The sequence below is a fragment of the Pinus tabuliformis genome, chromosome 5_1 (assembly GCF_031772625.1).
Source record: "Pinus tabuliformis cultivar Carrire ecotype Pingquan chromosome 5_1, CPIR1, whole genome shotgun sequence".
Classification (NCBI taxonomy): Eukaryota; Viridiplantae; Streptophyta; class Pinopsida; order Pinales; family Pinaceae; genus Pinus; species Pinus tabuliformis.
Genome location: NC_142305.1, coordinates 721,068,711 through 721,140,799, shown reverse-complemented (window position 1 = coordinate 721,140,799; position 72,089 = coordinate 721,068,711).

Below are 72,089 nucleotides of genomic sequence, written 5' to 3'. Positions count from 1 at the left end.
CGAGAGCTACTAAGAACTATAACATTGTTGAAGACTTAGCTATTTCCCCTTCAGTAATGTTGGCTTTGGAGGTGCTGCAATCATGTCTAGCACAACGTAAATTGCTATTGTCGGCTATAGGAGCTGTTGATATTCAGGACTCGAACCTTATAATCTTCGATTTAGAAAATAGTACACCTTGCTTACCTCATCAAATGGCTTTCCAGATTCCAGTGTTAGTCAAAAACAGACCTTGCTTTAGGACTGTAATTGATGAGGGAGCTTCTACGTGTATTATGTCGATCCAGTGTTGGAGATCGCTTGGTTCTCCTACACTCAATCAATCCCCGATGATTCTAAAGGCTTTTGATGGCCGTGGGTTCCATCCTTTTGGCATTCTACAGGATTTACCTATAGGGGTTGAAGGTAAAACTGTTAATCTAGATGTGGAAGTGGTTGATGCCCCTCTAGATTACAACCTTCTCTTGGGTCGTAGTTGGTCTTACGCTATGACTGCTGTTGTTTCATCGGTCTTCTGGCTTATAAAGTTTCCTCATAATGGAAAGATTGTAACCATAGACCACCTGACTTACTTTTCATCCGGCCCAGCCTCTTCTGAAAGTATCCAACATGTCGGTAAAACAACTATCCCTTATAAGGATGTTGGGGTAGGATTGATTAAAGATTCTGGTTTACTAGGAACTTTTACCTTTCCTCCTCCTAACGTATCGCCTTCTACTACAACCATTCATATGATTTCATCAAACACCATTTTTTATGATGATCCTTGGATCGTACCTTTCGAGTCTGAGGTGGATTCATTTGGTGATGCGATGCCTTTGAGTCCCTATGAAATTGCGTATCAGGCTGTACAGTTGTTTTCCGACCCTTCTTCAACCGAAATCGATCTAATGAATGTGGTCCATGGAGAATCACTTTCAATATCAAACTTATATTCAACAATTTTTTCCGAGCTTGTTCATACTGATGAGCAGATTCGTGAAATTTTGTCTATTGATGATTTACCATGGGAAGATCTTCATCATCGATCTTCATTCTTACCTGAGATTGCTCATTTTGAGAATGATTTTTCATCTGTTTTTACTACTGATTATGTCAAAGAACCTCAAAATCCATTGCAACATCCTGATTCTAAATTGAATTTGGGAAATATTTCTCGAACGGTTCCTATTGACATTTCAGTTAAACGTGGAATTGTTGAAAAAATTCATATAGGTGCTTCCTGTACGAAAAATGAACTCCAAACTTATAAAGCCCTATTTCAAGAATTCCGTGACGTGTTTGCCTGATCATACAAAGAAATGCCAGGAATTGATAAAGCAATTGTTGTTCATGAAATCAAAACTTACCCGGATGCTAAACCCATCCGGCAACGTTTGCGTCAGATACATCCGTGAAAAGCTGTTGCTATTAAAGTAGAAGTTGAGAAATTACTTAAAGAAGGTTTCATTTATCCAATTCCCTTAACGGATTGGGTATCGAATATTGTTCCTGTTAACAAAAAGCAAGGAATGATAAGAATATGTATCGATTATAGGGATATTAATTGAGCTTGTCCTAAAGACAATTATCCAACTCCCTATATCGATCAAATCATTGATGATTGTGCAGGCAGTGAAATTTTCTCCTTTATGGATGGTTTTTCCAGTTATAATCAAATTAACATACTCCCTACTGATCAAACAAAAATGGATTTCATTTGTCCATGGGGGACATTTGCTTATTGCAAATTACCTTTTGGATTGAAGAACGTTGGTGCAACTTTTCAAAGAGCTATGTCTTACGCGTTTCATGACATCAAGCACATTGTGCAACCTTATCTCGATGATTTACCTACCCATTCATTACGTAGAGCTGATCATCTCACTCATTTACGAGCAATCTTTATGAGATGTAGGCATTATCGAATTAGGCTGAATCCACACAAATGTGTTTTCTGTATAGAAATGGGTCGTTTAATGGGGTTTGTTGTTTCAAAATCCGGAATTCGTGTCGATCCCTCAAAGGTTGAAGCTATTGTCAAATTGCCTCCTCCTTCGACTCTTCACCAACTCCAAAGTTTGCAAGGGAAAGCAAACTTTTTACGTCGATTCATTCCTAACTACGCCGAGATAACAAAGGGTTTTACCAGGTTGTTGAAACAGAATACTCCATTCTTTTGGGATGAGATAGCTGAAAAATATTTTGATGCACTTAAACACGCATTGACCCATGCATCGTTATTGCATCCTCCCAACTACAACTAGGATTACTTCTTGTACCTCACCGCTTCTCATTCCACCATCGGGATGGTGTTAGTTCAGGAAGATAAATTCAATAGTGAACATGTGATTTACTATCTTAGTCGGACTTTGAATTCGACTAAGCTTAAATATTCGCATGTGGAGAAATTGGCCTTGGCAGCTGTTCAAGCTGTCTAAAGATTTCGTCATTACATCTTACTACGCAAAACTACCGTAATTTCTGACTGTAACCCTATGATCTATATTTTGACCAAACAATTGCTAGGGGGAAAGTATTTCAAATGGATTGTTATCCTGTAGGAATTTGACTTGGAATTTGAAAAATCCAAGTCAAAGAAATCTTTGGTATTTGCGGAACTGATGTGTGACTTCCCGCGTGCTGATACTAAAACTGTGGCGGAGGAGCCCATTGCAGACGAATCCTTGTTTCTTATCAACACTCTTGATCCATGGTATGGAGATCTCATTGTTTATCTCCAAACCCAATCTTTTCGTCCTGAAATTTCGCGATCTCAGCGACGGAAGATATGATTCCAATCCCAACAATACCAAATTATTGGAGATGCACTTTATCGTTGTGGGGTAGATTCTGTTTTCCGACGTTGTTTGACTCATGAAGAAGCTGAGAAGGTTTTAAATGACTGTCACTCTGGAGCATGTGGCGGTCATATGTCTAGGTATGCCACAACCCAAAAGATATTGCGTGCTGGCTATTTCTAGTCGTCTTTGTTTAAAGATTGTATTTAAGCGGTCCGAAAATGCCACAATTGTCAAATTTTTTATCGAAAGATGCGTGCTCCACCTACTCCTCTCCACCCTATAATTTTCGTCGGCCCTTTTGCAAAGTGGGGTATCGACTTTATTACATGTAACCCTCACTTGGCCGGGGGGCATGCATATATCATCCTTGCGGTAGATTATTTTACCAAGTGGGCCGAGGCGATGCCTACATTTTTGGCAGACGGCAAAACGGCTGCAATTTTCGTTTTCAATCATATAATTACTAGATTCGGTGTTCCACAATCGATTATCACTGATCATGGGAGTCATTTTCGAAACATCATGATGATTGAACTAACAAATCAACTTGGCCTGCGTCACGATAGTTCTACTCCATATTACCCACAGGCTAATGGTCTAGTTGAAGCCATCAACAAAGTTCTAGTCATTATGATCCGACGAATCATTGGTATTCATAGGTTGAATTGGCATAACATGTTATTTTCAACGCTTTGGGCGTATCGAACCTCAGTGAAAACATCAACTGGTTTCTCTCCTTTTCAACTGGTTTATGGTTTGGAAGCTGTGTTACCCATTGAATGCAAAATCCCATCATTACAAATAGCCATAGAGTTACTCCCAGCCATGGAGAAATGTTTGTTGTACTTAGCTAAGCTAGATGAGAATTGACGTGAAGCTGTATTAGCAATCGAAACTCATGCCGAACGAATTAAAACTCAGTATGATCGAAATGTTACACCTCGTAATTTTTCGGAAGGGGACCTAGTCTTACTATACGATCAAGCAAATGATAAGCTAGGGGCTGGAAAATTTGTACCTATGTGGCATGGTCCTTTTATTGCTAAGCGAAAGCTGGCGAAAGGGGCCTATGAATTGGTAGATTTTGATGGTGTCTCTTTGGGTAAACCCAGAAATGGTCTTTATCTGAAGAGATATTATGCTTAAATCTCGGTGTGGAGATTTCAGTTAGATTAGTTTTTCTTTCTAGTTGGTGTGTTTTAGATTAGAAAAGTGTGCTTAGTTTAGACAATGTTTTTCATCATTATTCCTGCTTATCTTGATTTTACTCTTGATATTGCAGATGTCGACGTCTCTTCAAACATACATTGGTTTTGTTGATGGTGCTTGTCGTAATACACAGAACATTTCTTTCGCAGCTTGGTTATCTATTCACCCTCTAACGAGTTGGTATCTATGCATGGGGTAAGCCTCGGTCAAACAACGAACAACATTGCAGAGTATAGTGCAGTGATTGAGTTATTATTTGAATCCATCTCATTTTGAATTCGGAGTTTGATTGTTAGGTTAGATTATGAACTCGTTGTATTACAGCTTAATAGAGTTTATGCCATTATAAATCCAGTGTTATTAAGATTATTTTTGAGAGTTCGTCTCTTGGAACGTGAATTTGAATATATTGAATATCAGCATATTCCAAGATATTTAAATACATTAGCTAATGCAATTGCTTCTCGAATGTTAAATAGACATTTGCAATAATCAAACAGTAAATTTAAAAACATTCCATAATATGTTTTACAAGATAGCCAATAATATTGATATAGCATAGCATAGAAGTGTGTCAAATATACATCATCTTCAATCATAGGTTGAAAAACACCTTATGATCGGCAAAAATGATAGCACAAAAAGAAAGAATTTCATATGAGTCTACAAAAGGTGATCATCCTATCACTCATGATGATCACGATAAGAAACCACTGCTCGGGCCACCCTACAAAGGAACCTCCTGAAAGGTCCCGGGACCCCAATCACATAGCGCTGTAACCTAAGAGGAATATTATCTATGCTAGTCTCTGGGATATCTACTGTCAAACGCTCTAGATGATTTTCCAATTCAGTCAGGGTCTCTGTAGATTCGTCCCGTGGGGCCGATACTGCCACAGTTGAGTGTCTCCTCTCATAGGGCCAAAGAGTGGCTGGTCGTAGTGGACCCACATCTGCATTTGGAACTTTTTACTATCAGTTTTGGACGATTTAAAAACAAAAAAATTAAAAAATTAAAACTTATAAAATGTTGAGAATGATTTTACCTGAGTCATCCCACTGCTCTCCTGGTGGAAGAGTCATGTCTGGATCACCAAGATAATCCATCCCAGCATAAGGAAAATCCTGAATCGCGAAAATTTGGTTCTCCAACAAACGGAAATACTCAGGAGGAAATCGAACAACCTCTGAACCCTCCTCAGGATGATGGGCCATAACTGCAACCCAACGCATAAGCTTGGGCTCTCAGGGAAGTCCAACTCCAACGGAAAGATGCTATGGGACCAACATCAGGACCCTGTCTAGACCAAAGCTCACAACTAAGAAACCATATCGAAAACTTTTTAGTTGTCCGTTCTTTGCTCTAGTCAGTTGGCCTTTTACATTTGCCAACACAGCTTCGCACCAGTTGAAGATGGTACCTCCATAATAGTCTACTACCATTCGCATTTGAGATCCGATAGCAACATGTAGTGCTGCACTTCCGCAGAGTCTGGTGACAATAAATGCAATCACTTTGAGTTCAGGATGAGAGATGGTTTTGATATCAATCCCTTTGTCCTTTGTTTGGTCATTACAAAACTCTAGCCGGAGACTATCGACAGACTGACCACCTGGCCTAGTCCCGAATAGAGATAATCGTTCACCTCTCTTGGGCAAACCAGTCAAGAAGTAAATGTCCTCTAGCTCAATTTCGAGCCGGTGGCCACCAATAAGGAAACAATGGTCCTGTATATTCCATCTGTCCACCAGCCACTGCAAAAAGTCTACTTGGGCCCTCATGCCAGGTATGGCCCAGAATTTAAATAGCCCGCATGCCCTTAATGCATCTATTGAGGGTTGATGATTAATTGCGGCAAGGTCCACATCTTCGTGCTCCCGTTCCTGCCAAATGAGCATTGTGTATATCCTACATTGTAAAAAAGGCGGATTAGAACATTTTAATTCAAGAATTTTTGGGCGGAAATGAAAAATTTGAAGTTTTAAAACCTATTTCATGGGGTCCGCACTCTCTAGTTAGGGACAGTGCGTAGGTCCACACTCTGCCCAAGCAGTAGGTGTGGGCCCCTGGCTCTTTCCTCTGCAGGAAAAAGTCGGGGTCCGCAGGTTTTGCATGTTGCGCCTGCGGACCCCCGCGAGCGGTATTTTTAACTAATTTTTCTCTAAAAAAATCAAAATGAAAGCCTAAAAACAAAATTCAAACGGTTGAAATGCAAGATTAAAGTGATGTGGATTACCTGGAGGTGACGGTTTTCGATTTCAACGAACGGATTTTCCGCAATCTTCGCAGGAATTTTCTTACCCAAAAGCTCTCTTTTCTCACTCTGAAGTCAAACGCTAAAAATGAATTTACAAAAGCCCTTTTTATAAGCTTTTTTGAATAAATGAATTTTTAATTTGTTTATTTTTCACTTTAAAAAGGTAACTTTTGGTGCATTTTTATTTATCTTTAAATAGGTATGAGTAATGTTTGAGTTTTTGTGCAGAATATTGGATTTTTCAAGGGAAATTGATCATTTTCAACAAAAAACATTGGAGTCCTCTTTAAGCTCTTTTCTGACTCGTAAAATATGAAAAGATTGCCGAGTTTTTCTTTTTAAGCTCGTTAAAACGGAATTAAAAGGAAGGTCCACTTACAGCTCTTTTTCTGACCGTATAAACATGAAAAGGTTGCTGGACTTTTGTCGTTTCAAGTTCGATATTGGTCATAAAACGACGTGTCCTTGATCACTTTTTTACTCTTTCGGATCAGAGACACTAATTATGAAAAGTACTCCTTGATTGTAATGGTCAAGCGGTTTTCTCAAGTATTATTTTATACTTTTTCGGGCTTGGGAGACACAAATTTATGAAAAAGGAAACCATGGAGTTTTCTTAAGTTTTTCTTCTAACTCCCTAAAATTGAAAAACGCCGAGTTTCTCCTATACTGGATTCGTTAAAATTTAACAGTAAAGGACCTGTTCAATTACAAATAGGAACGAACCACTCCTTCTTAGGGTTCGAATTTTAAACTAAGTTGGACTCATCCGAAGGATGAGCTTATAATCAAGAAAATGTTATCCTCCTCAAGCTTGTCAAAAATAAAGAGGTACTTGCCAGAAATGGTGGGGGAAAAGAGAGAAAAATGAACCTATTTGTTATACTTTGTGTCTCAGAAAAGCATTCAACCACTCTTGAACACGACACTTTTTGTTCACCTGGGTTGGGAAATCCTTTGCCTAACAGTTAATCAAACCATATTGAAAGTCTTCAGCCGGTTTCTGGGTATTAGCTTTGGGTCAATTGTCACCAAACTATCTGCAGTGTCATTATGTGTTCAAGAGGTCAGTTCAAATAAACCATTCATCTGCAAAATATCTGTCATCCATCTTGACCATCCCTGAGTTAGTCCTTGCAAATATATTTCTTCAAACTTGATCTATGATTTCGTGTTGTGGGCTTGCCTACGACGGATTGCTTTCTATCGACTTTAGCTCATTATGTAGAAAGATGATCTAGAAATCGTCAGTATCTTGGAATCTGCATGCCTCAATGGCAGGTTTCTCACCTTCGACGACAAGTTGCATCATTGACCTTCGATCAAAGGATTCTGTGACATGTTCGACATCAACTTATTTATTCACATTTCATGGATTGTACTGAGTACTTTGAGAGCCATTGACATTACTGGTAGTTTCTCTCACACTTGTTAACAGTTCATACCATTGACTGGTAATCAAGTGGTTTCTACCATGTTCGACTTCGACACATTCATTCACATGGATAGAATCGTACTAGTTCGGGAAGCAGAAATCAAGACCTTGGATCTAGTTTCCACCATCCAGTCTGCGAGAAATTTTGTTATTCATTATATAGTGGACTATTCATAAACAAATGGTTGTGCCCATACTGTGTCTACATATGTCTATACTTGTGATGTATTACAAAATCATTCCTATATCAGAGCAGTTTAGTTAGTTCTCTAGTCAGTTTTTGATCTGAGTATGGGAATGCCTACCTCAACGATGATATGATCACATATATATATTTTGTATTGAATGTTTTTACAGGTTCCAACTAGGCTCTCCACAGGATGATCCTTGAAATGATAAAGTACTTCACTCTTCTTAGATGACAAATACTATCCTCATCTATTACAGACTTCGCACTTTAGGGGGCAATCTGTTGCACAAAATATTGTCACCATGACATTCTGCAATCAGTGTGAGTCTATCACCACTCATAATTTCCTCCTTTGCAAGTCTTAAACCTCAGCTCTTCATGTCAAACCTTGAAAAATAAGAGAAAGCCCTTAAAAATCTCTAAAAGTCTAGTTCCGCACTTTCTCTTAGCATTATCTGCAGTCTCGCACCCCCTTATCGTGTCCCCTGCAGACCTGCCCGCTTTGTTTCTGTGTAATGGGTGCGAACCCCTATAAAAGTAAAAAAGGCGCAAGTACATTCTTAAAAACTCACTTTGGGTTATTTCTAGAAGCTTCTAGAGGGAATCTTGAGGTGGCAAGTTCGCTCCTTTGAGGTTCATGAATCCCATAACTAAAAGAGCTAACCCCTTTATGTGAGGAGCTTATCCCTTTGAAGGAGGACTCTATGCCTTCATAGGTGGACCTGTAACTTCCTTCCTCTGCACTATAAAATGAGGCATTGGGCTAGTTACTGAGGAGGTTGAAAGATGAATATTTTTTAGGGTAAATGTTGTTGGACTTTAGACTTCCTAATTGAGCTTGAGAGGAGAGATCACATACCTTTTGATCTCATTGGGAAGAGTGTGAGGCTTGTCAAAGTAGAGGAGATTCTTGCTTGGACCCTGGGAGGAGCTTGTACAACATCAAGGCACCAAAGGTTGTAAAGTTCTTTTTTGTTCAAAGTTAATACAATCAAGTTTATTTTTCTCAATAAGTTGTCTTTTATGGTTTATTTCATGGATTCCTTGATCACCGTGATGAATATGATTTATTATATTAGCTATGCAGGTGTTATTTGATGTGTGTTTGTTTGTGTTTTCAGGTTCTTTAAAGGAAACTTGTTCAGATGGTCGAAGCGTGGCTGCCACAAACTAGCATTGGACTTAAGGTAGGGTCTAAAACACCTCTTGGTTTTTATTTATAAATCGCAATATTTAGAGAAAGGTATATTTGCTTGTCTTGCTTGTCACTAGATATCTGTAGATACTAGGGAGATCAGTCTTGTCCGCAAGAACAATTTATCCGCCTGACAATATCTATATCTATATCTATATCTATATCTATATCTATATCTATATCTATATCTCTCTCTCTCTCTCTATATATATATATATATATATATATATATATATATAATGACACCTACAACCAACAAGACCGCTGAAAAGAAAAACATCCTGCTCATGGAGATTTATAACATATCTTGTTGCATTATTTATAATGAAAACCTATTGAAACATGACAGACATACCATTTATTAGAGCTTTATAAAGCAACTCATTACGAAATTTATAATCCACATATACTTATACACATTTGCTTCAACCAACAAATAATGATACTTTTCATGGAGATTTACAAATCTAGCTCGATATAGTATTTACAATGATATACATATATACACATTTTCTCAACCAGAAAATAAAAGGATACGATGCCTGTATCAGCAACAAGGGAATCTAGAGGCTGAAACCTCCACCCTCAAAAGTATTACCATGATTCACTTCCTTCCCAGGAAGTCCAGAATCACTGCCAAAGTCAAAGTTTGCATCTAATATCCAGTGCTACAATCTTATGTTGTCACGGCTTATTGCTTGAGGGTGCACTCCTGATGTGCATTTGCTTCCATCTAGAAATGATAATGACCAAAACAAATCCATCCCCTGACCTTCCTTTCTCTGCTACACATTCCCTTGGGTAATCTAGTCACCCCCTTTCATGTAGTCACTCACCTTCCAATTTCCCCGGCATTCCCAAGCGATCCATCCCTTGGCAAGGCTTCCTCGCATCGAAAGGTCAAACAACTAATGCATATACCTACCTCAAAACCATCATATTGGTCATAGCATGCTCATGGAAATAAATGGACACTATTGGGTACTAGTGTCCCACAATGGCCCCGCTATTGAAATTCTTTACCAACATATTGTTGCCTATTCCAATTCCTTTTGTTGTTGCTACTAATTCTTGTAGTCAGTTTCAACCACCCAAACTAGGAATTTCCATGCTTTCTTGTATCAAGCACATAATTTCCATTAGATTCAAAATGAATTGAAATAAATTCAAATCATACCTCATTGGTGGCCCATAAACAAGGTACACTTGCAATTCTGTCTACTTCCTATCACAACAAGTCAAACTAGTTATTTGATCAAATCATCATGTATAAACACATCACATTCGATTAGCTCAAAAAACAATTATCATAAATCAAAATCGTGAATCACATGCAATCATCATAAACTAGAATCATAGATCACGTGTAACCATCATAAATTAGAATCATAGATCATATGTATAATAAAGCTAAAGTAAAATATTGATACTTATCCTTTAATTGGTCCTTACTTCTGCCTTTGTTCTTTCTATACACACATTGGATCGATTGTCACACCTGACAAGCACCCAGTTCCTTTGCTTCTCTTCAATCACATACACATACACATAGTGTACATCACAACACGTACATCCACACACAATGTACAACACCACACAATACATACACCTGCACCTAATGTACAACACAACACATACATCTATACTCTATGTACAACACCACACAATACATATACCTACACCTGGCATACAACACAACACAATACATGTACTACACAGAGTACAACACAATGAATACACATGTCATCATACCACAACTACACAATGCACATATATAGTACCACATGCCCACAACACAACATGTATGACATGCACACAATATCATATGTACATGTACACCATGTACATAGTACCACCTGTACATAACACCACTTGCACAACGTGTGCACAACATCACATGTACATGACACTACCTACACAATGCATACACAGTGCCACATGTACACTGCACCACCTGCATAATGTGTGCACAATACCACATGTACCAAACAACACATGCATGACATGTAAATGACACCACATGTACATAGTGCCACATGTACGACATGTATACAACACCACCTACACACAACAGCACATGAACAACATGTACACAGAATCCCATGCACACAACACCACATGTACAATCATGCACACAACACCATATGTACATAGCACCACATGTATAACATTCACACAACACCATATGTACATGGCACTGTGTATAAAACATGTACATAACACCATATGTACACAACATCGCATATCCAAGATGCGCACAACACCATATGCACACAACATGACATATCCATCATACGCACAATACAATATGTACACAACACCACATATCCAACATGTACATAACACCATCTATACCTAGCACTGTATATGCAATATGCACAGAATACCATATATATAACATACACACAACATGATATGTAACACAATACTACATTTTCTACATGAACACAACACCAATATTTCTCATCCTAATACCACACTATCCTTACCAAGTAACCTTGCTTCTAGTGTCTTATCCATGCTTGTCCCAACATGCTGCAAATCACACTGCTTTCCTCCCGTTGATGTATCTGTCAGCATCACATGCCATAAAATAAGTGTAGGCATAGTATAATCACATAATATCAGTTCATATCCACATGATACTGACCTCATATGACCAGGAATATCTTCATGTCATTCACCTGCATAAGAAATCATTCCTCCACAAAAATGATTCCTGACAAGCCTATTAGACAGTGAGATAGATATATACATACATATATATAAAAATTAGCATAAAACAATCATGATCCATAACGAACCTATCAGACACAACATACATACATAAATATATACATATAAATAATAACATAAAAACAATCATGATCCATGATGACCCTATCAGACAATGACATACATACATACATACATGTATAAATATATAGACATCAACATAATCATGATCACAACATAATTACCAAATAGCATAAGATTAAGGTTAAGAGAACTCCCTTTACCCGTTCACAACATGAACAACATTGCGAACATTGGTTCGCAACATAGTCAAGGCATCTAATGCTTCAATCCATTTACTTTACCTTTCCAGTTACCTTTCCCATGTTTGTACTACTACCATCCATTTACCACAATGGACCCAAGAAATCTAACCGACTATCATATTCTTACTTTCAACTTCTATTACTTACGCACTGAGCTTCATCCAGGCCTTATATTACCTGTCAGGTATCAAACAACTCTCCTCGAGCTCCATTAACTTCCTTCTTCCCAACCAATTCCCAAGACCCTCAAAACATAGGGAAAAGAACAAGAAACAAATAAGAAAACCATGAAACACCAATAACAACATGATACCACAAACAAAGCAGCAAGGCCTTGCACCAGATGCAATCAAAACCAATAAATCAAGCTCAAACAAATCACACAACACCAAAGGCACAAAACTACCAAAAAATACCATGAATCAACCGCATGGTTCCCAGTGCCTCTAAGGGAATTCAACTTGAGCCTTCTTCAAGATTTCATGGTAGCCTCTTTTTCCATGCAATCCCCTACATCATACTGCCATAAACTCATAACTATCAATGCATAAATAAACATAACAATTAATACTAGTTACCTTAACTTGTTGTGCTAAGCGCTTTGCCTTGTAGTTGAACACATCTGTGCTATCTATCAAGGGACTACAATTCCCTTGAAAAATTTAGCTATAACTAGAGACCAGTTGTTGCACTTGTAAAATACATGTTCGTGAATCTATCACATATCCACATAATGTCAGACAATATTATGGTTAAGTAGACTTCCCGTTTTCATGCCACAAACTAATTCATTTGGAGTTGCAGTTCCCAAATATTTCAAACGGAATTCTAACCCAATTCCTTTCTTTTATCTTGCTGCAATTAAGTCCTACTATGTATTGTCACATCACCCAATAGATAGTTATATAAACAAAAAAACTATTACCTTGTCATGTTGATACCAAGCATGTTTCCTTGCAACTATTTACACATGTCAATCACATGTTCCAAAGTTCAAGACAACATATCCATTAATTTGAAACCAACCTTTACCAATTCTAACAACCATGTCATAGTCAACAATCAACTCACATTCATCAGTCAAAATACATAATTCTACAACTATCACCTACTTACACTCAAGTATATATCAGTTGTCTCAACACATATGTGTTAGTACAACCATCTTAAAACAATATCATTACCTCATGCAATATTATAGACACATACTCATATCATGAAATTAATCAAACATTCAAACAACAAATAGATGACATAACAGACACCAATCTCTTATACACCAATATATGACATAATCAAACATTGAAGCACCAAGTAGATGACATAAGAAAACTCATACCTTAATGTATCTTAGGGGAGCCTATCTTGTCTACAAAATCAATCTATATTAGCACAATATAACTTCACAATGTATCAACTCAAACATAAATAAGGTCATGATATCCATAACAATAACTCGCTAACATGTTCACATCATAAGCTCATAAACAACTATCATTCATGCATAACACTCACATGTGAATAGTCAGTCTATATAGTACAACACACTATGACCAATATATTAACTCATACCTAAATGTCATAACCATAATCATATGTATAGGTCAATCCAAATTAGCCCAAAACATAACAATATCAAGACCTCAGCTGCAATGACCACAATGCATATAAAAACACATTACTATCCTTCATGACTATCCAATGCATGTACATATGATCACACTGATTAACTAACATCTATCATACATGTAACCAAAATAACAATAGAATGATAAGAATATAAGTAACCCTAATTACTATAAAAACCATTAACCACATACCTGAATGCCAAACATACAAACCAATATGACAATCTTTTCTCACCCTGAAGTCTAGTGTCAAAATGTTATTTTAATGATTTTCATATCCTACTCTATCTCAACCAACATATTAGCATCATAACATACCAATAGCATCGTGATGACCTAATTTCATACAATGACCTCGTGCAAAACAACTATAGCCATGAAAATGCATGCATAACAACATATAGATACTAACATGCATAACAAAGTCATATACAATCGACATGCATTCATGACCAATGCATACCAACAAAAACATCATCAACTTCCACATGGAAACACAACTGTAAAAATGAATACCACCATGCATACATAACAAGCACATATACATCCTTCATGCATGCATGACAAACAAATTCTACCCATCTAGTCCAAGTGTTGAACCATGCTCTGATACCACTCTGTAACATCCTCCTCCCACATTTACCCAAGCTAACTAGTCCTTCAGGGTAAACATGTGATGAAGAGTTACTATGATATGATTCAAACTCCTAGATCACCTTAAGGAAGTGGAATCGACACAACAAAACTTTACTGACATTTCTCAAGAGCTACATGACCCACAAGAGCTAAGCCACCCCTCCAGGTGCCCAATATCAGAGTAAAATTTCCTTTTCACTAAACAAACTTCTAGTCACATGCACAAGCCTACCAGGGATAGACTGTAGTATTTTTCAATGAATTCTGTGCCAAAGACCGAGAGATTTAAGGAAATTTTACAGGGCTAGGATCCCGACCACTACCCAAAACTTGATGAGACTTTCCAAAAGAAAAAATGACATGAAGAGAAAGCTTCTAACACAAAACTTGATCAAGGACTTGACCTAACCAAGACCAACCATGGCAGATATTTTGTCAAACATGTCACAAATATGTAATCTTCATATTATAACAAAAAATCTGAGCGTAACGGTCTCATACTTATATGATAACCACTAAGAAGCATTGTTGCCTTATCACAATAGTTGTATTATCATCTATTAGGTCATAATTTCATTGTACATTCATTTACTAATCAAAACATGATGAGAGACATACATCATCACTGTCATAAAACATACTCATAACCAACATATAACCAATAGAAATAACAAGGATATGACAACCATAAAATTCGCATATGAACCAATACATTTACGCATGAAATACCAAGGAAAATAAGCTCTTATTAATGAATGCATAAGCCAACCAGGTATGGGGCTTCCATGAACCACTCGACCATAGATTGGCTGAACCAAATATTTCTTTCATCCAATCATCCCCATGCCATATGTTAGTGTCAGTCTTTCCAGCCTTCCTACAGTGATCAAATATGCTCTTACAAAGTGGTCTCAGAGTGTCAAGGTCAAATTTTGTCATTTCAGTGAGTCTTCAAGCAAAATTTGGTCACTAGGCATTAGGTCTAGGGTTTGCCCAAATGTCAGTCCATGTCATCATTCAGCTGAGCCTATCATCATTCAGAGGGTTTTCATTATCATGTCAGTGTCTAATGAGTCATTTTACACCTTATTCATGCTTCAGTTGTGCCTAGGCAAGCTCATTTCCCTCTCCTAGGGTTTTGAAGGCAATTTCTCTTGGATGGTTAAATCACCGGCAAAACTTGTTTCCTGATGTTCATACACCTTCCCCTATCCTTAAAATACCTTATCAAACACTTCCCATCCCTTAGATCCGCCAAATTCCTCATTTTTGCGCAAACCCTAGTTTCTAGCTACAACCTGGCAATTTTCTAGGTTGGGCCTGTGTTTTGACCTTTTGGACCCCTTCCGCTCACTCAATCTCTGAGATTCCACTTTCCCCTACTTCCTAACATCCCTCCCTACTCCCAAAAATTTCCCCAAGAATTTAGAAGCCCCCTATCCCCTTCATTTCGCTCCATTTCGACAAAATTCCTTGTTTCACACATCGGGACAAGTTGCACTCAAATGATGTTTCAGAGAAATAAAAGATGAATTTTCGAAAACTGAGAGAGGTTTTTTTTCCATAACATGCCAAAGAAGAAAAACCTCATTCACTTTTTGCACAGGTGTCATGGTTTTAGAGAAATGCCAAAATTACAATCGCCGGATCCAAGGAGTTTGGCCAAGGCACAAAAAAGGAGAAAGAGGCCAAATCCCCTCTGTATCTTGGCTGAGGCTTCAGTCAAAGATCATGGCACTCAATAGTCTAGCCACAGCTCAAATCTCAAATTTTTTTTGAGAATTTTGGGTAATTTTGGCATTTTTTGGAAATTTACAGGTTTTGGCTCCTCAACGGGTCTCACCCCCGGTGAGACCCTTTTTCATGGCAACTCCTTTTTGCAAAAACTCAGCATTTCTAGATTTTTCATGAAAAATTACATATTCCTATGGATGGACTTGAGTTTTTATGGAGTTTTGGGCCTCCAAAAGGTCAAAATACATGCAAAATTTGACTTTCTGCCCCTTTTTTGAGTTGCAGAAACTAGTCTTGGGAGAATTAAGTTTTGACAGCGAAAATGACCTCCAAATCCAAAAATTCCAGTTGGGTTGGAAAGTAGACTCATAGACCTTTCTAACGAGCTATCCTGCACCCAATTCTGACACCTGCAAGTTCCTCAAACAGAGCTCCAAAGGGGCACGACCCGTTGAGCAGGGGGGCGCGACCCGTTGAGCAAACTTTGCCAGATTTCACTGTACAGCTCGGAAAAGCACAGTTTGACTTGGTTTGAATTTTTGGGGTTGAAGATGATTATCTTTGATGTAATTTTTGTAACTCTAAGACACTTTTACCCTTTTGTAACTCTTCTAGAAGATTCATTCATGTAATGGGTAAATATGTGATGTATGAATTGGTTTCCAAGTTTATAGAGGCAAGTTGTTTTGACTGCCTAGTTTGTAGTGCTTAGTTTAGAAGTGGTTGAAACAGCTCCTAGGATAGTGAGCTCGACCCATGGAGGCAGGGAAAGAGGTTAGATCATCTATATTATGTACTTTCTTGCTCATTTTCATGGTTGGACTCTTGAGGGAGAAGCTATCATTGTATTATTTCACTTGTATCTCTGCAATTTTTGGCTAAGGAAGACCAGGGTTTTGCAGTCATCTTTGGGATTCTTGTGGACTCATGTGTTGATGGTGTGTTTATTAATGTACTTGTAAGTGTGTTTATGTGATTCATCTCCTTTCTTTACTTCTTCATATTAAACAAATGAAGTGTTAAAGTATGAATTCATGTCTGCCATGCTCTGCTTTTAAGTTTGTTTAATTTCTATGTTTTCTACTGTCTAAAGAGAATTCAAAGTCATTGTTTGCTCTCTTTAGCTCCTCCTCTTTCATTCTTGATCATCCACCTCCACTAAAGGCATCAATACTGTCTCCTACCTCGCCCCAAGGAACCCCCTGCAAAAACTGTGTCAAATCCCCGCACCCAAAATTGCAATTCCTCAATTTGCCACCAAAAACCCAAAAAACCCCAAATCAACCTTTTTAAATCAGTTTACTAGCCTAATATCAGTGTTACCTTGTTGGTCATCTCATCCCATTGAAGATCTACCGAGATTGACCGGAGAGAGCCTTCTCCTGCCTCGTAGGGCTAGCTACGAGGTTGAATGGTTTGATGTAGCTTTGAGGTTTGCCTTTCTCAGCCTGAGGTGAAATTTCAAGTGCTAACACCATATTCCAAGCATGAATGTGGAACTCATAACCAAAAATCATCCAGTGCTTCTCGAGGCTAAACCACCTCACCCATCATTAATAGAACCATGATTTACTGCAATCCCCACAGAATCACTAGCAACTAAACAAGCATGGATGCCACCATATTTCTCCACCTACACTACGAAAATTTTTCTCATCTCCTACTCTCTAGGATTTACCGCAATCCCCATCGGATCACTAGAACCTAATAGATACTCCACCCTCCAGGATTTATTGTATATATTGCCATTCACTGACCAAGGATTCCTAGGCCTAACTAAGGGAACCCACCTCTAGGCTTTGCCGTGTATCCCACCATTCAACAGTCGAGGATTCCTAGGTGCACTGATGTAATGCAAATCTAACTTTACTGCAGCCCACAGTCTGGTTTAGGGGTTACTATACAAAGGCTTTAATGCAATCCATAGTCTGATTCAAGGATCAACAAGCCATGTGTTATTTCTTTCATAAACCACCTCATTTAGTTTTGAATCCATCTGGAAATCCATCTCAACCAAAAACATGAGAACCCATCGCACCATGGCTATTCATAAATGGAAAGGCAAGGCTAAAGATCACTTTCACACCTGGAAAAGCCCATTCCAATGACATCAATAGAACCAAGAACACACATGCATAACCATGCATGCCAAAACTAGCAAGAAAATCATACATGCAAATCGATACCTGCAAATAATCCCAATGTAGAACCTTGATCCTACTCTACCTTTCTTGATCTTTACTTCCTCTTGCCTTCTTTACTTTTCTTGATCCAATGCTGAAGTGCTACAAGAAAAATCTAAGTGTTCAAGAGTGATAGAGATAGAGAATAAAAAGAGAGCTCCCAAAACTAAACTGACAAAAGGTTACAAACTAATCCTCAGAAGCCTTTTTATTAATGAGGCCTCTATTTTCTTCAATTTCCATTATTTTCCTTCATTTTCCTCCTCACATGCAACCTGTGACCTTTCACCTTCTGTTTCTCCTAATTTCCATTATTTTCATAAATAAAATGGTAATTAATGCCTCATGCCTTTCCAAATCCTTTGCCATTTCCTTAACCATAATAAACCAAATGAACACTCACACTAGGTTTTCTTGCCCAACATTCAACTTGGAATACGTGTCCCATGACCTTGGTCTTATATTTGTTTTTACATGGATTTTTAACTAGGGTTGTTACACTTTCCTTCCCGACGCCCAATACTAGAGGTTGGTGTTACTTCTTACTGTGTGGAGGTAATGGCTTATGTTTCAATGAAAATTTCCATGTCCATTTCTACAAAGTTAGGCCATAACACAAGGTCTCTTAAGTGGCTTAGATCATCCATAAAAATAATCTTAATGAAGTCATGGTGGAAAATGTGCTAGTGTTTCTCTTCCCTCACCTTCTAGTGCATTTCAATGATAGACTGCAAGAGAAAATGTGGAACACTGAGTCTTTGTGGAATGGGTAATTCTGCTTTGAACCTTAGCTCATGGAGAAACCTAAAATGATAGACATACAAAATTCTCAACCTCCCCTCACAAGATATGTATTTGAGGATGTGATAGGCCACTTCATCCCAAGGGTATGGTATGATTTCTCTCCTCACTCCATTTTTATCTTCTACAACGTTTTATCTGTGAATGAAGAAGTTCTTCCTGGTTGTAACACTTACTGCTTTATCCTCACTCCATCAAAATCCTATGGGTAGGTTAGTTACTCTGCTCATGAGTTCAACATTTAAAGAGATGGAAAGTCCTCTAACAATAGTAGTGGCACTATTTTCTCCCTAAGAATTTAGTGCCATGGAAAACTCTTGAGTGATATCATCATCATACCCCTTCAATTGTTCAAAGAAGCCCATCCATTGATGTCTTAGAAAAATGTCTACCACAGGAGGATGTTGATGGATTCTTCTTGTGTCTATGGGTTCTCTCTTGTTGAAACCTTCCCCCATTGCTCCTACTGTAACCTCTCAAGTTTATTTTGGGTGGATTCCAATTTTGGCCTCAGAGCAATCTCGGGTGCAGAGATAGTATCAAATTTTCCTTTTTTTTTAGAGGAGGAGAAGGATGATATGTTTCTATAAAAAAACAAACTTTCTCTATCCCTATCTTACCTTCTTCTTCCAAAACATTCAGAGGAAACTATTGCTCAATTGTGTTTTGTGGGATACCCAATTCAAACATAATTATTCATGCAGATGTATGGGAATTAGAGAGGGAGGAGGCCACTTAATCATTTCAGAATTATTTTCTTGTGTGCATGAGGGTTTGAGGACAATCTCTAGTGGATTTGGCTTTTTTTCCCTTTTTATTCCCCCCTATAGCTTCCTTCCCGCGCTCCTGTAGCATTTGCAAAGAAGTTCTGTGGCAGCTTGGTTTCACCCTAGGTAGTCTCCAGTAACATCTAGCCCATCCTTCACCAGCTATTTTTTAGAAATGAGCGATTATGCGAGTGGAGTCAAGCCTTGTAAGTTTTATTCCTTTTGTGATAAAGGCTCAGAACACTGTTGTGACTTGGAATCTGCATGAGTTTCCTTTTTTGAACTGTTGTCCCCACTCTTCGTAATCATCACCCCACTCCTCGTAGTCATCACCCCAATTAACTTAACATTTCCACATTGCATGGTGGCTGAATAAACTGTAATTAATTGAATGAAGGTGGCCAAGTTTATTGGCCACCTCTAGCCCATAAAAAAATCCATTCTCGATCATTAAATACATTTTTCATTATATGTGTAGGGAAAAGTGAGGGGTTTCATACTTGAGCCTACCTGATATCGAATTGTTGGAGATGTCTAGATGTTGCTATTGGAATCCATATCATGATGAATTTGAAGGTGTTGATTTCCTTTGTTTTCTTCTGCACATGTATCCATAACTTGTTGCTTGTTTTATTGATAAAATCCCCTTTTTGTGTGCAAGACTCTTTCCCGTGCTCATTCTGCTGCTATTTTGATGGATGGAGAACCTATCATCTTCTCTCTAGGGATGGTGTGTGCCTTCTCATCTTCAGTAATGTCTTCATGATGCCTCAAGGTTGCTGGAGCTTCTATTCTAGGGCTGAGAAGAGAATGGTTCAGAATTCTGTTGTCACTGTGCAGGATGCTACAAGAGAGATCCCCTTCTTATAGAAATCACTTCATCCCTCATCAAGACCTCATATTGCATTCAAGAATTTAGAAAAAACATAGGAGGTATGGGGACAGTATTAGAATCATCAGAGGGTGGTGTATGCAATGAAAAATTTGAAGACAAAGATTTTTTTGTATGGAAGAGTGGAATTTTGGCCAGGTAGAGTGGATGAGTGATAGAGGAATTTTTGTGGACCTACCCCAACATTTCCCAAGGAAAACAAGACCCTTTTTCCCCTTTCTCCAATCAGATATGATTCATGTAGCAATTCAGGTTGCTCCTATAGCAAAACAGGGCCTCCTGTAGCAACTTAGGACATTCCTGCAACACTTTAACAGGGAGGAAAAACATGGTCCAATATCTAGCTAAATGATGGAAAGAGGTAGGGAGGTGAATGAATAGGGGGAAAATGCAAAAGGATAACTAGAAGGAATGGAAAGATGAATATGTGGAACGTGCTTTGTAGCCATTGTTCTTCTAGTTATCCGAAGTCCTTTGAAAGAGAGATGTTAGCTAGATTGGTGTAGGGACTCCTTCCTTGTCTTTTTTTTTTTGGAGACATGCATACTGCCTCTGCAGAGGTTTTCAACCTGCATACATGGCCTAGGTGTCTTAGAGGAGGTTTTCACTTGGGGATGTTTTATTTTATTTTATTTTATTTTTTATTTTTTTCTCTTGGGCTACCTCAAAGAGGTTTTCAACCCTAGAGTTGGTCTTAGATGCCTCATAGAGGTTTTCATCTAGGTCCTTTATTTTTTCTCTTCTTTTCCTCTTTTTTTTTAGAATTTGTGTGGATTGAGGGTTGTGAGCCCCCTAATCACATTCAATTCTATGCTGATCGAACTAAAAAAATATTCCTTAGACAAAGGTCTTTTATACAACTTCAACATATAACCATTCGCAAGTAAGGGAATCCTTTCCTCATCAATTCTTCTGATATGGATAGACCCATTCTTATGAAATATATATACTAGATAGGGACCCAACCATCTTGTCATTAACTTTCCCTTGAAATCCTTGAATCTAGAATCATACAACAGGGCCCAATCCCCTTCTTGAAAAGTCTTCTCTTTAATGTGTTTGTCATACCAAATCTTCCTTTGCAATTAAATTACCTCAGTGTGTAGAAGATCTTGCAGCCTAAATTAATCTAAACCATTGAGTTAGAGAAACCTCTCGTGTTGTTTTGTAGTTAGGTCCAAGTCTAACTAAGCTATCATGCTTAAGGTGTTGTATGCAAATTCAATGGACATCAGGACCTTCTTCCCATTGACTAGTTCAAATGGAGTAAATCCAGTGGTGGTCTTCCAAGTGGTGTTGTAGGATCAAGTGGCTTCTACATGTCTATATGGCCAATATTTTTTGCTGCTACTAAAAAAAATTGGTTAGAATGTTCTCCAATTCTCTGTTTGTGACCTCTAATTGCCCATTTTACTGAGGGTGATAAGTAGTGGATGTCCTATGCTTGATGTGGTGCTTCCTCATGAGAGCTTTTATTACATTTGATGTGAATTGTGCTCCTCGATAAGTGACTAATTCTCTTGGAAAACCAAACTTGTAGAAGATGCTCTCCCTTAGAAACTCAACCACCTTTTTCTTGATTGTTACCTTAACTTCCTTTGTCTAAAACCATTTAGTAACTAGTTCACACGATGATATACTTCTTCTTGTCTTGATGGGGGATCAATAGGTCCAATGAAATCCATACCCCAATTATCAAATGGCTCTAGAGTAACTTGAGGTTGCAAGGGAATTTTATCCTTAGGTGTGGGCTTACCCATCCTTTGGCACTGATCACACCTAGTGGTGTACCTCCTTGCATCTCCTCCAAACAACATGTTGAAGGTTTCCATTACATCCTCCTTGATCCCTCAGAGAAGAAATAACTTGAGTGACTTAGGATCAAGGGTATAGTTGGCCCTCCTATAATTGAGATGAAATATTTCCTCATAGTCCTCCAAAGATTCATCAGGCCCAAGGGTCATCCTAAATATTTCCTCCTTTGTTTCTTTGGACCTACAACAATCCTTTAATTTTTAATTGAAGTCTTGTTGCATTCAGGCCCAGGTAGTGATGCTTCCTCTAGGTAAACTCATAAACCAATGAAAGGTTACATCTCTGAGGGTAGAAGGAAACAACTTCAACTTCTGCTCATTAGAGGCATAATAATAGGTCCTACAAACAATAAAAAACTCAAACATGAAGGTGTTAGGATCTTCATAGGTTAAGCCATGGAATGTGGAAGGGTAGTAGGGCTTATATTCTTCATTTAGACCTCTCCATTGGTTTCTCTGATAGGGAAAAGCTCATTGTTCTTGTTTTTAGCCATGGTTTGGGTAGGTGATATATGTTCTTCTTCCCCTATGGGTTCCTTAAAAAATTTTGGTGCTCACCTAGAGGGTTTTATAGCCCCCGTGTATTTAGAGAGGGAAGTTCACAGTCACCTAAGAAGAATGAAGGTATACTGCTTGAGAAGGTGGGGATTTTTTGTAAGAATTTCCCTTGGTTATGCCTACTCCTACGAGGCATGAAAGAACTAGTTTTTTTTGGAAATTTTCATTTTTTTCAAACTAATAAGGCTGATTAAAAAAAAAGCAACTCTTAAGTAGAAACAACACCTATGTAGAAACCTCCCGAAAACGACGCCAAAAATTGATGAGCCCTGGTATTTTCCCAAGGATGTTGCAACTCCTGAGGGCTTCTCAACTTAAAGTATAAACCCGGGGCTTGTACAAACTTAGAGATGACAATGTTGTTAGGGTCCTATAATAATAGGATTCATAATTTTGAATTGGCTATGGTTAGTCTTGTAATATTGTACATACTTTTTCTTTCTGCAAAATGTTTTCCATATTTAAAATTTAAAATTGTAAAGAGGGTATGTCCTAAAAGAATAAGCAAAGGACAAAAAGAAAGAAGAAGATAAAAAAAGTGAAAAATATGAACCCCGAAAAGAAATAAAACAGATCATGAAAGTGTGCAAATTCAAATGCCATTACTTTTTACTTTTTTATGCAAAATAAGGTTGTGTGTAGCTTGTCACAAATGCCACAATCCATGATGATCAAATAGCTTAATCTTGACTTATTAATTCTTTAAATTTTATGTTGATAGATAGAGAATAAAGATCTAGCCAAATTGTTTAACCTTGGCATATCAATAGCTAGGTAGAGAATAAAAATGAGCTCATTAGCTTAATTTGAGCCATTGGAAGTTATAAGGTTATAATTAGATAGTTTTCTTGTCAAAAGAAGAGGAAATAAAGGGTCAGCAAGCTCAAATGCACCCAATAAAGTGAAGAAAAATGCTAGGATAAATAAAGGGTAGGTAGAAGAAAGGTCGCAATTGTACAAGGTTGCTGAATCAAAAGCACATTTATCATCCTTAATCCTATGTTTCAGGTGCAGGAGCATTTATGAGAAAGAAAAGAAGTTCACAAGCTGGTTTAACTAATTTCCCCTCATTTCACTATGCCCCCACATGCTTATTTTCTAATTTCCCCATTATCCCTTTATCATTTATAAGTCCCATTTTCTCCTCATTTTCACCCTACCGCTTGGTTTCACACATTTCCCTAGTAATTACCCTTCAAAAATTATTTCCCTACCCACAACCCCTTTCCCTAGTGTAAAACCCATTCCCCATTGCAAATATTAACTTCCCCCCTTATTAATTGCCCTATTTCCTTTCAAAAACCCATAAAACCCCCTTATCCGAAGTTTTATTCCCCTGCATTATCTAATTAACTCCCCGCTTCATATTTCCCTGACAAACCCTTTTAACCCACCAACCCTCGGTGCAGTTAAAAAACCTCGCCACATAACCCCTGCTCCCACTTTATAAGACCCGCTACTTATATATAATCCCTACCTTATTTACTAATTAATTACAATTATTTGTGATTAAACCCTGGGCCCCTCAAATCCCTTTCCCAATTCCCTCCGTGCATCTTAACTGCGCAACAACCATCCGATTTCCTACCCCCAGATCTGACGGTGCACATCCATATCACGTGGGTTCACTGTCCGACTGATAGCATCTCGAGAGCACGTGAGATTCGCAGTTTTGCCTGGGCGCTATTATGCTACGTGGTGGCACCAAATGAGATCGTGTGCTCATGAAAAATATCGCCTGCCCTCCAAAAGTGGTGTGATGGCCCAGAAAACCACCTCCCCACCCAAGCCAAAAACTGCCCATTGTTCATTTATATTTTCTGTGCCAAAATGTGACTGTTACTCGTTAAAAGGCCGAAAAGGCCCCAATTCACTCTTTTTGCTTGTTTTCACTGTAACTGCTGCTCAAGCCATTCTGTGACACCCTGAACCTCTACGACCAAATTGACCATTGTCTGCTGCCTAAAGAAGCTCCAGACACCTAATTCAAGCAACCAGTTGATAGTTCAAGCTACCATACCCTCTACATTCACCATTGAACCTAGTTTGCAAGCCAGACCACCAAATTCTAGGTATTCTTGAGAAAAACCGGAACGACCTTCTCAATTTGAAACATACAGTCCAATTGAAAGCTTAATTAATTGAAATTAATTAATAAACTTGCCTAAATTGAAGAGAAACTTACTTGTATATCCCAAATCCTCATTTTTTAAACAATAATTACCCTCTCACTGTACCAGAACTCCTAAACCTCATTTCTAGAATCTCTACAAGCCTAATTCCTATCCATAAACTCAGTTATGGCTTCCCAAACCTCTCTGGACATGAGACCTCTATCAACCCCTCACCTGGACGTTGACCACCTTACATTAGCAGACAAAGATTTCCAAATAAAGGACACAACCTCACATGCCTACCTTCTAAAGCTCCACTGTTGGAGTAAGGACAAATTCCTAAACTAGAACGATGACATCCACCTTTGGGAATCTAATCTACCCAAATATTTTTTTCCAAAAGTACACCCTTTCCTAGACATCATCCATTTCTGTCATGCTTGCTACATTCCTAGCCAAAGAGCTATTATCACCCCTAACCAACAAGTGTTATTTACCATCACTACAGAATCTATCAACCAAATGTTGCAAGTCCAACCAAGCCCTAATGAGACCCCACTATCTATTGGTGACTTGTTGGACCTATATGTCAAGTTAGACCTGGCAAAAATAGCCCAAATATTCCAGAATTTCATTATAGAGGACCACCATACTCCCACAGATAGTCCCCCTTATGCTGCCACCATTTTTTCAGAGAGAGGCATACAGATTATTACCATGCTCTCTTGCATCCTAGGATATACCTCAGATGAGCATGTGGATGAGGTTGTCCTGGCCTTTCTTTCCATATTTAGCCCAGGAAAGCCTCCTGCTATCATTTACAACTATGCTCAGTTCATTGCAGACAGGATGCATGAACAATTCACCAGACTACCAACTGAGAGAGTCTTCAAGTACTCCTCTATGTTATTTCATATGTTTTTATATTATCAATTAGATAAATTCCTTGTCAGCATCCAGAAGTTGGACACCAAAGGGAATCCAAGGTCAGTTATTTATTGGACACCCTTGATCTAGAAATACTCCACTGCATTCACCAATAAGGATTTCATTGATTCATTTGTCCATCCAGTCATGAACATGCTGACTAGTAGCCCTCAGCCCAGAATCAACCAAGAAATCAAAAGGGTGTTATAGTTGGCCAAGAACAGTAAGGTGGGAGACTGGTATCTGTACCAGAACCACACAGATATTAGAATTTATGGATGCCAACTTGCCCCTTACAAACTGTCCAAATACCTCCTATGAGGATATTTGCACTAGAATATTTTAGGCAGATCATCAATTCTGATGAAGTCAACTTCCTAGTAGCTAGGAAGAAAACCCAATTTAAAATGAAAAATCAATTGGGCCCCTTCATTTGTAATAACAGAGAGGCTCGACCAGAAGCAGGAAATGAAATTCAGGAACAACTTTATGTGGCAGTATAACCCTCATGGGGTCATAAATAATTCAAGAATCAAGGTCAAATTGGGACCTTTCATCCACCATCCTAGACTAGATATTGAAAGGTTTTCCAACCAATCAGAATGGTTGGAAAACACATTAATTGACATGGATAACATAGTAGTGGATGTAGAAAATACATTGATTGATGTAGAGAAACAAATTGATGAAAGTTCTTTCCTGTAGGTTCCAGAACTAGGGGAACCCATGAATATTCCTCCTGTTTTATAGACCCCAGCAAATGAGGAGAGAAACTGAAAGAAAAACAAATATGAGGGTTCTAGTTCTACTATGGAGACCACAGATGAGCATTTTGAGCTCAGGAAAAGGCCCAAGCTGAATCCTGTAACTGAACAGGAAGAAACCATTGAATCAGTGGAAATCACTAACACTGATACAATGGTGGAAAGAAGAAAAGGCACAACTGCTTCAGGAGAAACACATCAGCCATCAACATCTAACACTCAATTGATTAAGAGACTGCTCAATGTTGAGGTTTCTTCTTTTACCAGGCCAACAGATAAGGAAAAAGATATCAAGGACAGCGACAAGGAGATCAAGTTGAGAAATGATAAGTTGAAGGCTGAAACATATGCCAATACTTCAAGCACACACCATCTAATCAGAGCAGGTTGATGTCAGCTTTTGAAATCAAAGCAGGAAAAATGCAGGTCTCCTTCATGCAGCTAACTATCCAACAGCCAAAGACATCAACTGTCTACAAAAAAACGGACTTTGAGGTGTTGGCCAGGGATGTTCATCCCATTGACCATAAAGAAATCCATAAGCAGGCTGGAGAGATGATCTACTCCACCATGACAGGGAAGGCCATGGCTGCACATAAGCTGCAGAACTCATTAGATAACATTACAACCCAATATAAATTGAAAAAGGCCTCCTCACAGGCCAAGGACAACAGGATCAAGTCATTGGAGGACTTGGTAATTGAGTTGGGACATGATCCCAATGACATCAAAGCTACTGAGAATTTCATCAAGAAGAAGAATGAGGACATTTCAACTCTTAAAAAACAATTAAAACTTCCTCATTCAGAGCACCCGCAAAAAAAAGAGGCCCTGGAGAGCCAAATACACCAGGAAGAGATGATGGACCTGGTTTTACAATTGAATGATCAATTGAAGGAAATGGAAAAGGAGTTAGATAGCTTGATACAGGTAAAACAGGCTAGTCTGGATACTGCCCCTGCCACTGTTATCCCAACAATTACTACTGCAGTACCTTCCACTTTTCCATTGTCATTAACTCCTACTGCTCCAATGGCTACAACACTTCCAGCTTCTACAATGTCTACATAAGCAACAGGGTCAAAAGCAATAGGGTCAACAGGTGATGAGGCTAGCAAATTGATCAAGGCAATGGAAGACATGTCCATTCACACCACAGAAATGACAAGTTCAAGGAAAAGGTGACCAGTCTAGAGACTAACTATAAGCTTGCACAGATTATGCACAAAGAAGAAGTGCATAAATCAACTAGGATGAATGAAAGAATTAAAAACTTGGAGAAGGAATTGGCTTTAAAGGAACTCCTTGAACAAGCTAAGGAACAATTATGGGCCAATATCATTGACTCTGTTAATGATATTTGGCCATCCATTCAAGTAATTTTTGAATAGATTGACTTAGTGAAGTAGGCTATAGAAGCCATACAGACAGTGAAAACAGAACTGGGAGACATGCTAGAGGAAGCTGCAAGGATCATTCACTTCCTTAACTCCAAAACTAAGTATGAATTGCAAGAATTAGAGATACTTGACAGGATACGTACAATATTGGAAGTAAAAAGGGTCATCACCAAGAGGAATTTAATGTTAAACCTTGAAGATAAGTGCCAAACCATGCAATTGGCTATAGACAAATTCATGGTTAAATTTGAATTTTTGAGGCAAAAGGGTCTGCCCAATCCCTTGGTAATAAATGATAAGTTAATGCCACAAGAGGACTACAACAGAAAGATAAGAGAAGTGGCCAGAGATCAAGTAAACACTTCATCTATGAAGGGAATCCCAACTAGAAAGGTCCTATACCAAACTTTTGAGAACTTGTTTTACCTGCAGCATGAGGTAAAACACCATTTTGTGAATAAGCCCACTTTTTCCAAGTACACGAAGGCATATGAGATTTATAGGAAAATGATAAATATCCAATTACCAGATGCAGAAACATGGGAGAAATTAAATGACTTACTGTAGAAATTCACAGTCAAAATGTAAAAATGTACAGTAAGGGTAAAAGGCACAGTAAAAGGATAATGACAAGCCAGCCAGATGAAAAAGTATCAGATAAAATTGTATCAGTTGAAAGATCAGAGTAAAAAGAGCATTCAATGTGAAGACAAATAGCAAAGTAGAGATTAAAAGGCAAAATATCAGAGCTTAAAGACAACACAACCTAATAAATAGGGAAAGCAAACAACAGTTCAATAACTATCTCTATCTTCTTGCATGAAGATATTTCTTTCTCCTAGATTAATTCCCAAGACAATTTGAGATATTTTGTAAAGTATTTTTGTATAAATACTTCATAAATTGAAGTATTGAGTGTGGATTGCTATACATTTGTAGAGTTATTTTGATCATAAACCTTAGGGTTATTGTACCATTTTTTCAAGTCAGCAGACTCGACCAAGTAATAAAGAGATTGCATTACAGGATTAATGTGTTGAGCTATTACAGTGAAGTATTTTCTTTGTCAAATTTTTTATTTTCTTATGATTTTCACAAACTTGAATTTTATCTAAAGTTGAATGAATTAACTGGAAATTTATCTCAAAATTTGTTTAAGTATGCTCTATTTTGAGCAGTTGATCATTTACATGTTTTCTTCTGATATCCAGATCTGAGAATCCTTAATTTCTCTCCCATCTCGGTTGACCTCTTTCACTTTCTTCATAATCTGGCCTAAGGAACCTTTAATTGCTCTTTGGATTTGATTGAAAACCACTTCACCATCCATCCTTGCGATCTGAAGTAACTCTGCTATCTTGCCATGTGGACACTGTTTTTAGAACTTGATCTAGTGTTGTTTGCCCGATATTTGACCCCATAGCCCAATGGTAAATGACACCCCTCTTTTCATCTAAGTTAGTGATCCCACCAACAAATCCAAATCAAAACCCAAGTACAACCATAACTAGCCTAAAATCAAATAACTAAACAAAGTTAAATCATAAAGAGAGAGTCCTCTTTGGGAATTAGGAAGGCTAGATCCTAATCTCCAAAGTATGTTTGTAGTTACCTCTAATCAACTCCTGAGAAATATTAGAGTGATAATATATTGGTGACCATACTGGGGACTTCGATTTGTGTAATAAAACTTCAAGGAAATCTCAAATTTCATCTTTTGCCACTTAAGGTCATTTTATAGAGTTGATGTTAAAAAGTTTCGAAAAACAATTAAAATTTTAAAATTCTGGCTCCCAAAAAGACTCACTATACCAGGGCAAATCTAGATCCAAACCTTGCTATAATAGTTGATGACCCTGACAGAATTTTAAGAAAACCAAAAAAGGTAGAAACTCAAGCAAGTAGTAGCCAGTTAGTTAAAGCAAATTCACTCCTCGAGGAATTATCAACTTTAGAGGAAACTCCATTTGATTTGTCATTTGACCTCTCATTATTTAGAACTAAATAAAAAAATTCAATTCATGAAACTGTGTTAGACCCTAATTTTATTCAGCTCATTGAGTCAAAAAAGGTGCCTATACACCCAGATTTAGATAAAATTGTGTTGGATACTTTTGACAAGTTAGAAGATTTAACCTCCACATTGATAACCCATATAGATGATGCTTACCTTCAACAATCAATTGAATTAACTGCCCTCACTGCTGTTGCCTCTGAAATTTCTGCACAATCTTCAAATACTATAAATACACCTTCATTTACTACCACCTTACGTATAATATCCAACACAATTCATTCCCCTAAGCCAGTTGTTCATCAGCGTCCTATCCAACAAAACACCTCAACCTCATCTAATTCATCTCCATCCATTTCAAGCCCTTCCTCAAGCACCAACACTTTATGTCACACGGAATGAGTCGTTCTTGCGGACAAGATCGACCTCCCTAGTATCTAATGATATCTAGTGACAAGCAAGCCAATCAAAAACTATCTTTCTCTAAATATGCAATTTATAAACAAAGGCAAACAAGTGTTTTAGGCCTACCTTGTGTCCAATGCAAGTTTGTGGAAGCCTCGCTCCTTTGATCCAAATGAGCTCCCTTGTAGCAAATCTGCAAACACAAACAAGCAAACAAATTAAATAGCACCTGAAAAGCCAATATCATAAAGCATACTTATCATGATGATCAAGGAATTCATGAAACAAATGACATAAGACAATTTGTTGAGAAAAATGAATCTGATTGTATTAATTCAAATCAAAGAAGAACTTTACAACCTGTGCCTTGATGCTGTACAAGCTCCTCCCAGGGTCCAACAAGAAGTCTCCTCTACTTTGACAAGTTTCACTCTCTTCCCAATGAAGCCAAAAGGTATGTGATCTCTCCTCTCAACCTTAACTAGGAAGTCTCAATTCCACCAACATTTACCCTAAAAAATGTTCAGCTTCTAACCTCCCTAGCAACCAGCCCAATGCCTTAATTTATAGTGCAATGGAGGGAAGTTACTAGGCCCTCCTTCAAAGGGATAAAGCCCTCCTTCAAAGGGATAGCTCCTCTCATCAAGGGATTAGCTCCTTCTCTTTTGGGATGCATGAACCACCTAAGAGCGAACCATCCACGTCAAAATTCCTTCTAGAATCATCTAGAATTAACCCAAAGTGAGTTTTTTAGAATAAACTTGCACCTTTTTGACTTTCACCAGGGTCCGCACCCACTCCTTTAGAGATAGAGCGGGCAGGTCCACAGGTAATGTGAACAGGGGGTGTGCGACCGTAGGCAATAGTGAGAGAAAGTGCGGAACCAGAACTTTATTGATTTTTAAGGTCTTTCTCTCATTTTCAAAGCTTGACATGAAGAGCTGAGGTCTGAGACTTGCTTAGGAGGACAGTATAAGTGATGATAGACCCATACTGACTGCAAATAGTCATGGTGACAATATTTTTGTGTAACAAATTTCCCCCTAAAGTGCGAAGTCTGTAGTAGATGAGGATTTCATTTATCATCTAGGAAGAGTGAAGTACTTTATCATTTCGAGGATCATCTTGTGGAGAGCCCGGTTGGAACTTGTAAAAACAATCAATGCAATATATATATATATGAGATCATATCATCGCTGAGGTAGGCATTCCCATACTCAGATCAAAACTGACTAGAAAACTAACTACTGCTCTGATATAGGAATGATCTTGTAATACATCACAAATATAGACACATGTAGACACAGTATGGATGCAGCCATCTGTTTATGAATAGTCCATAGTATAATGAATACAAAATTACTCGCAGCCTAGATGGCGGAAACTAGATCCAGGGTCTTCATTTCTACTTCCCAAAACAGTACGATTCTATCCATGCGAATGAATGTGTTGAAGTCGAACATGGTAGAAACCACTTGATTACCAGTCAATGACGTAAACTGTTAACAAGTGTGAGAGAAACCACCAGTAATGTCAATGGCTCTCAAAGTACTCAGTACAATCCATGAGATGTGAATAGATGTGTTGATGTCGAACATGTCACGAAATCCTTTGATCGAAGGTCAATGATGCAACCTATCGTCGAAGGTGAGAAACCTACCATTGAGGCATGCAGATCCCAAGGTACTAACGATTTCTAGATCATCTTTCTAGATAATGAGCTGAAGTCGATAGAAAGCGATCCGTCGTAGGCAAGCCCACAACATGAAATCATAGATCAAGTTTGAAGAAATTTAGTTGCAAGGACTGACTCAGGGATGGTCAAGATGGATGACAGATATTTTGCAGATCAATGGCTTATTTGCACTAACCTCTTGAACACATAACGACACAGCAGATGGTTTGGTGACAATTGACCCAAAGTTAATACCCAGAAACCGACTGAAGACTTTCAATATGGTTTGATCAACTGTTAGGCAAAGGATTTCCCAACCTAGGTGAATAAAAGTGTCGTGTTCAAGAGTGGTTACAAAGTATGACAAACATGCTCATTATTCTCTCTTTTCCCCCACCATTTCTGGCAAGTACCTCTTTATTTTTGACAAGCTTGAGGAGGATAACATTTGCTTGATTATAAGCTCATCCTTTGGATGAATCCAACTTAGTTTAAATTTGAACCCTTAGAAGGAGTGGTCCGTTCCTGTTTGTAATTGAACAAGTCCTTTACTGTTAAATTTTAACGAGTCCAGTATAGGAGAAACTCGACGTTTCTCAATTTTAGAGAGTCTGAAAAAACTTAAGAAGACTCCATGGTTGACCTTTTTCGTAAATGTGTCTCCCAAGCCCGAAAAAGTATAAAATAATACTTGAGAGAACCGCTTGACCATTACGACCAAGGAGTAATTTTCGTAATTAGTGCCTCTGATCCGAAAAAGTAAAAAAGCGATCAATGACACGTCGTTTTATAACCAATATCAAATTTGAAATGACAAAAATCCGGCAATCTTTTCATGTTTTTACGGTCAGAAAAAGAGCTGTAAGTGGACCATCTTTTTAGTTCCGTTTTAACAAGTTTAAAAAGAAAAACTCGGTGATCTTTTCATGTTTTAGGAGTCAGAAAAGAGCTTAAAGGTGACTCTAATGTTTTTTCGTCGAAAATGATCGATTTCGCCTGAAAAATCCATTATCCTGAACAAAAACTCAAACATTACTCATACCTGTTTAAAATGGATAAAAATGCTGCAAAAGTTATCTTTCTAAATTGAAACATAATTCGCCTTTTTGTTGGATGTAGAGTATACATCATGCTTGATTGGCGAGAGCGGGAGCATGAGGACATAGATCTTGCCGCGATAAATCATCAACCTTCGATCGATGCATTGAAGGCATGCGGCTTATACAAATTCTGGGCCATACCTGGCATGAGGGCCCAGGTGGACTTTTTGCAGTGGCTGGTAGACAGGTGGAGCATACAGGACCAGTGCTTCTTCATTGGTGGTCACCAGCTCGAAATGGAGCCGGAAGACATATACTTTTTGACTGGTTTGCCTAAGAGAGGTGAACACTTGACTCTATTCGGGACTAGGCCAGGTGGCCAGTCTGTCGATAGCCTCCGGCTAGAGTTCTGTAACAACCAGACTAGAGACAAAGGGATAGACATCAAAACCATATCCCTTCCTGAACTCATGGTAATCATGTTTACTGTTACCAGGCTTTGCGGGAGCGCAACACTACATATAGCCACTGGATCCCAAATGCGGATGGCAGTTGACTGCTTTCGAGGCACCATCTTCAACTGGTGCGATGCTGTGTTGGCTAATGTAAAAGGCCAACTGACTAGAGCCAAAAACGGACAACTGAAGACCTTTGGATATGGTGCTTTAGTCGTGAGCTTTGGTCTGGAGAGGGTCCCAATGTTGGTCCCACAGCACCTCACTGTTGGAGCTGGACTTCCTCGAGAGCCCAAACTGATGCGATGGGTTGCAGTTATGGCCCGTCATCCTGAGGAGGGGACAGAGGTCGTTCGATTCACACCTGAGTATTTCCATTGGTTGGAAAACCAGGTTTTTTCTATTCAGGACTTTCCTTACGCTGGGGTAGATTTTCGCGGTGACCCAGACATGGCTCTTCCACCAGGAGAGCAATGGGATGACTCAGGTAAAATAATTTTCAACATTTTCCTAATTTAATTTTTTTTTGTTTTTATCTCGTCCCAAAATGGATAGTAAAAGTTTCAAATGCAGATGTGGGTCCACAGCGACCAACCGCTTTTTGGCCCTATGAGAGGAAACAACCAGCTGCAGCAGCACCAGCCCCACAGGACGAATCAGCAGAGACCTTGGCCGAATTGGAGAGCCATCTAGAGCATTTGACAGGAGACATTCCAGAGACCAGCATAGATGACATTCCTCTTCGACTACAACGCTATGTGATTGGGGTCCCACGACCTTTCAGGAGGTTCCTTTGTAAGGTGGCCCGTATAGTGGTTTCTTATCGAGATCATCACCAGTGATAGGATGATTGCCTATTGTAGACACATATGACATTTTTGCTTTTTGTACTATCATTTTTGCCGATCATAAGGTGTTTTTCAACCTATGATCGAGGACGATGTATATTTTGACACACTCCTATATTATACTATATCACTATTACTGGCTTATCTTGTAAAACATGTTATGGAATGTTTTTAAATTTACTTGTATGATTATTGCAAATGTCTACTTAACATTCGAGAAGCAATTGCATCTGCTAATGTATTTAAATATCTTGGAATATGTTGATATTCAATATAGTCAAATTCATGTTCCAAGAGACGCACTCTCAAAAATAATCTCAATAACACTGGATTTCTAATGGCATATACTCTATTAAGATGTAATACAATGAGTTCAAAGTCTAACCTCACTATCAAACTTCGAATCCCAAATGAAATAGATTCAGATAATAATTCAATCACCACACTATACTTGGCAATGTTGTTCGTTGTTTGACCGAGGCTTACCCCATGCTTGGATACGAACTCGTCAGAGGGAAAATAAATAACCCAAGCTGCGGAAGAAATGTTTCGTGTATTACGACAAGCACCATCAGCAAAACCAATGTATGTTTGGAGAGGCGTCGACATCTGCAATATCAAAAGTAAAACCAAGATAAGCAAGAATAATGACGAAAAACACTCTCTAAGCTAAGCACACTTTTAAACTAAAACACACCAGCTAGAAAGAAAACTAACCTAACTAAAAATATCCACACCCATTTTAAAGCATAATACCTCTTCAGGTAAAGACCATTTCAGGGTTTACCTAAAGAGACCCCGTCAAAGTCTACCAATTCATAGGCCCCTTTTGCTAGCTTTTTCTTAACAACATAGGGACCATGCCACATAGGTACGAATTTTCCAGCGCCTAATTTATCATTTGCTTGATCGTATAATAAGACTAGGTCTCCTTTCGAAAAATTTCGAGGGGTAACATTTCGATCATATTAAGCTTTAATATGTTTGGCATGAGTTTCGATCGCCAATGCAGCATCACGTCGATTCTCATCTAGCTAAGCCAAGTATAACAAATGTTTTTCCTCTTCGGAAGTGGCTGGAAGTAACTCGATGGCCATTTGCAATGACGGGATTTCGCATTCAATGGGTGACACAGCTTCCAAACCATAAACTAGCTGGAAAGGAGTGAACCTTGTTGATGTTTTTACTGAGGTTCGATATGCCCAAAGCACTGAAAATAGCATGTTATGCCAATTCAACCTATGAATCCCAATGATTCGTCGGATCATGATGACTAGAACTTTGTTGATGGCTTCAACCAGACCATTAGCTTGTGGATAATATGGAGTTGAACTATCGTGACGCAAGCCAAGCTGGCCTGTAAGTTCAGTCATCATAATGTTTCGAAAATGACGCCCATGATCAGTGATAATCGCTTGTGGAACACCAAACCTAGCAATTATATGATTGAACATGAAAATCACAGCTGTTTTGCCGTCTGCCTCAAATGTAGGCATCACCTCAGCCCACTTGGTAAAATAATCTACCGCAAGGATGATATACGCATGCCCCCCGACCGAGTGAGGGTTACATGTAATCAAATCGATACCCCATTTTGCAAACGGACCTATGGCAATTATAGGGTGGAGAGGAGCAGGTGGAGTGCGCATCTTTCGATCAAAAATTTGGCAGTTGTGGCATTTTCAGACCGCGTTAATATAATATTTAAACAAAGACGACCAGAAGTAGCCAGAGCGCAATATCTTTTGGGTTGTGGCATACCCAGACATATGACCGCCACATGCTCCAGAGTGACAGTCATTTAGAACCCTTTCAGCTTCCTCATGAGTTAAACAACATCAAAAAACAGAGTTCGCCCCACGACGATAAAGAGTATCTCCAATAATTCTGAATTATTGGGACTGGAATCGTATTTTCCGACGTTCTGACCTTGAAATTTCTGGCCGAAAGGATTGGGTCTGGAGATAAATGATGATATCCCCATACCATGGATCCAAAGTGTTGATTAGAAACAAGGATTCGTCCGCAATGGGCTCCTCCGCCACAGTTTCCGTGTCAGCACACGGGAAGTCACACATTAACTCCGCAAAGACTAAAGATTTCTTCAACTTAGACTTTTCAAATTCCAAGTCGAACTCCTGCAGGATCACAATCCATTTGGAGTACTTTCCCCCTAGCAATTACTTGGTCAAAATATAGATCATAGGGTTGCAATCAGAAATTACTGTAGTTTTATGTAGTAAAATGTAATGACGAAAACGTTGGACAACTTGAACAGCTGCCAATGCCAATTTCTCCACATGTGAGTATTTTAGCTCAGTTGGATTTAAAGTTCGACTAAGGTAATATATCACATGTTCAGTACCGAATTCATCTTCCTGAACTAACACCATTCCGATGGTGGAATGGGAAGCGGCGAGATACAAGAAGTAGTCCTGGTTGTAGTTGGGAGGATGCAATAACGGTGCATGGGTCAACGCGTGTTTTAGTGCATCAAAAGATTTATCAGCTATCTCATCCCAAAAGAATGGAGTATTCTGTTTCAACAACCGGGTAAAACCCTTTGTGATCTCGGTGTAGTTAGGAATGAATCGACATAAAAAGTTTGCTTTCCCTTGCAAACTTTGGAGTTGGCGAAGACTCGAAGGAGGAGGCAATTTGACAATAGCTTCAACCTTCGAGGGATCGACACAAATGCCGGCTTTCGAAACAACAAACCCCAGTAACCGACCCGTTTCTATATAGAAAACACACTTGTGTGGATTCAACCTAATCCGATAATGCCTACACCTCATAAAGATTGCTCGTAAATGGATGAGATGATCAGCTCGATGTAATGAATGAGTAGGAAAATCATCGAGATAGGGTTGCACAATGTGCTTGATGTCATGAAACATGTAAGACATGGCCCTTTGAAAAGTTGCCCCGGCGTTCTTGAGCCCAAAAGGTAATTTGCAATAAGCAAATGTCCCCCATGGACAAATGAAAGCCGTTTTTGGTTGATCAGCAGGTAGAATATTGATTTGATTGTATCCGGAAAAACCATCCATGAAGGAAAATATTTCACTGCCGGCACAATCATCAATGATTTGATCGATATAGGGAGTTGGGTAATTGTCTTTTGGACAGGCTCGATTAATATCCCTATAATTGATACATATTCTTATTGTCCCTTGCTTTTTGTTAACAAGAACAATATTCGATACCCAATCCGTTAACGGAATCGGATAAATGAAACCTGCTTTGAGTAATTTTTCAACTTCTGCTTTAATAGCAGCGGCTTTTCTCGGGTGGATCTGATGCAAACATTGACGGATGGGTTTAGCATCCGGGTAAGTTTTGATTTCATGAACAACAATTGCGGGGTCAATTCCTGGCATTTCCTCATATGACCAGGCAAACACGACGCAAAATTCTTGAAATAGGGCCTTATATGTTTGAATTTCATCTTCCGTACATGAGGCACCTATATGAATGTTTTCAACAATTCCAGGCTTAACCGAAATATCAATAGGAATAGTTCGAGAAATGTTTCCCAAATTTAACTCTGAATCATGATTTTTCATTGGATTCTGAGGTTCCTTGACATATTCAGTCGTAAAAATAGATGAAAAATCATTTTCAAACGATCACTCTCGGGCAAAAACGAAGATCTATGATGAAGATCTTCCCATGGTAAATCATCGACACATAGGATTTCACGAATTTGCTCATCAGTGTGAATAAGTTCGGAAAACGTTGTTGAATCCGAGTTTGATGTTGAAAATGATTCCTCATGGACCACATTCATTAAGTCAATTTTGGTTGAAGATGGGTCGCAAAATGACTGCACAGCCTGATACGCAATTTCATATGGACTCAAAGGCATCACATCACCAAATGAGTCTATCTCAGATTCAGAAGGTACGATCCAAGGATCATCATAAACAATAGTGTCTGATGAAATCATATGAATGGTTGCAGTAGAAGATGATGCGTTGATAGGAGGAAAAGGAAAAGTTCCCAGTAAACCAGAATCTTTAACTAGTCCTACTCCAACATCCTTATACGGGATAGTTGTTTTGCTGACATGCTGAATACTTTCAGAAGAGGCTGGGTCAGACGAAAAGTAAGTCAGCTGGTCTATATTATGATCTTTCCATTATGAGGGAACTTTATAAGGCGAAAGATCGATGAAACGACAGCTGTCATTGCGTAAGACCAACTACGACCCAAGAGAAGGTTGTAATCTAGAGGGGCATCAACCACCTCCACATCTAGATTAACATTTTTGCCTTCAACCCCTATAGGTAAATCCTGTAGAATGCCAAAAGGATGAAACCCATGGCCATCAAAGGCCTTTAGAATCATCGGGGATTGATTTAGCAAAGGAGAACCAAGCGATCTCCAACATTGTATCGACATAATACACGTTGAGGCTCCCTCATCAATCACAGTCCTATAACAAGGTCTGTTTTTGACTAACACTGGGATCTGGAAAGCCACTTGATGAGGTAAGCACGGTGCACTATTTTCTAGATCGAAAATTATAAGGTTCGAGTCCTGAACGTCAAGAGCTCCTATAGCCGACAATAGTAATTTACGCTGTGCTGGACATGATTGCAGCACTTCCGAAGCTGACATTGCTGAAGGTGAAACAACCAAATCTTCAACAATGTTATAGTTCTGAGCCGCTCTCGCATGTAGATTGAAAGCTGACTTTCGAAGTATACCCTTGGCAGGCGGTTTGATTACTAAGTCTGGGTTAGGTTTCTCGATCTGTAGCGGATCGGAATAGGGAGCTGAGGTTGATGGGTTCGAATGAGAAGATTCTGCTTCTTTACCATCAACAAGACTTTTACTACCATAATCATGCGATCGAGTCGCAATCCTAACATGGGACATCATCATTATGGGTTCTTCAGAGGCATTTGAGGAAGAACCTATCATCTTACTGTCTTGACTTGGAAAAGGATCCTTCAAAACAGTAGGCGTTTGGGAACCTTTAACAATTTTCGCAACCTCTGCACGATGAGGGTAGTCTCTTGTAAAATGCTCTTCATCACAAATGAGACAAGGATAACGAGGTTTGCATTTCTCATCATTTGATTCCACTTTTTCTGGTTTCTCTTTCAAATTTTTATCTATTTTATTTTTCTTCTTCCCTTTCTTCTTACCGCCGGATTTTGATTTGGCTGTAGATGACTCTACAACATGAATATCGACGGAAATTTCCATGGAAGAATCTCCTGTCGGGGAATCTGGCAAGGTTATGATAGGAGAAGAATTCTTGGAAGACTTCTTCTTACTTTTGGTATTAACCGTACCAATCATACCATCAGCGGCATGAGACCCTGAAGGAGTTGTAGCGATTTGATTTTGTTTAGGAAGATCGGGGATTTTCTCGTGTAACGTACCTGACTGCGTATAAACTAAGTCAAGGTACTGAAGTTGAGCAATTTCTTGCTCCTCAGTAACGACTCCGGCCTTAGCTACATCCTCAATGATCTTCGGTAACAAAGATTTTACAAACCATTAAGCTAAGATCTGATCCGGAATAAAAACCTTCACTAAACGCCATCGATGTCTCCATTCATGAATGTGATCTGAAATATAAGTGGACATAGACTGCTTTAACGAAGTTAATAATTCCGTGCCATTGTCATAACTGACTGGAAACTGAAAATGAGTTAAAAACGAAGTAGCTAACTGACTAAAGTTATAAAAGGTGGCTCGCAGTAACTCAATGTACCACTTGGCTGCAAGACCAATTAGAGTGCGTTGGAAAAGCCTTAAACGAATTGAATCATCTAAAATGGAATTAGACACACACCAGAGGTGATAAGTCATCACATGGTTCGACGGGTCCTCTCCTGATTTGCCTTCAAACTTAGGAATATCACTAGGCAACTTATTCGGCATTGGCGGCCAAAACGGAAGATAGTTAATTGGATCATTAGTAAGGCGCGACAAGTTAGGCAAATCCAAAGTTGCGATAAACGGTAACTGACGATTAATGACGATTAACGTCCCTAAAACTCTAGGTCATGAGACCAGCCCCAGGAGGAGGATATCCAGGATAACTAGGAATTGGAATTGCATTTGGGATATTATATCCTCTCGGAAAACCAGGATTAACCGGACCGTACTGTGGTTGTTGATATGTATACCTAGGGTACGGTTGATACTGATAGACTGGCTGCTGCATAGCAGGACCGAATTGTACTGTCCCTGGTACGGTTGATAAGTAAATTGAGGTTGACTTGTGACAACCATACTTGAACCAGGTTGTCCTACAGGCATTTGAACCGAAGTTTGAATTGTGGATCTAGACTGAGGTAAAGATGTCTGAGGAGTTGATATAGGAATAGTAGAAATCGGAGCTGTCGATACTCCAGAAGTAGGTGGGGTAGATTGAACAGATGTTGCAGCAGTTGCAGCAGCCATTTGAGGCGGAGTACGAGGCGTACTAGGCCCAGGCTGAGAAACTACAGAAGGTGTAGAAGTTTGAATAGTAGACTGGACAGGTTGCTGGGGTGAACCAGAAATCAAGGGTTGTCCAGTTTGAGATGACAACTGTACATTCGGTTGCAAGACCTGTTGAGTTTGAGATGGATCCCACACTAAGTTCATTCCGGGGTACGGAGCCATAACAGGTTCAGAATATTGAGGACCATAACTGGGTTGAGGGTAGGGTTGATAATTCAAAGGTACATTTCTAGTTCCTTGAACATATGATTGACAGGAAGGTGGTTTGTAACCTTGGGTTGGGTACTGACCTTGAGGTTGATAACCTTGAGGCACGTACTGATACTGGGGTTGACCTTGAGGTACATATTGATACTGGGGTTGACCTTGAGGTACATATTGAGTCTGGGGTTGACCTTGAGGAACGTACTGTCCCTACTGTCCTTGAGGTTGCCCCCCAGGCACAAATTGGGTACCTTGAGGTTGCCCCCCAGGCGATAATTGAGGACTTTGAGGTTGCCCCCCAGGTGGTAACTGGCCACCTTGAGGTTGAGGATTAAGAATAGTACCTGACATCATGAGAATATCTTCTACACTCAAAGGCTTAGTTCCATTATTTCCAGTTAATAACCCTTGTTCAATAGGTTGAGGAGATGCTCCTGAAAAAGTACCAGTAAGTCACTGATACCCAGAGGGAACAGAAGGACCAACGTACAAAAAGGTTTCTGGAGATTGAGAAAACATGGACGATTGTCTTGACATATTTAATGGAGGATAGTAACCCCTAGGTGTTGGGTGAAAAGGAATATGAGGTGGTGAAAAACTTAGTCCCAGGTTTTCCAAAAAATTGGTCAATGAAAGATACCAAGCACTGCTCCTAGGTGGACTGTAAAATATTGATTCATGCTCCCTAAGTTCTATAACAAGTTGATTTTCAGGGATAGGGATACCTTCTTCTTTCGGAGTAGCAAGTTCTTCAATAGCTATAAGTCCAGAAGGAAGATTTTGGGTAATTATTCTTTCTACCCTGGGTGAACCAGGACCACTAGAAGTTGGAGAGGTAAATCCCAATGTTGGCGTAGCAGCAAATTAACAAGTTCAGATATTTCAGGTTCCTCACCTAAATCACTAGTATATGAAAAACTACTAGTAACTTCGGAAATAGAAACAGAATGTGGATTATAATCTGCTATTAGAGCTTGATAATCAGGATGTACCACCAAAGAAGATTCTCCTTCTTCAGGTGACCCAACTCTACTGTCTCTAGGAGTTACGAGGGCTCTTAACCCTTTAGGCTGGCTCGGTGAAAACTCAGGAGGTTGGCCCCGAAGTCTATGGGACTTCCTCGGTAATTCAGCCATGATTAAATATTTTAACTACTTCACACGCAAACAAAGTAAAATCTCAATGCAAACCACCTAAAGTCTCTAAAGAACCAAACAAATTTTGAATCACACGCCTAAAGAATCTAGGAGATCAAACCACACACAAACAGTAACTTTCCGTACTGAAAACACTAGTTGGTGATGAAATCCAACGTCGCAGAGCTCAATACAGAAATGGCGGTTGGAACAATTACCCCGACAACCTGCTTAATGAATAGACTGACACAAGTTCCTCCACTAAATTGTCTCGAGTGAAGAGAACCCCCCAGAAAATCCAAGTGAGTCTAACCAACGTCTGCTCTAGGTACAGTGGGATCTTCCCTTCACCGTCACCTTAGGAAGAATCCTATAGAATATGGTCACTATGGCTACCAACGGAAACAAATATACCTGGGGAACAGTCTACGATCCGATACGCACGCAAGGGTAGAGTAACAAGCTCAATCCCCTTGAAGGCTCCTTGACATAATCCAAGGTTTACCAACAAGTGACCCCAGGCTCCTCGATAATGGTTAATCCGAGGTTTACCAACAAGTGACCCCAGGCTCCTCGATAATGGTTAATCCGAGGTTTACCATTTTTAATATGTGAATATCTGGCGTCGTTCCCAATGAGGAAGGATTGATTCCCACACTTGTTTGGACACAATTTCCTGCATCTCCTTTAAGAGAAGCTTTCCCAGAGCATAGATGCAACAATTGGATTTTTCTCCTACCGCAAGATACAACTACTTGTTTGTTTTACTGTCTTGGAGAGTTAATTACTTCCTACTCCAAGACACTAGCCTAAGCTATGTTGGTGTAATAGAGCCCTAGAAATAAAAATATTACTAGATAGATTTTACTTTAACGATTATTTTTATTGGTTTTTGTTTAAGTCAAGAGGTGTGGAGATGAAACTTATGGCGTGAAGACTCGACTCGAAATCACTAAAAAAATGCACTTAAGATGATAAGCAATCTTTTCCCTTCAATGAATTTATAGCTAGGAAAGAGTTTGAGAATGCAAATTCTTGTAAACACAAATCTTTTCCTTAACAAACAAATCAAAAGAAGAGCTTTTTGTCTTTTCCAATGCACTAAAAAATGAGACAACTATTTATGCTCACAAAAATTTCCCTTTTCTTTCAAACACTCAAATACTACAGAAACAAACTTTTTTCCAAAAGAGATTTTTATATTTTTATAAAACACTCAAAACTATGGAAAAATCTAATCTTGAGATCTATAAACTATAAAAAACTATTTGAAGTAAAAGCTTACAAGATTGTTTTTCAAGGATGTTTTACTTAGCTATAAGCAAACTAAGGACTAATTTGTCCAGAATCACAAATCAGTCAAACAACCAATTTTTGTTGTCTTTTCTAAAAATGAAATCCAAACTTTTAACACAAGTCTTTTCGAAGTTTCGCCAAGAGAAACACAAGATGGATTCCTCAACAAAGGCAAATTTTGCAAATGGTCAGACTCATAAGAAGGCCAGTAAAAACCAAGGTGATCTGAGGCTTCTACAGCTTCTAAGCTTTGAGCTACTACAAGACCAAAATGAAAATCAAGCCCAGTAACCAAAACTTCTAGGAATTTCACCTAAAACCCTAACACCAATGGAATTAACCTAAGAAAAGCTCCTGACAAGTCACATGCAGGTCTGGGCAGGGGATAACAACATCTAAACAAAAACTAAGCTGAATAAAAGAGAAAATCTTAAGTTTTCCAAAATTTTGATAGGGTCCGCAGGCCCGCAGTTCACACAGGTGCGGTACCGCTCTGTGTGAAAAGCAAAAGTGCGGATAGGTCCACACTGTGTTGCAAGCCGAGGGTGCGGTCCTCTCCCAAAGTTATGAAAAAAAATAATAATCCAAGATCTACTAAATCTACCCAATTCCACACACAACAAGCCAAAAATAGAAACAAAAACACAGTTTCTCAAGTCAAAGTAAAGCAAATACGGAAATCAAGTCCCCAGTGGAGTTGCCATTTTGTCACACGGAATGAGTCGTTCTTGCGGACAAGATCGACCTCCCTAGTATCTAATGATATCTAGTGACAAGCAAGCCAATCAAAAACTATCTTTCTCTAAATATGCAATTTATAAACAAAGGCAAACAAGTGTTTTAGGCCTACCTTGGGTCCAATGCAAGTTTGTGGAAGCCTCGCTCCTTTGATCCAAATGAGCTCCCTTGTAGCAAATCTGCAAACACAAACAAACAAACAAATTAAATAGCACCTGAAAAGCCAATATCATAAAGCATACTTATCATGATGATCAAGGAATTCATGAAACAAATGACATAAGACAATTTGTTGAGAAAAATGAATCTGATTGTATTAATTCAAATCAAAGAAGAACTTTACAACCTGTGCCTTGATGTTGTACAAGCTCCTCCCAGGGTCCAACAAGAAGTCTCCTCTACTTTGACAAGTTTCACTCTCTTCCCAATGAAGCCAAAAGGTATGTGATCTCTCCTCTCAAGCTTAACTAGGAAGTCTCAATTCCACCAGCATTTACCCTAAAAAATGTTCAGCTTCTAACCTCCCTAGCAACCAGCCCAATGCCTTAATTTATAGTGCAATGGAGGGAAGTTACTAGGTCCTCCTTCAAAGGGATAAAGCCCTCCTTCAAAGGGATAGCTCCTCTCATCAAGGGATTAGCTCCTTCTCTTTTGGGATGCATGAACCACCTAAGAGAGAACCATCCACGTCAAAATTCCTTCTAGAATCATCTAGAATTAACCCAAAGTGAGTTTTTTAGAATAAACTTGCACCTTTTTGAATTTCACAGGGGTCCGCACCCACTCCTTTAGAGACAGAGCGGGTAGGTCCGCAGGTAATGTGAACAGGGGGTGCGGGACCGCAGGCAATAGTGAGAGAAAGTGCGGAACCAGAACTTTAATGATTTTTAAGGTCTTTCTCTCATTTTCAAAGCTTGACATGAAGAGCTGAGGTCTGAGACTTGCTTAGGAGGATATTATAAGTGATGATAGACCCATACTGACTGCAAATAGTCATGGTGACAATATTTTTGTGTAACACTTTACCCCCTAGTCAAGCCAAAATATCAGCTATGGCAGACAGATATGCACCTTTGGTTTTACTAGCACAGCTCCATGCTATTCCCCAAGATTATCAAAGAAAAATCTTTTTGTTTGATGCTACTAGTCCGTATACTACCCAACGACATGTGAACAAAATGACTGACTATTTTGATTTGCATGGGATTGATGAATCTGATGTCCAAATGAGGCTATTTGCCTAAACATTAACTGAGGATGTTAAGAAATGGTTCAAATATTTTCTTGCTAATCATATTGCAGACTTAGCTGCTTTTCATAGATTATTCATTGATAGATGGGAGAGAAAGAAAAACTCTTTGCAAATACTTTCTGAATATGATAACATTAGAAGAGCTCCTAATGAGTCAGTTCCGGATTATTGTAATAGGTTCAATAGCATATACAATGCAATCCATGCTAATAGTAAGCCTCCACCAGACCTAGCATTAATCGAATTCCCTAATGGTTTTGACACTGACATGTCATACCAATTAAGGGAAAGAAACCCTTAAACATTGGAACAAATGCAAAGTAATGTTGTTAGTGTAGAAGCCAATCTATTAACTAAGAAATCTAGAATGAGAAATGAAAAAGAGTTGTTATTAAAGAGGAAACTTCAACTTCTGATGGTAAAATAGATAGTTTAGAAAAGAGTGTAGAAATAATAATGGATATATTAGAAAACATGGAAAGGAAAACTCAGTGGGAAAATCAAAAGCCACCCCCAATAAGAAACCCCAACTTCAGGAAGAATCCTAACACTGGAAAGAATGCAATACTAGATCAGCAAATTAGGCTACCCTTCAAGGAAAACTATGCTAAGGGTTCACAAAATCATGAGGGAGAGGATGACACCCACATAAACTTATTAGGAATCAAAAATGAAGATGATGTTCTTCTTACTCAAGAAGAACATGAATTGTACATGTTGCAACAATTGCAATTAGAATTTCGAGAGTCCTTCGACTTTAAACAAGGTTATGATTTTGCCATATATGAGGTTCACAAACAGTATAGCCTGAGAAGTAAAAAGAACAATGAAACTTCCACTAAGAGATCAATCAAGACCCAAACTAAAAAGATAACAGAAGCTGTTGTACACTCAGGAGACTTCTAGCCCAAAAATTGTACATATAACTTCATCTGAAACTCAAACTGAAACTGTTACTCAAATCATTCCAAATAAGAGAATTCAAAACAAAACTGTTGAAACATAGACTGAAGTGCCTAGTACAGAAAAAGAAGATAAAAACACACAGATCACAGTCGCTAAGGAAGATCTCATCCAATCAAGCAAAACTCAATTGCCTTTCAACATTAAAACCGAGATAGAAAAATTGAAAATATTAGTCCCTTTCACTGAGCTAGTGAAAAATGAATCATATAGATCACGGATCACTGAAACATTGAATATAGGTGAAGGGGAGGATGCTGTGAATTTGAATGATGATTAGCCTGAGTTATTTTTTTGCCCTGAAGTAAATGGTACACATCAACAAGCAGGCATTCCTCCTTTCTACATTAGCTTGAACATTCATGGCAAAATATTACATAATGCTATGCTAGACTCAGTATAATCCCATAACTTAATGCCAAAAACAATCATGGAGAGATTAAACTTAGATATCACCAAACCATACAAGGACCTATTTTACTTTGACTCTAGCCAAGTTAAATGCCTCAACCTAATCAAGGATTTGTGTGTAACTCTAGTCCAGTGCCCAACAAAGAGTATTGTGATGGACATAATAGTTGCTGACATCCCACCCAAATATGGAATGTTGTTATCTCGCTCATGGGGAGAAAAATTGCAGGGATCTTTACAATTATATATGTCATATGCCACCATCTCTATTTTTGTTCAACAAAGAAAACTTTATAGAGAGACCTTGATGAAATACATGGTGAGTAGTGTAGAAAAACCACAGAATTTCCCTATATACTCCATGAATTCTGATATGGACTCTTTTATCTTGTACAATTCAGAACATGACAAAAAGGAAATCACAACTGTAGAAGAAAAATACAAAACACCTGATAGTGAAAACATTTTTCATGAGTCTCTATGGCATTTGGATTTTGATGGATCTGTGAATAGACTAGGAGCAGGTGCAGGAGTGTGGATTCACAACATGGAAAACAATCATTCTGAGGGTCATGCATTTAGATTAAACTTTAAATGCACAAATAACATGGCAGAATATGAAGCTCTAATCTTAGGACTACAAATGGTTAGAAAACTTGGAGCCAAGAGAGTTTCTATAATGGGAGACTCAGAATTGATTATTAAACAAATCAAAGGTGAATACTCTATAAATAATCCCAGACTGAGCCAATATAGAGAGACTGTCCTAGATTTGATCAAAGACCTTCTTGAAACCGACTTTGTTGCCATTCCTAGGAAACAGAATATGCAAGCCCACAGTCTGGCCACTTTTGCTAGTACCTGCAAATTTCCTTTTCAGCCCAACCACCAGTACACTACAGAAGTGAGACATAGGCCTATCATACCTGACAATTTGAAATATTGGCAGATTTTCTCACAAGATTCTCAAATTTATGATTTCATGAATGCTGAAGGTGAGTTTCAAAATTGTAATATAGATACAGATTGTACAGTAGACAATGACATAGATAGTGGGATAGATGTAAATATTTTAGATATAGGTAAACCCACTAATTTCACTAAACTAGAAATAGATAACTTAGAAAATGTAGAAATAGAAGAAATAATGAATGATGATCTTGCAATTATAAACCTCAATTTTTTTTTTTTCCTAAGGGATTAGTCCCCTTAGAAGATTTGTTTTATTCAAATGATGTAGCTAGGAAACCAAAAATGGAGCCTTTAAGAGCAGATATAGAAGAATGTAACATATGAACTAAAAAAAGACCTAAGTTCATTAAAATATCAAAAGCCTTGCCTCCAGATGAAAAAGGTTAAATATATAAGTCTGTTCAAAGAGTTTCAAGATGTCTTTGCTTGGAGTTATGAAGACCTAAAGTCTTACGACACCAACATAATTCAACACAAGATACCTATCAAAGAAGATCATAAACCTTTTAAACATAAACTTAGGAGAATTAATCCAGTTTTTATTCCATCAATTGAAAAGGAAGTCAAAAGGAAGTATGATGCCCAAATCATAGCTCCCATTAGATATTCAAATTGGGTCTCAAACTTAGTCACTACTAGGAAGAAAACAAGAGAAATCAGACTCTACGTTGATTTCAGAAATTTGAACAAAGTCTCATTGAAAGATAACTATCCTCTCCCAAAAATGGACCATATTCTTCAGAGGGTATTAGGTTCATCCAAAATTTCATTGCTTGATGGATTTTCTATATACAACCAAATCTTAGTTCAACCAGAGGACCAAGAAAAAACTGCATTTGCTACTCCTTGGGGTACTTTCATGTATTTGAAAATGCCTTTTAGAATAATGAATGCAGGAGAAACATTTCAAAGAACTATGGATATAGATTTTGCCAAAGAAATCCATGAATTCCAAGTTGTCTATCAAGATGACATCACAGTCTTTTCCAAATCTGATAATGAACATCTAGATCACCTGAGAAAAGTTTTCATTAAATGTAGAAAATTTGGTATTTCCTTAAATCCCAAAAGGACACTCTTTAGTCTAGAAGAAGGTAAACTCTTGGGGCATATAATATCTAAATATGGAATTAGAATAGACCCAACTAGAATAGAGGTTATCCTGACCATCACCCATCCTAGAAACATCAAAGAATTACAGTCATTTTTAGGAAAAATAATTTTTCTTAAGAGATTCATTTCAAATTTAGAAGAATTAATTAGAGAATTAAATAACATGTTAAGAAAAGATTCAGCACTTAAATGGACAGTGGAAGCTAAACAGTATTTTGAGGCCATCAAACAAGCCCTTACCAAAACTCCAGTCCTCATAAGTCCCGAATTTCAAAAAGATTTTATAATCTTTTCTTTTGCTTTAGAAAATACTATTGCAGTAGTCTTATTGCAAAAGAATGATTAATGATATGAACAACCCATTGCATTTTTTAGTAAATCTTTAAGAGATGCAACACTAAAGTACAACATAATGGAAAAACAGGTATTAGCTTTAGTGAAAGCTATTAAATATTTTAGAGTGTACATCTTGTATTCACACATCATTGCTTATGTTCCTAATTTAGTAGTAAAGGAAATTTTGCCACAAAATGGGCCTGAAGGAAAGAGAGGCAAATGGATTGCCACTATTTTGGAATATGACATAGAAATAAAGCCTACAAAACTTATCAAAGGCCAAGGTTTAGCCAAACTCATGGCTGTATCGAACTGCCAGGCCTTAGATATAAATTTCATTGGTGCCCTAGATGATCAGGAAGAGACGGCAATTCCACAGATCAGTGAACCTTTTACAAATTCACCTTGGTACACAGATATCATATTTGTTTTACTAAACTTACAAGCTCCTCCTGGTTTATCTAAAACTAAAGCTATATTTTTGAAAATGAAATCATTGAAATATTGTATCATATATAATGCTTTATTTTGGAAAGATAATGGTGTTATTCTATTAAATTGTTTACTAAAAGATGAAGCTGATAGGATTATGCAAGAATTTCATGGAGGAGATTGTGGAGGACACTTGTATTGGAAAACAACTGCTGACAAGATTTTGAGGGCTAGTTTTTTACTGGCCCACTCTTTTTGCAGATGTCGAGAAAAATTAGACCTCCTGTCATAAGTGCCAAATATTTGAGGGTAAAAGGAATCTTTTACCTTTACCTCTCAAACCAATATCCACATAAGTGTCATTTCAGCAATGGGGTTTAGAATTCATTGGGGAAATTCACCCAGCCTCCTCAGCCCAGCCTCCTCAGCCCAACATAAATGGATTTTGACAACCACTGATTACTTCACCAAATGGATAGAAGCCATCCCAACTGCTTTTAAATCCAAGAAAATGGTAGACTTTTGTAACAAATATCACATTACCCTTGGCTATTCCACTACCTATTACCCTCAAGGTAATGGACTTGCAGAATCCTCTAACAAAATCCTTGTCAATATCATTAAGAAACTACTGGAGGACAACAAGAAGACATGGAATAAAAAGTTGGTTAATGCCTTATGGGTAGATAGACTAACTACCAAAAAGTCCATTGGTACATCTCCTTATCAGTTAGTATATGGAATGGATGATGTTTTTCCATCCTCTTTCAGTGTGCTCGTGATGAAGATCATCCAAGAGTTGCAGGTAGAACCGAATGCTATCCATAGGAGGATAAATCAAACAATACACTTGCATCAAACCAGAGAAGAAGTCTATGTCAAATCACAAGTAATCCAAGATAAAATCAAAAATATTTTTGACAAAAAGACTAAAGCTAATGATTTTTACATAAATGAAAAAGTACTTAAATGGGATTCTAGAAGAGAAGACAAGGGAAAACATGGCAAATTTGATTTCCTATGGCAAGGCCCTTATGTCATTTATGGTTACAGAGGTAACAATGCATTTTTATTGAGAGAATTAGATGGAACAGATCTACCAGGAGGACCTATCAATGGTAGAATTTTGAAGCATTACTTATCCACAGATTAACATTGGTTCACTTTACTTTACTCATTGTATAGAAATTGTAAAGTTTAGATTGGATTGGATGGTAGTTTTTTGAAGTTGAAGCCCAGAGAAAAGGCCCTCAGCTTTGAAGGGTTCACCATCATAAGTATGAATAAAGCATAATCGCAGAAGACCAATTTACAAGTTAATTGTGGTCACAGTTCCAAAGGCTACTGATCTTAAAGTTCTTGACATTTCACCAGGAAATTCCATCCCCATGTGGAGCCACTATTAGGGTCATATAATAATAGGATTCATAATTTTGAATTGGATATGGTTAGTCTTGTAATATTGTACATACTTTTTCTTTCTGAAAAATGTTTTCCATACTAAAAATTAAAAAATGTAAAGAGGTTATGTCCTAAAAGAATAATCAAAGGACAAAAAGAAAGAAAAAGATTAAAAAAGTGAAAATTGTGAACCCCAAAAAGAAACAAAACAGATCATGAAAGTGTGCAAATTGAAATGCCACTACATTTTACTTTTTTATGAAAAATAAGGTTGTGTGCAGCTTGTCACAAATGCTACAATCCATGATGGTCAAATAGCTTAATCTTGACTTATTCATGCTTTAAATTTTATGTTGATAGATAGAGAATAAAGATCTAGACAAACTGTTTAACCTTGGAAAATCAGTAGTTAGGTAGAGAATAAAATTGAGCTCATTAGCTTAATCTAAGCCATTGGAAGTTATAAAGTTAGAATTAGATAGTTTTCTTGTCAAGAGAAAAGGAAATAAAGGGTCAGGAAGCTCAAATGCACCCAATAAAGTGAAGAAAAAATGTTAAGATACATAAAGGGTAGGTAGAAGAAAGGTCGCAAATGTACAAGGTTGCTGAGTCAAAAGCACATTTATCATGCTTAATCCTATGTTTTAGGTGCAGGAGAATTTATGAGAAAGAAAAGATGTTCACAAGCTAGTTTAACTAATTTCCCATTATTTCACTATGCCCGCACATGCTTATTTGCTAATTTCCCCATTATCCCTTTATCATTTATAAGTTCCCCTTTCCCCTCATTTTGACCCCTACCCCTTGGTTTCACACATTTCCCTAGTAATTATCCTTAAAAAATCATTTCCCTACCCATAACCCCATTTCCCTAGTGTGAAACCCATTCCCCATTACAAAAATTAACTTCCCCCCTTATTAATTGCCCTATTTCCTTTCAAAAACACATAAAACTCGCTTATCCTAAGTTTTATCCCCCTGCATTATTTAATTAACTCCCCGCTTCATGTTTCCACGACAAACCCTTTTAACCCACCAACCCTTGGTGCAGTTAAAAAACCCTGCCACATAACCCCTGGTCCCACTTTATTAAACCCGCAGCTTATATCTAATCCCTACCTTATTTACTAATTAATTACACTTATTTGTGATTAAACCCCCAACCTCGCAAATCCCTTTCCCAATTCCCTCCGTGCATCTTAATTGCGCAACAACCGTCCTATCTCCTACCACCAGATCTGACGGTGCGCATCCATATCGCGTGGGTTCACTGTCCGACTGATAGCAGCCTGAGAGCATGTGAGATTCACAATTTTTCCTGGGTGCTGTGATGCTACGTGGCGGCACCAGATGAGATTGCGTGCTCGCGAAAAAACTGCCTGCCCTCCAAAAGTGATGCAATTTTCCAGAAAACCACCTCCCTACCCAAGCCGAAAACTGCCCACTGTTCATTTATATTTTCCACGCAAAAATGTGACCGTTACCCGTTAAAAGGCTGGAAAAGCCCCAATTCACTCTTTTCACTCATTTTCACTGTAACTACTACTCAAGCCATTTTGCGACACCCTGAACCTTTGCGACCAAATTGACCACTGTCTGCTGCCTGAAGAAGCTTCAAACACCTAATTCATGGAACCAGTTGACAGTTCAAGCTACTATACCCTCTGCATTCACCAGTGAACCCAGTTTGCAAGCCAGATCAACAAATTCTAGGTATTCTTGAGAAAAACCTGAACGACACTCTCAATTTGAAAATGTACAGTCCAATTGAAAGATTAATTAATTGAAATTAATTAATAAACTTGGCTAAATTGAAGAGAAATTTACTTGTATATCCCAAAGCCTCCTTTTTTAAACTGTAATTACCCTATCACTATACCAGAACTCATAAACCTCATTTCTAGAATCTCTACAAGCCTAATTCATGTCCCTAAACTCATTTATGGTTTCCCAAACCTCTCTGGACATGAGATCTCTGTCAACCCCTCACCTGGACATCGACCACCTTGCAATAGCAAACATATATTTCTAAATAAAGGACACAACCTCCCCTGCCTACCTTCTAAAGCTCCACTACTGGAGTAAGGACAGATTCCTAAACCAAAATGATGACATCCACCTTTGGGAATCTAATTTACCCAAATATTTGTTTCTAGAAGTACACCCTTTCCTATACATCTTCCATTTCTATCATGCTTGCTACATTCCTAGCCAAAGAGCTATTATCAACCCTAACCAACAAGTGTTATTTACCATCATTGCAGAATCTATCAACCAAATGCTGCAGGTCCAACCAAGCCCTAATGAGACCCCACTATCTATTGGTGACTTGCTGGACCTATATGTCAAGTTAGACCTGGCCAAAATATCCCAAATATTCCAGACTTTCATTATAGAGGACTGCCATACTCCCACAGATAGGCCCCTTATGCCGCCACCATTTTTTCAGAGAGAGACAGATAGATTATTACCATGCTCTCTTGCATCCTAGGATATACCTTAGATGAGCATGTGGATGAGGTTGTCCTGACCTTTCTTTCCATCTTTAGCCCAGGCAAGCCTCCTACTGTCATTTACAACTATGCTCAGTTCATTGCAGACAAGATGCATGAACAGTTCACCAGACTACCAACTGAGAGAGTCTTCAAGTACTCCTCTGTGTTATTTCATATGTTTTTATATTATCAATCAGACAAATTCCCTGTCAGCATCCAGAAGTTGGATACCAAAGGGAATCCAAGGTTAGTTATTTATTGGACACCTTTGATCTAGAAATACTCCACTGCATTCACCTATAAGGATTTCATTGATTCATTTGTCCATCCAGTCATGAACATGCTGACTAGTAGCCCTCAACCCAGAATTAGCCAAGAAATCAAAAGGGTGTTATAGTTGGCCAAGAACAATAAGGTGGGAGACTGGTATCTGTACCAGAACCACACAGAGATTAGAATTTATGGATGCCAACTTGCCCCTTACAAACTGCCCAAATACCTCCCTATGAGGATATTTGCACTAGAATATTTTAGGCAGATCATCAATTCTGATGAAGTCAACTTCCTAGTAGCTAGGAAGAAAACCCAATTTAAAATGAAAAATCAATTGGGCCCCTTCATTTGTAATAATAGAGAGGCTGGACCAGAGGCTGATAAGATGTTGCAGGAAATGAAATTCAAAAACAACTTTATGTGGCAGTATGACCCTCATGGGGTCATAAATAATTTAAGAATCAAGGTCAAATTGGGACGTTTCATCCACCATCCTAGATTGAATATTGAAAGGTTTTCCAACCAATCAGAATGGTTGGAAAACACATTAATTGACATGGATATCATAGTAGTGGATGTAGAAAATACATTGATTGATGTAGAGAAACAAATTGACGAAAGTTCTTTCCTTTAGGTTCCAGAACTAGGGGAACCCATGAATATTCCTCTTGTTTTATAGACCTTAGAAAATGAGGAGAGAAACTGAAAGAGAAACAAGGAGGAGGGTTCCAGTTCTGCTATGGAGACCACAGATGAGCATTTTGAGCTCAGGAAAAGGCCCAAGCTGAATCCTGTAACAGAACAGGAAGAAACCATTGAATTAGTGGAAATTAGTAACACTAATACAATGGCGGAAAGAAGCAAAGACACAACTGCTTCAGGAGAAACACATCAACCATCAACATCTAACACTCAATTGATTAAGATATTGTTCAATGTTGAGGTTTCTTCTTTTACCGAGCCAACAGATAAGGAAAAAGATATCAAGGACAAGGACAAGGAGATCAAGTTGAGAAATGAGAAGTTGAAGGCTGAAACATATGCCCAATACTTCAAGAACACACCAGCTAATCAGAGCAGCTTGATGTCATCTTTTGTCATCAAAGCAAGAGAAATGTAGGTCTCCTTCATGTAGCCAACTGTCTAGCAGCCAAAGACATCAACTGACTACAAAAAAATGGACTTTGAGGTGTTGGCTAGGGATGTTCATCCCATTGACCAGATATAATTCGATAAGCAGGCTAGAGAGAAGATCTACTCCACCTTGACAAGGAAGGCCATGGCTTCACATAAGCTACAGAATTCATTAGATAACATTACATCCCAATATAAATTGGAAAAGGCCTCCTCACAGGCCAAGGACAATAGGATCAAGTCATTGGAGGACTTGGTAATTGAGCTAGGACATGATCCCAATGAAATCAAAGCTACTGAGAAGTTGATCAAGAAGAAGAATGAGGACATTGCAGCTCTTAAAAAACAATTAAAACTTCCTCATTCATAGCACCCGCAAACAAAAGAGGTCCTACATAGCCAAACACATCAGGAAGAGATGATGGACCTGGTTTTACAATTGAATGATCAATTGAAGGAAATGAAAATGAGTTAGATTTCTTGATACAGGTAAAATAGGCTAGTCTGGAGACTACCCCTACCACTGTTATCCCAATAGTTACTACTACAGTACCTTCCACTTTGGCAGCATCATTAGCTCCTACTACTCCAATGGCTACAACACTGCCAGCTTCTACAACGTCTACATCAACAACAGGGTCAACAGCAACAAGGTCAACAGGTTATGAGGCTAGAAAATTGGTCAAGGAAATGGAATACATGTCCATTCAGACCACATAAATGAACAAGCTTAAGGAAAAGGTGACCAGTCTAGAGGCTAATTGTAAGCTTGCACAAATTATGCACAATAAAGAAGTGAAAAAATCAACCAGGATGAATGAAAGAATAAAATTTGGAGAAGGAATTTACTTTAAAGGAACCCCTTGGACAGGCTAAGGTACAATTATGGGCCAATATCATTGACTCTGTCAATGATATTTGGCCATCCATTCAATTAATTTTTCAACAGATTGACTTAGTGAAGCAAGCTACAGAAGCTATACAGAGAGTGAAAATAGAACTGGGAGACATGCTAGAGGAAGCTGCAAGGATCATTCACTTCCTTAAATCCAAAAATAAGTATGAATTGTAGGAATTAGAGATACCTGAAAAGAAAGGTATAATATTGGAAGTAAAAAGGGTGCTCAATAAGAGGAATTTAATGTTAAACCTTGAAGATAAGTGCGAAACCATGCAACTGGCTATAGACAGATTCATGGTTAAATTTTAAGTTTTGAGGCAAAAGGGTCTTCCCAATCCCTTGGTAATAAATGATAAGTTAATGCCACAAGAGGATTGCAACAAAAAGATAAGAGAAGTGGCCAGAGATCAAGTAAACAATTCATCTATGAAGGGAATCCCAACTGGCAAGGTCCTATACCAAACTTTTGAGAACTTGTTTTACCTCCAGCATGAGGTAAAACACCTTTTTATGAATAAGCCCACTTTTTCCAAGTACACGGAGGCAGATGAGATTTATAGGAAAATGATAAATATCCAATTACCAAATGAAGAAACATGGGAGAAATTGAATGACTTACTGTATAAACTCAAGGTCAAAATGTAAAAATGTACAGTAAGGGTAAAAGGCACAGTAAAAGGATAATGACAGGCCAACCAGATGAAAGAGTATCAGATAAAAGTTTATCAGTTGAAAGATCATAGTAAAAAGAGCATTCAGCGTGAAGACCAACAACAAAGTAGATATTAAAAGGAAAAATATCATACCTTAAAGACAACACAACCTAATAAACAGGGACAACAAACAACAGTTCAATAACTATCTCTATCTTCTTGCATGAAGATATTTCTTTCTCCTATATTAATTCCCAAGACAGTTTGGGATATTTTGTAAACTATTTTTTATAAATACTTCATAAATCGAAGTATTGAGTGTGGATTGCTATACTTCATGTGCTGAGCTATTACAATGAAGTATTTTCTTTTTCAAATTTGTTACTTTCTTATGTTTTTCACAAACTTGAATGTTATCTTAAGTTGAATAAATTAACTGGAAATTTATCTCAGAATTTGTTTAAGTACACTCTGTTTTGAATAGTTGATCATTTACATGTTTTCTTCTAATATCTAGATCTGAGAATCCTTAATTGCTCTCCCATCCCGGTTGACCTCTTTCACTTTCTTCATAATACAGCCTAAGGAACCCTTAATTTCTCTTTGGATCTGATTGAAAACCACTTCACTATCTAGCCTTAAGATATGAAGTAACTCTGCTATCTTGCCCTATAGACATTGTTTTTAGAACTTGATCCAGTCCTGTTTGCCTGATATTTAACCCCATAGCCCAATGGTAAATGACACCCCTCTTTTCATCTAAGTAAGTGATCCCACCACAAAATCCAAATCAAAACCCAAGTACAGTCATAACTAGCCTAACATCAAATAACTAAAAAAAGTTAAATCATAAAGAGAGAGTCCTCTCTGAGAATTAGGAAGGCTAGATCCTAATCTCCAAACTAGGTTTGTGGTTACCCCTAATCATTTCTTTCTAATCAACTCCTAAGAAATATTGGAGTGATAACAAGCGCTACATGCACAACAGGTTAGGTTCTACTCATGTCACCCTCAGTCATGAGATCACATCAAGGTTTTTGGAGACCACTCCTTCAGCTAACTATAAGGAGAAAAAAATGTCATAATTGCAAGAAGATGAACATGATTCTAGTGACAAAAATGAAAATGCTAAGATTTTAATGTAAATGGTGAATTGAAATTGAATAAAAAGGGAAAGATCTATTCTAGTCATAAGAAGTCAACCATGCTATTCTATTTTCATTCTTAATCAAATCAACAACCTACTTTCATGAATCAATTATCTATTTTCATCTTGCTTGGAAATAAGAAATTTGACTTTCAACACACAAAAAATGCTAATCCTAATTCTATTTGCTGTCCTATGGTTGTAGTGAGGAAAGGATGGGGTTTGAGTGGTCTTAGAATCTTCCTTAATCATGAAATCAAGGCTCGTGGGCCCTTATTCAACTTCAATAATCAAGGGTTGAAATATGGAACACATATGGCTGAATAAAATGATGCTACATGTCTGCTACAAGAAGTGCTACAAGAGGCTCTATATTGCTACAGGAGGCCCTGTTTTTCTACAAGAGGAGGGTTCGAGATATTTTTGAGGAACTAAATGGTGTCTTGAATGTATGAGAATGTGGATGAAGGTATAATTTAGTAAAGGAAGGGTGTGGGAGTCCCTAGGCAAACCTTAGTACCCCTCAGAGGTCTATCTTGTACCAAAGTTTATGCCCACAACGTTCTCCATTTACCTTAGCAGAGTGGTCTTGGTAGTAGAGTTTGGAAGCAATGTGAGGTGTATAGAAGGGAGATGGAGGGCCCCAGGTGGATGTAGAAAGGTGTGCCCACCCGTATAGGTCAATAAAATACCTGCCAACCAATCAAACACATGCATGAAATAATCACTATTTTAACAAAGTAAGTTAACATGGAAAATATGAGTTGAATTTTATTGAAATCTACTCTATCCTATAACACAACTTTTGATTGCCAAATCAATGCTACCAAATTCTGAAGTGCATAAACTAAACATGAAAAAGGGTTACAGTCGCATACTTAAAATTTCCAAGAAATCATAAACAAATATTTTTTGGTTGTTATTGTAGATCTTCTAATGACTATTCCCACAAGAGAGGTGATAGGAAAACCTACAACTACGAATTTTGTATTATAACAATTACCGAAACAAGAAAAGCATTGCAATAAATTGAGCAGGAACAAGAGAGAAATACAAGAGGGACTAAAGCCTCTAGGTTAGGCCTAAACCCAAGGGTTTTAGCCCTCCGAAACTATTTTAGACGCAAACTAATGGTGAAATTCCCATTAACAGAAAATAAGTCACATACATCATATGAAAGACAATAAAAATGTCAAGCACTAGGCTCTCAGTAGCTACTCCTAGCAACAACAAAAATTGAAATCCCGATGAGACATTTGGCTGGTTTATTTATACAAAAAGTAGCTAAGGACATCTCCCTTGAAAAGAGGAGTGATTCCCTCGAAAATATCGAGATTTGTGGAACTGTTTCCCCTTTATCTTCACATGGACTTGGATTTCCTTGGCTACTAGTGAATTCTAGCTGTTGGTGAAGATTATTCTATTTGAAGTCGAGTTGGAGAGTTAATGAGGTGGACAAGTCTCCTATATTCACCCTGGTCATCTCCATCAAGCCTCTGCATAGTAAATATGTCAAAAAATGCTTATTTTTCCTACATATTAATCACATTAGGCCATGCAATGTGACAAACACCCTTTATTCTTGGTACTAATGATATTATGGCTAAAATGTGAATTAATGTGAGAAAAGGAGAGTTTTAAGGGTTAGAGGATAACACAATGAACCTCAAAATATACCTATTGATGGACCCTGTTAGTAATCATATGACTCCCCCTATCTTGACACACGATGCATCTTCCATCCTTTCTCATTTGACATCAATGCCAAAATTATGCACAATAATCTCCCCCTTTGGCATTGATGGAAACAAAACAAGCTCCCCTTGGCATAAATCATAGTTCTCTCTATCTCTACACTATCTGTGTCATCAATAATTATGCCACTTAGAAATTTCTCCCACATTGACATCAATGGAAAAGGATGCACCCAATGGAGGAAATCCCCTAGAAGCTTTGCAACCTACTCTCTATGTGATATAGAAGGATGAGTAGATGCCAAGATACAATTAAATTGAGTCATTTGACTAGAAGAGACACTACTCCTATTTTCTTCCTAAGATACTCAAAAGGGTTCTTGTTCTGGTGGTTTTGTGAATATATATGCAATTTGTTCATTAGTGGCCTCATATTCAAGTCAAACAACATTAACAACAACCCATTCTCTTAAGAAATGGAACTTAATTGGAATGAGCTTGGTATTTGAATGCATGGCAATATTTTTAGAGATGTTGATAGCACTAGTATTTTCACACATGATTGGAATTGAATCAATCAATTCTACCTTGATGTGATTTAAGGTCTGCTTCATCCAAAGAATTTGTGTGCAACAGGTGGCCGTAACAATGTATTTTGATTCAACTTTTGATAATGAGTTTGAGTCTTGTTTTTTACTGAACCAAGATACCCGACAGTCTCCCACAAAAATTGCTACTCCAGAAGTGTTTTTCTTGTCATGAAGGTGTTGGAATTATGATGCATGTGTTGTCCTTGATGGAAACTCACTTGTGACAGAAAAAGTATATGTTAACTAGATGAATTCACAGGTCAGTTTAAAGGTGACAGAGTGATCGAACAGAATAACAGAATGATGGAACAAAGTTTTCAGATCAAAATTAGAAGTCTGATAAAGGTAAATATTTGAATATCTATACGCAGGTTCATCAAGGCCAAGTCACGTATACACGTAGGTACAAAGAAGAAAATTCACGTACATGTTGGAGCACTAACTTAAGAATACCAAGGGTCCTTACCATGGTATTAGCCCACAATATTGAGCACGATAATGGTTACTTGATCCTGTCCAAGATTACCACCAATACTAGTGTAGTTTGACCCATGGTATTGGATAAGGCTCTAACAATATAAGGAGGTGAATATCAAAGTGCTAAGTGTGCATGTGAAAGGGTCTTTGATGAATACTTCAATCTAAAGTATATTTTCATTGTAAGGGTCATAGTTGACACATAGGCCTGAAATAAATATGCACCGATGAATATAAGATGGATCAGGATCATGAGACCTAAAATGAATTTCCATTGTATGATCTACTCATGGATTGACTAGATTTAAGTATTCATGCATGTTTTTATCTTTTAATATTATGATCTAGGTCTTTTTGAAGTTCTAAAGAGCTGCACAATTTTAGGTCAAAATTTGTAGATCTATATGCTGGTTGGTCTCGGTAAATTCACGTATACACGCGGGTTCGTTTCTTCAAAGTCACGTACAGAAAGGGAGTCTTTCTAGTCATAAATGATTGAACAACCTAATTAGTACGGTTGTATCTCTGTTGTCCTTCAATGGTGTCCTCATGTTGATATGGGTTGAGTGATAATGTCTCAAGTAGAACTGATTGAATGATGAAGTTGAATTTCGTTATATGTTGATTGGTTGAAAATATTATTGATGTTGCTAACTATATGAGGGTTTTGTAAGCTAGCAGAATATTTTAGAATAACTCTGGTCAACGTTGTGTCTGATTCAAAATTCCAAGTTTTTAGTGTATTGAGATCTGTACGCAGGTTTATCTATAGTAAAGCGCGTATACATGCAAGTTGCCTTAAGTGAAGTAGTGTATACATGTTGGCATATGAATTTTTAGAGTTGCAGTTGATTCTATGTGTTGATGTAGTATTATAATTTTAGTTTTGTGTTCTGGTTATAGTGGTCTCACTATTCTATTTGAATTAAGTTGGTGTTTGCCTCAATTGATCTACAAGTTGTGATGTATTAAAGCAGGTGGATCTAGTGTGAAAATTTATGAAACGTGGTCCATGGATGTTGTTGATGGTTGGAGCCTTTAGTGATGAAATCAAAGCTTCCTTTCAGTAGTAGCTAGTAATCAGATGAGGGGGTTGGAGCTCCCTTCCAGTAGGAGGTGGAGAATGAGTGAAGGTTGTAGCTTTCATCAGGTGGGTGCCTACGTACTGGTATGAGTATGCACCAGTACAATAATGTAAGAAGTTTTTGATATTAATAAGTTTGAAGACTCAGGGGACAACATCAGTGGCTTTCTCCCACATTGGGTTTCCACCTTAAATCCTACTGTTCATGTGTGTTTCCTATGTGTGATATTTTATTATGTTCTTAATGCACCTGCTTACTACTTATCAAATGCCTGATAAATCTCTTACATTTTGGTTCAAGTTTAACAGATAAATAATTAGTTGTTTTATAATTTTACTAAGAAACCACTAGTTTCTTTTACAACAGTTGCATACATACGTGAGTTGGGTTCATTAAAGTCACGTATATATTTCAGAAAAGAAAATTATTATCGTGAGTTTTTAAAATAATGATTCATTTCCCCTCTCAGTATTTTTTCCAACAATTGGTATCAGAGCAGGTCCTTCAAAAGAAGCTTGATCGCTTGAAGGAAGATATCCCAAGATGAGAAATCAAGACAGAACAACATCTATCAGACCACCACTCTTCAATGGAAATAATTTAATATATTGGAAGGCAGGAACCAGATCCTATCTTTAGTTCCTTGGAACAGATGTTTGGGAAATTGTGGAAGAAGGTTACCAATATCCAGTCGTAGTTCCCACAGATGCAGCAGAAAAGAAGAGGTATGAAACCAATGCCAAAGTTGTCAATGCATTACTGTTATGAAACCAGCTCACAAAAAGATAGAAAAGAGAGATCCACACCTTAGAATTCAGCCTCTTCGAGGGGACAACCTCCTTTACATTACATAAATTAACAATTCTTGGATGATACAAATGAAAATACCTCCTTTCTATATATAGGAGTCTAAGTGGTCCCAATACAATCAAAGCCTACATAACAATAATATTGTAGGGCACAACAATAACAATAGTGGGCTTCTATGTGGCACAATAGTAACAATATGGGCACTACATGGGTACATCAATATAAATAAGGGGTATAACTACAATAGTAATGGGTAATCACTAGTATTATAGGGACCCAACATGCCCCTCTCCTTCAAAAAAGTGTTGTCCTCAATGCTTGAGTAGTTCAGGATACTTCTGCATAAAATTCTCATCCTCCCATGTGGAATCTTCAGCGGATAAGTTCTTCCACTTGATAAGATACTCTGAAATTGATCGATTTCGTAGCTGTCGAGTTCTTGTTTCTATGACTGCTTCCGGTTCCAATATAATTTTTCCTTCTTCGTCAAGTTCTGGCAATATTGTTTGAACTGGGAGCTTGTCGCCTATAACCTTCTTTAAACATGAAACATGGAAAACTGGGTGCAATCGAGAAGCTGCAGGAAGCTCCAATTTGTATGCCATAGTACCAATCTTTTGCAACACCTTGTACGGACCATAATACTTTGGTGATAATTTATTATCCTTCTTAGCTTGCTTGAGGGACATTTTCTTATATGGTTGTAGCCGTAGGAATACCCAATCACCTACATCAAAACTTCTTTCACTGCGATGTTGATCTGCCTGTTGTTTCATTCTATTCTGTGCCAACACAAGGTTATCCTTTAAGAGTTGGAGGACTTGTTGTTGATGTTCGATGTGATGTTCCACTGCCTGAACCTTAGAATTTTCTCTTAAATATGATGTGATGGATGGTGGTTGATACCCATAAAGTGCCATAAATGGGGTCATTTTTGTTGCTGTATGAAAGGAAGTGTTATACCACCATTCAGCCAGAGGCAACCATTTGACCCATTGTGTCTGTTTATCAGATACAAAGCAACGAAGATATCCTTCCAAACATTTGTTTACTATCTCAGTTTGCCCATCAGATTGAGGATGATAAGATGAGCTATGAGCTAACTGAGTACCAAGACAAGAAAATAATTCTGTCCAAAAATTTCCAGTGAAAATGGGATCTCTGTCACTTACAATAATCTTTGGGTTTCCATGTAGCTTTTGAATTGTTTCCATAAATGCAGTAGAAACTGTACTGGCTTTAAATGGATGTGATAATGCACAAAAGTGTGCATACTTGGTAAGTCTGTCAACTACCACCATGATGACACTCTTTCCCTCAGACTTGGGTAAACCTGTGATAAAATCCATTGAAACCTCCTCCCAACGTTGGCTTGGAATGGATAAAGGTTGTAATAGACCCGGTGTCTTAATTGTTTCAACTTTATTTTGTTGGCAAACCAAACATTCTGCCACAAACTTTTGAATATCTGATTTAAGGCCATCCCAAAAAAATTCCTTCTTAACCCTGTGGTAAGTTTTTAAAAATCCTGAGTGCCCTCCTAAGGGAGAAGTGTGCAATTCCATAAGAATCTTTTGTTTTAGCTGGGAATTCTTACAGAGGTATAAGCGATCTTTGTACCATAACGAATCATTTTTCCAGCTAAATGTATCAGACGTACTGGAATCTTGTTGTAGCTTTCGAATAAGTGCCCACACTTCTTCGTCATTCTTCCATTCCTCCCTTGCTTCATTTATCCAATCTGGTTGGATAATAGAAATGGCGCACAACAATGCTTCCACATCCTCATCCTTTCTTGAGAGTGCATCTGCCACCACATTTTGCTTCCCTTTTTTGTAGATGATTTCAAAGTCATAACCCAACATCTTTGTGACCCACTTTTGTTGCTCTTCAGAGGATAATCTTTGTTCTAAAAAGTATTTAAGGCTATCATGATCTGTTTTTACCTTGAAGTGTCTTCCCATTAGGTAGGGTCGCCATTTCTTAAGTGCATGGAGTATTGCCAACATTTCCTTCTCATAAATAGCTTTGCTTAAAAACTTTCCCTTGATTGGACGACTTTCAAAAGCAATGGGTCTTTCATCTTGCATTAGAACAACACCAATTCCATTTCCTGAAGCATCACATTCCACAATAAAGGTTTTTGTGAAGTCCGGTGTAGCTAAGACCGGTGCTTGGCACATTGCCTCTTTAAGATGTTCAAAGGCCTTTGTTGCTTCCGGAGTCCATGAAAATGCATCTTTCTTCAATAATGTTGTTAGAGGTGCTGCTATTCTCCCATAATTCTTAACAAACTTGCGATAATACCCTGTCAACCCAAGAAATCCTCGCAGATGCTTTATGGATGTGGGGATTTTCCATTCCTTAATGGCTTTAATTTTGCTAGGGTCTACCTTAACTCCTTCATGAGATACAATATGACCCAAATATTCCACCTCCTGGACTCCAAAGAAACATTTGGATCTTTTTGCATATAATTGTTTCTCCTCCAATAGTTGTAGCACCCTGTCAACATGTTCAACATGATCCTTCCAAGACTTGCTGTAGATTAGTATATCATCAAAAAATACTAACACAAATTTTCTAAGGAATGGTTTGAAAATTGAATTCATCAAACCTTGAAATGTTGAAGGTGCATTGGTAAGGCCAAAAGGCATGACCAAAAATTCATAATGACCCTCATGAGTTCTAAATGCTGTTTTTGGAATGTCTTCAATCTTCATTCTGATTTGATGATATCCTGAACGAAGATCCAACTTGGTGAAGTAAATTGATCCATGCAATTCATCCAGTAATTCATCAATGACAGGAATGGGGAACTTATCTTTAATAGTGAGCTTGTTGAGCTCCCTATAATCCGGACACATGCGCCATGATCCATCCTTCTTGTGCACCAATACTACTGGAGCAGAGAAAGAACTTTGACTCGGTTGAATTATACCAGCCTCTAGCATTTCTGCAACCATACGTTCAATTTCACTTTTTTGGACATAGGGATATCTGTACGGCCTGATGTTTGGAGGAACACTTCCTGGAATCAGATGAATAGCATGATCATGATCACGCATAGGTGGGAGACCTTTGGGAGTCTCAAATACCTTGGAATGATTGTCCAGGACTTTTTGGAGATCTGGAGAAATAGATGATTCCAATGTGGAAACATCTAGCGAACATAATTGTGCAATTACACCTCTTTGCTCCTTTTTTAGAAGCTTTGTCATACCATTAGAGCTGATTATCTTTCCTGGTTTCCCTGCAATACCCCTTAATTCAACTTCCTTTCCTTCCACAGAAAATTTCATGAAAAGTTCTTGAAAATTAAAAGCTATTGTACCCAAGGATTGTAGCCATTGGACTCCTAGTACAACATCAGCACCTCCCATTGGAATGGAAAGCATTGGGCTAGTCAATACATATTCTCCCATGGATAGCTTGATATTATGGCACTTTCCAGAGCAATTTATTGTTCCTCCATTTGCAATCATCACTTGACACTCTGGTGCTGGATATAGGAAGCAATTCAATTCTTTTGCTACCCTACAATGAATAAAATTGTGGGTGCTTCCTGAATCAATCAACACTATTACCTTTTTCTTCTTGATTTGTCCTTCTATCTTGATGGTTTGAGGAGTGGTAATTCCCGCCAATGCATTACAAGATATGGTCGGATTTATTTGTTCTTCATCTAGGCTTTGTTCCTGGAGTATATCTTCTTCTTTTGACCTTTCTTGCTCCTTTTCTTCTTCCTCTTCACAATCTATGTAGAATAATTTCTTCTCAGCACACTTATGACCCTTTGTGTATTTGCTATCACAATTGTAACAAAGCCCTTTTGCTCTTTTTTCTTCCAATTGTTGTGGTGTCAACCTTGTAGGTTGTGGAAGACTATGGGCAACAACACTTCCATCTTTATAGTTGTGAATGGTATGCTTCCTAGTTGCCATAATTTTGCTTTCCATTTTTTTGCTAACCTGAATGCCTTCTCTAATGAATCAGGTTCCCAAAGGCGAACATCATGTTGGATATTATCCTTTAAAGACCCTATGAACACATCAATCCTATGCTCCTCTGGAATATCTTTTACCCTTATGTTCAATTTTTGGAACTCCTCAATGTGCTCCATTATTGAACCCTTTTGTTTGAGACTTATCAATTGGCTAAAAAAAGTGTTGCTTTTTGTATCCTCATAATGTGCTATCAATTCTTCCGTAAAAATTGCCCAAGTGATAAATTGTTTACGAGAGCAAAGCCATTGATACCATACAAACTGATTTGGTTCCAAATATAAAGTTGCCATACGTACCTTTTGTGTGTTTTGCACATTATTGAGATCGAAGAATTGCTCCATCTGTAATATCCATGTGGCGGGATCCTTGCCATCAAACTTCCTCATATCGATTTTTGGAATATGGTGGGTCTTCGATCCAACATTAGAGTCTATGGAATCATGATTAACATTTCTTTTGTTCACATCATGAGTTTCCTTTACAACCTTTTCACCATTAGTAAGTATCTCTTGTAGAAAATTTGTCAAATCTGTCTTCAAATCTGCCATGTCTGTCTTCAAATCTGTCTTCAAACTTGCCATGTCTTTCTTCAAATCTGTCTTCAAATCAGTCTTCAAATCATCCATCTTAGCTTCCATGCCCTTTATCTTAGCATCTGTTAGCTTTTGTGAGCGTGACATTTGTTGCACTTGTTCTTGTAATTTTGATATATCATGTAGCATTTCTTCCTCTTCTTCATGAGTCATGCTAGAGCTTTCAGGTTCCTTACTAGGTGTTTGCATTTTCTTTCCTCGGGGCATCAGTTACCGATAATAATGCTTTACTAGGCCCTTTGAATTCCTTCAAACCAAGCTTATGCCAAAATAAAAAATAAAAACTACACACCTTTTTTTTACTTTGTAGAAGCCTGATATTGAATCTGATGTACCTCTGTAATTTCGAATCATCCAATTCTGAAATTGTGATCTGTAGTAGCTTTCTGTGTCCTCTTTCCAATGCCACTAGTCTGAACCAAATTGGATTCTCCAAGAAAGAGTTATGCACAATCTCCCGCAGTGACCTGATTATAGACTGTTTCAGTAGAGCGAACTTGTATGAAGTGCCACGTGTCACTGTTTCAACCCTTGACTCTGAAAAATATATAAACGAAAACTACAGTTCGTCCTCTTTCTGTAACTTCTTACAAAATTTCAATCTGATGCTCAGAAAGAAAGTTATGACGATTTTCCCCAGGTCACCTGTTTTGAGTGTAATTCAGGAGTCTGCAAAAAGACCAACTTCCGCAGATCATATCTCCGAAAATATTGCGCAAAACGATCTGAAATTCGGACCCAAGGTTCAGCGCCAATTCTTCTCAAATGGGTTTTTTTTGCGACTTCTGAAACGTCACAGAAAACAAGCTATAGCGAAAATGCCACGATGACCTTTTTGGAGCAGCGAAACCCTAGAATCCAAAGCTCTGATACCAAATGTTATGAAACTAGCTCACAAAAAGATAGAAAAGAGAGATCCACGCCTTAGAATTCAGCCTCTTCGAGGGGGCAACCTCCTTTACATTACATAAATGAAAAATTCTTGGATGATACAAATGAAAATACCTCCTTTCTATATATAGGAGTCTAAGTGGTCCCAATACAATCAAAGCCTACATAACAATAATATTGTAGGGCACAACAATAACAATAGTGGGCTTCTATGTGGCACAATAGTAACAATATGGGCACTACATGGGTACATCAATATAAATAAGGGGTATAACTACAATAGTAATGGGTAATCACTAGTATTATAGGGACCCAACAATTACTGGAAATTCTGATAGAATCAAAATTTGTCAAATTTATGTAGTTAAACACAGCAAGAGAAATATGGGACAAAATCACAAATATTTGAAGGCGATACCTAAGTAAGATGTGCTAAACTCCAAACTCTCAGAATTCAATATGAAACTCTAAGAATGCATAATGATGAAAGTATTGCTAGTTTCTTTCTACGTATAGATGAGATTGTAAACCGCATGAAAAATTTGGGTGAAGAAATAAAGGACACCATTTTAGTAGAGAAAATATTAAGATCTCTAACTCCTAAATTCAAGTCAAAAGTGTCTGCCATTGAAGAGGAGCAGTATCTGCAGACTCTTACTGTTGTTCAACTTCACAGGATCCGTAATGCTTTTGAAATGAGGAAAGGAGGTCCCTCAGAAGTTAGACAAGACACATTTAAAGCATCTGCAAAAGGAAAAGAAAAGGAAGAACACAAGGAATCAGGATATATATCAGAAGAAGATGAGGTGAACTTTGTAAAGAAAATTCAACTGGGCACTGGAAGGTTCAAAGGTAAGCTTCCCTTCAAATGTTTTACTTGTGGTAGAGTTGGTCATTATGATGCTAAATGTCCTCATAAAGACAACCATGAAAAAGGGAAAGATACTGCAAAAGGGAATAGGAGACAGTTTGATAATAGAAGGAGTTATTATACTCATGAAGACAGTGATGGCTTGTCAAATAGTGAAGAAGGAGAATATGATCAAGATCTTAAATTACTCATGGCTTTTGAGAAAAAAACTAATGAGTCTAATGATAAATTTGTGGATGCTTTAGAATAAAAGGTTTTCTTTGAAGAAATTACTCAGCTCAAAATTTTCTTTGAAGAAAACAAAGTATCCATAGATACATTTAAGCATCAACTCATAGAAAAGGAAAAGCATAATGAGAAGTTAGAATGTGAAGTAGTAAGTCTAAGAAAGGAACTTGAGAAAATAAAAACTTTGAATCTTAGATTTGCTAAAGGATCTAAAACCTTAGATGAGATTATCAAGGTACAACACTCTCCTCTTATGAAGACAAACCTTGGATACATTGGAGAAACATCTCAAACATAAAAGTGTTTCTGGGAAAACTAGTGTCTTTTCGATCTGCTAGTCCCACTAGGATTGGCAGCTATCCTAGAAACAAACAATCAAAACAATTTGTGATTTCCTTTATGTATGATAGATAAGAGAGAAGCAAAGGGACCAACCTGGATCTTCCGCTTGACTCCTTACTTTATTTCTCTCTCCCTTGATAGAGCTTGCGCCTCTTCTCCTACTTATCCCGCTCAGTGAATACCTGTAGAGACGGAGTAACAAAACACCATCAAAGCATCTTTATCTATTATATCATAAACAATGCAGAATTAGAAATACATTAAACATACAATGACATTCATAAACAACAACATTCACACATACACGATTGTATGGAGGAAAACTCAAAGAACTTTATTAATAATAGAAGGGAGAATTACAACCCAACTATCTAATCCAACATCATCCTCCCAGCATCAAATCCCTCTTCACCTCATGAAAAGCAAGATCACCCAACAATACAATGCCTTTTCTCAAAAACAAACTATCAACACTTCCTTACAAATTACCAAATTCCAGCCTCTAGATCTCTCAGATGAGGGATCCATTTATAGATGTTTGTAAGGGTGTGAGTCATCTTTGGGTTTTTGATTAGTGTCATTCCACTTGTTGTTCTTGGTTCCATTTGGAGATTTTTTGGATCTCTTACTCATCCATGGGGGAATTCAGAGAGGCAAGTGTCATAGGAGAAGTTTCTGGAAGATTCCATGAGCATCCACTTAGCAAACTGTCTCGGAAATTTGTCCATCCTCGCTCATCGCACCCCACAGAAGGCCTCTTCAGTATGCATCACACCTGGCTAGTGTAGAAATTAGTATGCATCGCACCCTGACAATGGAGCAGTCAGTATGGTCCAGTTTTGGCTAGTTTTGAGTGGTTTTTCAAGTGGAACTTTTGGGGAATGATGTAATCAGTTGACCATGATCCTTTAGGGTATGAAACAACACTTTTAGGGGTTAAAGAGACCTTGGTTTATTGACATATAAGATTGGGGTTGCAGTGCCCAAATATGTTTATAATAGTTGCCCCCTAAAGCATGAAGTCGTAAATCTTTTGATGTCGGGTGAAATGCTTTATCATGAGGATCCGAGGTATTTGAACTGGAAGGTGACATGCATAAGATACAATACAATACATCATCATCATATTATTTTCATGATCTAGATGAGGCGGGCATTCCCATGCTAATCTTTATAAATTCATTTTCATGTACATAGGACAGATAATCGTCTGCAGTTGCAGACTAGTGATTCTTCATATGAAGAGTCATCTTCCCTGGCTTAGATGACTATCTGTGCAGCTTCTGTGTACATTTGATGTCTTTATATCCCTGAATATATTGCAGCCTGGATGGATGAAACTAGATCCGAGGTCTTCAAACTCATTCAATCTTCTCTTGATGTACAAGTCGATCCATGTTAAAAGATGTCCTGAAGTCAAACATGGAAAGACATCGCTTGATTACTAGCCAATATTGTAAGCTGTTAATAGGAATGAGAGGAATCACCGATAATGATAATGACCCTCAAGGTACTACAGTACAATTCATGTGGTGTGAATATATGATCCGATGTCGAAAACCACGCAAAATCTTTCAGTCGAAGGCCATTGATGCAAACCTGTTACCGGAAGTGAGAAACTTGCCATTGAGGCATGCAAGCGTCAAAGTATTAAAAGGGTTTTTTCTAAGTCAACTTCTTGGATAATGAGCTAATGTCGACAAGAAATTACCTGTTGTAGGAGGGCCTTAATGTATCCCACATCTACGACATGAAATGAAACGAATGATTTTCTGGAGGTGAAAACGATATGATGATATAAGGTTCATGAATGGCGGTCATGAAAAATGGAGGGTGAAGGTATTGCAGTGGATGAGGCATTAACTGGGTGGTGAATTCTCTGAATGACTTCTCTTGAACATATCGGCGACACTGAGATGGATTGGTAGCGTTAACCCCAAAAGATGGATGGTATGGAGGACCAATGGAATAACCCAACCCGACTCAATCATGGTGATGGAGTGAAAGTGTCATGTTCAAGAGCGACCTGCTACCATAAAATTATTCAAGTTTTCTTTCCTTTTTCCCCAGTCATTGCTGACCAGTACCTATTTATTTTTGTCAAGCTTGAGGAGGATAACATATGCTTGTTCTATAATTTTCCCTTCGGGCAAACCTGTCACTATGTTTTAGCGAGTCTAGCGATAGTGAAACTCATTCTTGCCTGGGTGGACAAGTTTGTCGCTATTGTTTTAACAAGTTTAACGACAAAGATAACTCGGTCCTTTTCATGTTTGTAGAGATTGAAAAGGAACGAAAAGAAAACTCCAGCAGTCCTTTTTCATAGCATAATCCCTTAAGTCTGAAAAAGATTAAAATAATACAAAAGGGATGACTTTTCTGATCACTTTAGTGAGCCTAAAAAGATAAG